This window comes from Lolium perenne, chromosome 1, assembly GCF_019359855.2.
Source record: "Lolium perenne isolate Kyuss_39 chromosome 1, Kyuss_2.0, whole genome shotgun sequence".
Taxonomy (NCBI): Eukaryota; Viridiplantae; Streptophyta; class Magnoliopsida; order Poales; family Poaceae; genus Lolium; species Lolium perenne.
The window spans coordinates 51,506,249-51,577,629 of record NC_067244.2 but is presented as its reverse complement, the minus strand read 5'-3'; the positions used below and the strand labels follow the sequence as shown (position 1 = coordinate 51,577,629).

Below are 71,381 nucleotides of genomic sequence, written 5' to 3'. Positions count from 1 at the left end.
CGATGCCGTCCGCAAAGTCAGGGAGTACGAGGCGGCGCGCTGGGAGGAGCGCGTCCGCCGCGTCAAGCTCGAGATCGTCGAGCTTGACTCCGAGTAAGAGCTCCTTGCCTTCCTCCGCCTCGACGCCTTCCTCCGCCACCACCGGCACCGCCGCACGTAGAGGTCATCGGGGCCTCATTTTGGTCGAAATTAGTTCGCGCGGTTAGGGTTAGTAGTTAATTTAGGTTTTTAGTACATATTATGTAAAGTTTGATGCTCAATCGGAGCATCAAAGTATCATCTATTTGTGTTCATCGATGAATTTTCCCGTTTAATTCTATTTTTTCAGTTCGTGTTTTACGGTTTCTGTTCTGCGCGAGTGGCAAAATCATCCTAAGCGACATTTTTTGGAGACTGAATTGTGTTTTTTCGGTTCCGACTTTTTCGGTTACTGTTAGAGAGTCTCTATTGGTATGGATGCACACAAAAAAAAACTAAAAAAATAAATCATGCTACGGTACTCCAGTCTTAGCAACAATAGTATAACCACCACCAATACATCACCTGAAATCCAGGCTCTCCACCAGCGACGCCTCCAAGAAATGGACAATGCACAAGCACCATCATCACCCAATCAAAACATTTTAGGTCTTCATCTTGGAGATAGTCCCCGCTTTCAAAACAATGCCTTCAACAAGACTATTGACAGGCACAACTAATTAAGACCAGACCTTCGATTCTCACCCTAAAAGGTAGAATATTGAATTTCACCTGTGATGCTGCCCCTACTTGCATGTTGTTATTACGAGACCCAGAATGCACATAAATTAAAGAATCTCCCTCACCACTAGCATGCTCGTTAACATTTGTGTCGGGGGGATGACCCCCGGTAGGTCAAGACTTGGAAAATTAGCCATGTTAAGATACTTGTAAACCGGATTAAGAAGTAATCCGAATTACAAAAGTTTGGTTCAATGGTGTTTTATGGTACGATCCGGTATACCAGGATGGGTATGCCAGAGTAAGGGCAACCGGTGATATCTAAGCCGGAAGAACGTCTGACGGAACCAAGCTCTGAGGATAGAGAGAAGAATCCGGTTTGTTTCGGTTATATTAACTGGGATCCGGTGACAAGGTATCAACTTGTCAATGCCTATGGATTGTAGGCTAGGGTTTAGTTGGAAGTAGAGGGCAAGTAGATCTCGAAGGTTTCAGCCGAAAAGTACTCGACGATTATGAGAACTAGGGTTTGTAACAATGATTCGATGATCTCTTCGTCCCTCGACTCCCCCTTTATATAGGAGGCGGAGCCGAGGGTTTCGTTTTGTACAAGTTACAGAATCCGGGACGGTTTCTAACTCATCCCACCAGATTACAGATAACACTTCCTATTACAACTCTAACTTTCCTTAATATATCTTGGGCTCCCGAATCTTCTTATTCTTCGGGTAGTGGGCCTTCAGTAAACCCCGGGTACTATCTTCGGCAGGCCCATTTGGGATGCCTATGTCAGTAGCCCCCGAGATTTTGCTTGAATCGTAGAGTCAGGGAAAATCTCCACTGTTTATTTTTATTCAACAACTTCAACTTTTTTTATATTTCTTCATAAAATTCTATATTGTACAGGGATAATGGTAGTTGGGGCTAGTTCATCTGACGGATCAGGTACTAGTTAACTGCTCTAGTGGCAATCCGCAAAAACCTACTTCAAGATCACGTCCCTGGACATGATCTCGGGATACTGGTGTAAACTTCGACAGGTGCCGCTTAAGGTCTTACCATTCTGTCGAGTCCCAGTCAAATTTATCGAGTACCTAACGCGTCCGTTAGGATTTTTCTTCGTATCTGTTGATACGGATAAAAGTAGCAGAGCGCAGTCTTCGGCGATGCCACGCCCAGCAGAACGGATCTGGGGTCTTACCTTCGCAAATTTGCGGCATTCAGAAATTGATCGCAACTTTGGCGTTCTGAGAATATATTGTCGAGTGCTTTTCCGGCTGTTGGAATGGCACATTTTATCGAGTCAAAGATGACTTATATTGCTCTCCCGATGGGAGTATATGTAGAGTTAGTTATAACTCGAAATATATTCTTTTGCTTTTCTATCTTTCTTTTTTAATTTCATCGGGTACGCGAACAGCGTTCCCAATGGGAGTAGCCCCCGAGGCTACAGCCAAGGACTTGTGCTTGGTTGTAGACTCAACATTTTAGTCCACCTTGTCGCTATATTGTCATTATTTCTCGATATGATCTTCTTTTCATCTCTCGGGTGCGCGAACAGCGCTCCCGATGGGAGTAGCCCCCGAGGCTACAGCCAAGGACTTGTGCTTGGTTGTAGGCTCCCACAATTTCTATATTGCCATACTCGAAATTTTACTTTTGTCGAAGTAGCCCCCGAGCATTTGGGCAAAAACTTGTATTTGATCAAAGGCTCCCGAAGTATTTAATAACTTCTCCTGCCGCCATTCTTCTTTTATTTTTCTTGTCGGCATGCTTCCCTTAGTCAAATTTACTTCATCTCTGTTAATAGTCGTGATTTTTCTGCCTTGTGGGTCCATTGTTTCCACCACATTGACACGTCGTGCAAGTGGGGGACACACGTCCTCCGCTTTTCCTGGCGCACGTACTGTAACGCCTGTTCTATTCCATCTCAGTAAAAATACCTTTTTACCCTTTATCTACAAGATCTTTTTTCACCACACGATTTCTTCATCCAACGGTGCATTGCTTCGCCCAATTCCTATATAAACCTTTCTTCAACCTCCGTTCACTCCTTCGCTTGCGCCGCACATCTGTTCCTCTTTGCAAAAACTTCCACTGCGCCCAACTCTCTTTGATCTTACACACGCACGAACTTTGCTTTTCCAGTGCCGTTGATGCCACCGCGCACGCGACTCACTCGCCACAGTACTCCAGAGTCCAAGATGGCCGCTGAAGATCTTGAGTGGGAGAGATCTAAAATCTCCAACCAAGACGTCAACATGCTGAAGAGGCTAGGCCTGATGAAGAAAGAGGACGCCATCCGCTTTCCCAGCGAAGAAAGCTACCCAACCCCTCCAATGGAGTACCGGGTTAGTTTCGTTGATCACCTCATCCGCGGCCTTTCTGCCCCAATTCACGATTTCCTCCGCGGCCTTCTTTTTGTTTATGGGATTCAGCTGCACCAGTTGACCCCCAATTCCATCCTCCATGTCTCCATTTTTATCACTCTTTGCGAATGCTTCCTTGGAATCCCTCCTAACTGGGCTCTGTGGAAACGCATTTTCTGCCTCCGCCGCAATGGCTCCCACAACGCCACCTATAACATAGGCGGCGTTGTTATCTGTGTCCGAACTGACGTTGATTACTTCGACGTCAAATTTCCTGATTCTGTCCAAGGGTGGCGCAAAAGGTGGCTCTACATACACGAAGAAAGTGCCAATTCTGTGGAACACAACATAGTCCCTTTCGACGGAAGTGCCAAAATTCTGCGCCGCCGCTCCTGGGATGCTGAAGCTTCCGAAGAAGAGAAAACGGCGACAGAAGCACTTATGTCTCGTATTCATCAGCTTCAAAATACTCGAGGCAAGGAGCTGTCTGGTGTTCAAATCACCGCCTACTTCCTTAGGATTAGAGTGCAGCCTCTTCAGGCTCGCAAAAATCCCCTTTGGACGTATGCTGGTGAAAATGACGCCAATAGGCTCTCCAATGATCTTTCTGTAAAGGACTTGGAGAAGCTTATTCGAAGAATTTCCTCGCTTAACAAGAAGGATCCTATTCCCTCCTCTTGCCGCGTGGAACCATACAGCTCCGCCAATCCTCTCCCTGAGGTATTTTGTCTTCTCGAATTTTTATCTTGTTCCGAACTTTCCCTGCATCTCATTGTATTGATATCTCTCTAATTTTTCTTTGGTCGCTATTTTCCTGCAGAACCATCCTACTGTGGTTTCCCTTCCTCCTCTTCCTGAGGATGGAGAAGTCGAAGAACGAGCTATCGTCGCCGAAGACAACCAGGGTTCTTCTCTTCCTGTGCGGCTTCCCATGAAAAAGAAGTTGAATCTGACGCCAGCGAGTCGACGCAATCCCTTCCTCCTGCTGTTTCCCCAAGGAACAAAAGGAAAAGGAATGACGCCGAGAATTCTGGCACCTCTAAAGCCGAAGAAGCCGATCCTTCACGCCAAAAGGCGGCTTATGATCCATATCTTGAATCCCTCATCAGCTCGTAAGTTATCTTTTACTTCTTCTTATCATTGTACTCGAAGTTCTTTTGTCTATCTTGTTTTTTATGCTGTCATCTTTTGTTCGCAGTGATGATGAGGAAGAACCACCAACTCTTGACGTGGCTGCTCGAACGAGCTCGTCACGTACTCTAGTTGTTTCAGAGACACCAGCTGAAGGAGAAAAATCCTCGCCTCCTCAACGAAACGTCGTCACCACAACTCCGCCAGCAAGCCCCCTTGCTCCTTCACCAAAAAGGACAAGGATTGAAACGATTGTTGAGCCTGCCCCTCAATTGGGCGGCTCTTCTACTTTGCTCTTGGATGATGTAAGTTTGTCGATATCTATATTTCCTCTATTTTGCTTTTTCACGCCTTCACTCTTTTTCCATGCCGATGTTTCTCTTGCTTTGTTCTTCTTTGACAGCCCATGATCAAAGATCTTATCCGCATCGGATCCCAATTCATTGGGTACCGTGAGTATGCCAGCAGAACTGAAGGTAACAACTTTTATACTTGCCGTTCTTTCTGACTTTTTGCTCCTGTTGTTTGTCGCGATTTTTGATCTTTCTTCTTTTTTTTATCTCGACAGAGAAACTTGCAGAGGCCAACAAACGTGCCGACGCACTTGCTCAAAAACTGGAGCAAAGTGAGGCGGCTCGCAAGAAAGCCGAACTTGTTGCTAGCGAAGCCAAAGCCGAGGCTGATGAAGCCAAAGCAAAAGCTGCTAGTGTCGAGGAACTGCAGAAAAGACTTGAGGATGCTGAATCTGCTTTAAACGAGCATAAAGCTGCACAAGCTGCTCGTGAACAGGGGATCCTCAAGCGCCTGAAATCACAAAGTCGACGCACTCACAGTAATACTATTGATCCCTTCTATTTTTATGAGAACCGCTGTTTCTTGTTTTTGACCAACGTTTTGTTTCCTGTGGCAGACCAAACAAACCAAGAGTTTGATCTGGAGAATCCCGTCAATGACCCTCTCCTTGACGCACTTTCTTACCTGGAGCTTCATGGGTCCGAAATTCGTGAAGGCGTGGCAAATGCTAGTGCAGGATTGTCGACGCTGTTCCCCTACTTCTTCCCGAAGAAAGAGGAGCCCCCGACTTTCCTTGCCCTTGCCAAGAGCTTCAATTCATCAGAGGACCTTGGACTGAAGATGCGTCAGGAAAATATGAAGATTGCTGTCGAAAGCACTGTTGCCCTGGTTGCTGACAGCCAACAGACTGTTGATTGGATGAAAGTTGGCGACACCGATCAGATAGAGCAATCAAGATGGAGGTCGCTGATTAAGGCAGCCAAGCCCAACACGAAGAAAATCTTGGCCTATCTCGGGATCAAACCAGCTTCAACTCCTAGCTCATCAAGGCCGGAGGTCTAGTTGCATGCCTCTTTGTTTTTCTTTCTCTGTTTCTTTTGCTCTTGTCGCCAAAGTAGTTATTTGGCGACACGTACTTCATTAGCTCCACTGTAAGGCCTTTGTAATTATTCCGAAAGATTAATGAAAACTCTATCTTTGCTTGTTGATTGATGTTGTCTTGTTTTATTAAATTTCAGTTGGTATTTGATAACTATACTCCATCTTCCGCTCCTTCCAATGTTTCGCCTTCTTCTTCTCGCTCAAGGAGAACTCTTGCTGATGCTACACCTGTCGAAGATTCCTTGCCGCGAGAATTGGATGAACTTCAGCAGCAACTTCAGTATGCAAAGAAGCAAACACTTGTGATGATGGAAAAGTCTCGTAAGTCATCTGAAGCCGAAAAAATTGCACTTCAGCAAGCTCGCGAGGCCGTGGCTGCTAAGGAAATCGCTGCTTCCGAGGCTGAAAAGGCGACTACTCGAGAAAATTTCATGCTCGAGTTAATGAATGAAGCCAGTGCGGATATGTCGGGTATGCTTGTTTCATCCTCCGATATCTTCCGTCTTCATGCTGCGTCTCTTAAAGTTTTCTGCTCTGTTGTTTTAATAGGTTCCTTTACTGATGCTGTTGCCGAAGAAGAGAGGGTAAATACTAGGACGAACCTCCTTGTTAACCTTGCCCTTGACCATGGTTCTCTGTTTTGGGCTACCCCAGAGAGGACCCGCCAGATTGTCAGATTTCAGGATCGCACCTCTCAAACTCGCGACTTCCTTGACTTCTGTACCAGGACCCTGTCTATGGTTTATAACTCCATGTTTCCTCGGAACGTTCAACCACAAACTCTTCCCGAGTTAATGGGGAAATTTAAGGATGCCCACAAGATCCATGATTTTGTCAGAGCTCAACTGGTAGCTGGCGCCAGATTTGCCCTTATCATGCTTCAGATCTGCCACTCAAAGCTTGACCTGACCCAGGTTGTTGCGAAAGTTCATGAGAAGGTAAGGCGCCGAAGAGTTGGTGTCGACCGAATTAACACGAAGGTTTCGCCTATAGCCGAAGAAATGATTGAAGACCTTCTTCGGATGGATGCCGACTTTTTTGCAGATGGTCATTATGCTGATTTTCTTGGCGCTGCTCCTGAAGAAAACAGAATTACCCTTGATGACATATTGAATCATGACTAATTATTTTCCTTTGGTAGATAACTCTTATTTGTAACCCATGATTGTGATTATATTGTGAAGCAATCATCATATTTCTATATTTGTCTAGCCCCCGAGTGTTTCGGTGGCTATTTACTGTATTTGTGTATTGCGAGGTTTTGAACCAAGGCATTTATTCAATATGTAGTTTTGGCGAATATCAGCCCCCGAGCTTCTTTGTTGAGTACTATTTTGTATTTTTATTGACTCACGAGGTATTTTAATACCAAGGCAAGGCTTTTCTTTTTTCGAGGAACTATATTGAAATTCGTCGGGTCGGAGACTTTGAGCATGTCGATAAAGAAAAGTTATATTGACACTATCTTTATTATATTGCAGCACCGCGAGCCCGCCTCATTAAAAACCTTTCCCGGCCCCACTCGGTGCCCCGAAAAAGGAAAAGAGTGCGTCTGAAAACTCGCGGGCGTTTCAGTACATTGAAGTTTTACAAGGACTATATTTCAACTCTAGGCATAGAACCGCCTGAGTTGCGCCACATTCCAGGGGTTTTGCTCCTCCACCCCTGTCTTCTTGTCCTTTATCCTGTATGCTCCTCCTCCGATTACTTCCGTGACAATGTAAGGGCCTAGCCATGGTGACTCGAGTTTTTCATGACTTTTTTGCGTGAGCCGAAGAACTAGGTCTCCCACCTGAAAGGATCTTGGCCGCAAGCGTCGACTGTGGTAATTTTTCAAGTCCTGTTGGTATTTGGTTACCCGAGACAGTACTTCGTCTCTAGCTTCGTCAAGTGCATCGACGTCATCTTCTAGCGCTTTTCTCGACACCTCGTCATCATATTCCACGACTCGTGGAGAGTTATGCTCTATCTCGATTGGTAGTACTGCTTCTGCTCCATGAACCAAGAAGAACGGAGTTTCTTGTGTTGCTGTGTTTGGTGTTGTTCGTATGCTCCATAATACACTGGGCAGCTCCTCTGGCCAGGTGTGTCGAGCTTTCTCCAGTGGTGCTAATAAGTGTTTCTTAATGCCGTTGCAGATGATTCCATTAGCTTTCTCAACTTGGCCGTTGGTCTGCGGGTGCGCAACTGACGCAAAGTGTAACTTGATACCCACTTCTTCGCAATAATCTTTGAACTCGTGGGATGTAAAGTTACTGCCATTGTCTGTGACGATGCTGTGGGGCACTCCAAATCTGAAGACGAGGCCTTTTATGAATTTTACTGCGGATGCTCCGTCTGGTGAATTTATCGGCTTCGCTTCTATCCACTTTGTAAATTTGTCGACAGCTACTAGCATGTACTCCTTTCCTCCTGGCCAGGATTTGTGTAACTTGCCCACCATATCAAGTCCCCATTGGGCAAAGGGCCATGACAATGGTATTGGTGTTAGTTCTGCTGCTGGAGAGTGAGGTTTTGCGGCAAACCTTTGACACGCGTCGCAAGTTCTTACTATTTCCTTGGCGTCCTCTATTGCTGTCAACCAGTAGAATCCTGCCCGAAAAACCTTGGCTGCAATAGCTCGACTACTTGCGTGGTGGCCACATATTCCTTCGTGTACATCCTTCAGAATTATTCTTCCTTCTTCGGGTGTGACACACCTTTGCAGGACGCCTGAAATACTTCGCTTGTACAATTCTCCTTTGATCACCGTGAAAGCTTTGGAGCGTCGAATTACTCGCCTTGCCTCAACTGGATCATCGGGTATTTCTTTCCTGAGGATATATGATATGTACGTCTGCATCCATGGTGTCTGTATCACCATGACCAGGTCCTGATCTTCTTCTTCTTCCTCTTGCTCTTCCTTGGTAGCCCCCGAGGGTTTCTTCTCCTTCTTTTTTGATTTTGTCGATTTTGTAGATCTCTCTGTTATCTCTTCCCAAAATACACCTGGCGGAACTGCAAGGCATTGCGACCCGATGTTTGCGAGAACGTCGGCTTCGTCGTTGCTCAATCTGCTAATATGATTTACTTCGCATCCATCAAACAACTTTTCGAGCTCGTTGTACACCTCCTTGTATGCCATCATGCTATCATTGACTGCGTCACATTGGTTCATAACTTGCTGAGCCACCAATTGTGAGTCGCCAAAGATTTTTAGTCGAGTTGCACCGCAAGCTTTCGCCATCTTCATCCCGTGTATGAGAGCTTCATATTCTGCTTCGTTATTGGATGCGTTAGGGAACGTCATCCGAAGGACATATTTCAACTTGTCGCCTTCAGGTGATATGAGTACTACTCCTGCGCCAGCTCCTTCTAGTCTTTTGGACCCATCAAAGTTCATGGTCCAGGTTCTCGACAAGTCTGGGGGTCCTGTGTTTTGCAGCTCCATCCACTCTGCGATGAAGACTGGCAGAACTTGCGACTTGATTGCTTTTCTTTTTTCATACGTGATGTCCCGAGGGGAAAGTTCTATTCCTGTCGTGGTATCGTCACGGCATATGCCATAGGGTGGCTAATCGAAGTGGTTCCTGAGGGATCTCACGGCGGTATCCGGATGCGGGTATGGGCACGAGCGACACGGCGACGTACCCAGGTTCGAGGCCCTCCGATGGAGGTAAAACCTCTACTCCTGCTATGAGTGTATATGATGATCACACAATACAATGGTGCTCTTAGAGCTGTGTCCGGCTGCTCCTGAGAGGCTAGGGAAGACTATGGTCTCTCTCACAGGGCAGCTCTGTAGGTGGGTGAAAGCAATAAATGATCGATCCCCTGCACGAGAGGGGGTAGTGCGGCTTATATAGGCACCGGCACTTTACATATAAGACCCTATAGTTTACTGGCCGGCTTGGCCGGCTCCGGCTTCCGCTCCTTCCCGAGGCGGTGACGTCAGGAGTGGTTGAGGCATCGTGGCCTGTCCCATCCGGCTGCCACGGTCAGCGGTATGGAGGAGGTGTCCCTGTCGCCGTCAGCCACTGTAGCCAGTACGGATCGTCGTAAGCCCTGACGGCCTGTCCGGCGCGTGGCACTATTGCTCCACAGTGCCCCGTGCTTTACGGAAGATGGAGTCAGCGCGGACTTTGGGAACCCGGATCACCTACCCGGTTCCTTCCAGTGCAAGACTCGCCAGCCTCGAGTCGGTCTGAGGTACAAACCCCAGTCGGATATGGCTTGTAGAAGCCGGCCCAGCCACAGCATTGGCGGCCGTAGCCAGGCCGACTAGGACCTAGAGCCAGCCGGCTTCCGCACCAGCCGGCCACGGCGCCAGCCGGCTGCTCCTCAGCCGGCCTTTGCCGCGAGCCGGCCAGTGGCCAGCCGGCTGCTCCGCGTCCATTGCCCTATCCGGGTCTTCCCCGACATTAGCCCCGAAGCCGGCAAGGTCCTGCGTCCGTAAGGACCTAGGCAGGTTTTCCCGGCTTCTCGAACATACTTGACGGCACTTGGAGGGGCCGACTGAGAATTTCCATTCAGCCGGCTGCGCCCTCATCCGGCCTGTTCTCGCCGGCTGCTTCTAGCCGGCCGCTTTACACATACAGTTTTTGCTTTCTCGCAAGATCTGATGGCGCCTCCGCCTTGCTGATGAATTTTGGCTCGAGTGGAACTTCTTGTCCGGCTCCGGCTCGCTGCGCGCCGGAGTCTCCGCCGCCTCGGGTCCTGCGCCCGACTTGACCGGCCTGACGCCAGGGCTCTGCCGCCGGTTCGTCTGGTCACATCAATGTCCCTCCGGATCCGGTGCGGTAGTGGGCGACGTGGTGTGGCCGTTTCTGGTAACGGTAGCGGTCGTGGGAGGAGTTACGGCGCAGTAAATCCGGAGACGTGGCCCACGTCGGCCACTTGGAGGCCAACCGCCCGCCGCGGTCGGCTATAAATGCCGCGGGGGCGGTATCGAGGCGGCACTTGCCCCTTTCTTCCTCCTCGCGCTCCTGCCTCGCTCCTTCTCTTCACTCGAGCTCTTTCGCTGCTCCGACGCCATTCCTCTTCCGTTCTTCTGGCGAACCTCAGCGAGCGGTCGCCCCGACGATCCTCCGCCGAGCTACCGCCGCAAACCCGCCAATCCGGCGCCACGGGGCCACGCGCATCAACGGCGCGCACTTCTCCACCGCGATCTCCTCCGGCGAGGAGCGGCTCTTCTTCGCCCTTCCGCCTCTCTTGGACCTCCTCTTCTTCTTCGTCCTCGATGGCTCAGCCGAGCGGCTCCTGGAAGGGTTCCTATATGCAGGACGACGACATTGCCCGGCTCGTGCGCCTCCGCCGCATCCCGGCGGGGGTGATTACTAGGGCGCCGGGCGCGGAGATGGAGCCTCGGCCGGAGCCCGGCGAACGCGTGGTCTTCGGCGCGCATCTCGACCGCGGATTGGGTCTGCCGGCTTCCAACTTCTTCCGCCGGTTCCTCGATCACTTCGGCCTGCAGCCGCACCACCTGTCGGCCAACGCCATGATCCTCCTCAGCTGCTACGTGGCCTTCATGGAAGGCTACGCCGGCTTGTGGCCGGACGTGGAGTTTTGGAGCCGGCTCTTCTACATCAAGGCGCAGACGACCGAAGGCCGCCTGAGGACCTGCGGCGCCGCCTCCATCTATCCCCGTACGGGTACGACCTTCCCGCGGATTCCGACTGTCGATTCTGTAAAGAATTGGCAGATGTCTTTCTTTTATGTGCGGAACGAGAGCCCGGCCTTCGACCGGCTCAACCTGCCGGAATACAACCCGGCTCCGCCAGTCGGCCGGATCAACTGGGGCTACAACCCCAAGTCCTCGGACCCGGACGCGGAGGTGAACCTCCTGTGGGACTTCCTGGGCGAGTGCGTCACGGGGGGCCGGCTGAGTGCCGAGGACCTCCTCTGCACCTACATCTCGCGCCGGGTCATACCGCTCCAGTGGCGCGTCCACAAGATCGGCCACATGTCCGGCCGGCTCGACCCGACACGGACGTCGAAGTTGGAGCTCTCCAAGTCCCAGGTGGCTCACCGGGTGAACAACATCACCAAGGCCAACATGCCGGACAACTGGACTGGGGCTGCCGCCTTACGATCGGGAGCAGCCGCCTGAACTGGTAAGTTTGATGTTTTTCCGTCTTCCGACTTGCGGCAGCATGGCCGACTCGATATTTATCTTGTCTTGTTTTCAGCTTTTCACCCGCCAAGGCATCGAGGATGGCGACTTGGCGACGAAGGTCTGGACGCCGGATCACGTTGACCCGGCTGACTTAGCCGGCGACCAAGCTGGCGACGACGATCTGCCGGTGGCGCAGGATCAGGGCGGCCAGGGGGAGCATAACCCGCCGCCTTCGCCTGAGCATGGGCAGCAGCAGGAGCAGGAGCAGCCGCAGGCGGAGCCGGCCCAATCCGGCACGGGGCCCATCCCGGCGGTGCCTCTGCGCGCGGCGCCGCCTACGAGCACGGCGACTTCTGCGCCGAAGGGGAGGAAGCGGGCCGGCGTCGGGTCCACGGCCGCTTCGGAGGCGAGGGCCAAGAAACAGCGCCGGCTGGCGCCCAAGAAGGTCCCGGAGAAAGCCGGGTGAGTTCTTTTTCCTCTGTTGTTTGATTCCTTTTCTTTCCTTCCTCTCTGTACTTATCTTTTCTTGCTTGTTCGACTAGGGCCGCGATTAAGTTTACCCAGGGAGGCGGCTCTCGGCAGGCTCCTCCCGTCACGTCGCCGCTTCAGCGGCAAAGGAGGGAGCCAACCCCGCAACCTTCAGCACGCGCGCGCACGCCGCCGGCTGCTAACGTGCCGCCTGCGGCCACGCCACCTTCTGCGGGGGCGTCTTCTTCTGCCGCGCCTTCTGCGGCGCCTGGCGGCGGAGACCAGGGTCAGTCGGCGCGCCGGACGACCCTAGACGACATGTTTCCGCGCCGCGCCCCGTTTGTGGAGCGGGCAGCCGGAGCTGGCAGGGGCATGCCATCTGCGGCCGGAGCTGGAGCTGGTGGGGCTGCGCCGCCTTCGACCGGAGTCGGCGGGCCCGCGCCCAACGTCGTGGTGCTGGAGAGTTCTCCGAAAGGAGCGCCTCAAGCGCCGGATGCGACGGCTCCCACCGGGCCGACTGCTTCGACCGCGCCGCCTCCAGCTTCGGAGCCGACGAGGAGGGAGCCGACCGGGAAGGAGCCGGCGAGGGGGGAGCCAGCGCGCTCAAAGGACGCCGACTCCCGGGCTCTGGTGAGGACAGAGGGCCCAGCGGGCCCGTCTGAGGGCCTTCATGTGGCCAAGGGTGCCCGGTTGGTGGCTGTGCCGTCCGCCTCCGACTCCAGCTTCGGCTCGGCAGGAACTATGGAGAAGGCATGGCACCAGGCGAACTCCTGCGAGGTACTCAGCCGGGAGGGGCAGCCTGGCACGGCGCCCATGAAGATGCTTTTCTCCGGCTATCGCGCCAGCCTCAAGACCAAGGCCGCCGAGACCCTTGCCCAGCTGGCGACGCTGGAGGATGCCGAGAAGGTGTGTTTCTTTTCTTTTGCAATTTTCTTGTCCTGGTAGCCCTCCGAGACGTGGGCCGGCTGCCTGTAGCCAGTCCAGGTTTCGTCTAAGCAACTGATTCTTTCAGACGGTTGAGGAGCGGCGCACCTTCTTGTACAACCAGGTGGTGACCAGCTACCACCGGGCCAAGATCGAGCGGGCCGCCTTGGCTCGTGAGCTGGAGGTCGTCAAGGGTGAGGCTTTCTCTTCTTTGCCTTTACTCTTTTTTACGCTTCTGTTTTACTGACGGCTTGTTTTTGCCGGCTTGCAGTTGAGGCCGCCCGGGTCCCGCAGCTTGAGTCGGACCTCCGAGTTGCCCGCGCTCAATGCGCCACAAGTGAGGAGGCGAACCGGGCTGCTGCCGCCAAGCTGAAGGTGGCGGACGGGGAGCTGAAACGGCTGCGCCTTCTTGAGGCTAACCATCTCAAGGAACTTGCCGCCCTCAAGAAGGAACAGGAGGAAAAGCTGGAGGGTCTGAGCAAGCGGTTGGAGGAGGTGGAACGGCAACGGCTTTCGCTCCAGCAAGAGGTGACCGCCAAGTCCAACGAGCTATCGGTCACCGCCAAGCGGTGGTTGGAGGAACTTAGCGCTCTCGACCGCGGCTTGGCGGGTGAGTTTTGTCTTATGCCTTCCCCTTTGCCGGCTTTCGGCCGTCGGCTGCCGGCTTAGGTTGGCAACCGGCGGCAGAAACTTGATTTTTTCGATATCTCCGTCTTCGGGCTGGGGGCAGTCGGTTCTTGCCGGCTGTCGCCAGGCTTTCTTTAGAGCTTTGGAATCTCCATCTTCAGGCTGGGGGCAGTCGGATCTTGCCGGCTGCCGCCAGGCTTACTTTAGGACTTCGAAAATTTGCATTTTTCAGCTTATTTCGGCTTTGATGGCTTCTGACATGCTTTTCTTCTTTGCAGCGGCCTTCCCTGAGGCACAGGAGGAGGCGTTAGCGGCTGTTGGCAGGGCGCGGGAGGATCGCCGGCAGGCCACTGGGGAGCAGAGCTCCGACTGCTTCACCCTGGACGACTATCTGGCGTCCATCGCTGCCCGCGTGGAGCCGGTCACCAAGCTTGGCTGGGAGCTGCGGAAGGCGGCGGAGGAGCTGATCCGACTGCTGTGGCCGATGGAGACGCTGCCAGAAGATCTCTCCAATCTCATCGCTTGGCTGGACAGGGCTCCCGACCGCTTCTTGGACTGGAAGGAGTCGGCCACGCGCGCCGGAGCCGATATGGCGCTATCTTTTGTGCTCTCCTGGTATAACGAGGTTAGCCTCGACCAGTTGGAGTTCCGGCGCGCCGACGTGGAGGACAAGCTCCCGGCGGAGAACAAGACTGCTCGGCTTGCCCGCGCCTGCGCCATTGCCGACTTCGTCGACAAGTCCATCTTCATCGCGGACCCGAATCCGCCGTCTGACGACGAGGAGGAGGCGGCTGAGGACGAGGAGGCGGACGACGTGCCCGAGGATGACCCGGCGGCCGGCTCTGCTGATGCTCCCCCGGCTGGTTCTGATCCAGCCGGCGCTTAGCTTTTACCTGTTTCCTTATGCTTTTGCCAAGACAATTCGTTAAATCCCCGGGATACCGGGTGCATATGTAAGACAATGTTATTATCCTTTTATTAAGGCACCCTTTAATGTGTTTGTTAATCATTTGTGTGCCGAGTTGCTTTCTTTCGACTCGTTCGCTTTTTCCCATCCGCCCCACTCTTCGGCTGTGCTCTTGCCGGTCGTACGTCCGACTTGCGATCCGTCGCCGGATCAAGAGCGGGCCGCTGGGTGAGGCCGACAGTATTTCAGTCGAACGAGCTGAATTCGGCAATCCGGCACTTTTATGAAAAGCTGCAAGTCAACTCGCTCTTACTCTTTCCCTTAGTCGTTTTTCGCGTGCCGGCTCCCTAGGCCTTACTCCCGCCAGCCGGACAGCCGGGTTGCGGTCTGTAGCTGGATCGGAAGCCGGCTGTCGGAAACCGGATCACGTTACTGAGCCGACCGCGTGAGAGGGTTCAAGCCAATTGGCGAAACAAGGTAAAGTACGCGAAAAACTTGTCGGAAACAGCGCTCTTGGCGCAAGCTTTTTCATAACTCACAAAAGGGATACAAGGGATACATACATTCCTGCTCTCATGTGTAAAATGGGCGGAGTAACCTGACATTCCAGGGACGTTTAGTCTCCTCGTCAGCCTTGTCCGGCTTGTTTTTCTTAGCCTCTTGGGCATCTATGAGATAGTAGGAATCATTGCCTACTGCCTTGCTCACGATGAAGGGACCCTCCCATGGGGATGACAGTTTATGCTGTCCGGCTGTCCTCTGGATCAGCCGGAGCACTAGGTCTCCTTCTCGGAATGCTAAGGGCTGGACCTTCCGGCTGTGATAGCGTCGGAGGCTTTGCTGGTAGATAGTAGATCTAGACTCAGCCAGCAGCCGGGCCTCTTCGACCAGGTCAACTCCATCTTCGCGAGCTTCTTTGGCTTCGGCTTCTGTGTAGAGCTTGATCCTTGGCGCGTCATGCTCGATATCAGTCGGCAAGACGGCTTCGGCCCCGTATACGAGGAAAAATGGTGTGAAGCCGACTGAGCGGTTTGTCGTTGTGCGCAGGCTCCACAGCACATTGGGCAGTTCTTCAATCCAGCAGCCGGCTGCTCGCTCGAGCGGCTCCACCAGCCGGGGCCGGATGCCGGCTAGGACTAAGCCGTTAGCCTTTTCCACTTGTCCGTTGGACTCGGGGTGTGCCACAGAAGATAGGGCCATCCGGATCCCCATTTCCCCGCAATAGCGAGAGAAGATGCCTTGGGAGAAGTTGGTGCCGTTGTCGGTGATGATGGTGTGGGGGTAGCCGAATCTCACAATGATTTCCTTGAGGAATGTGACGGCTGTGGAACCGTCCAGTTTCTTGATTGGCTTGGCTTCGATCCACTTGGTGAATTTGTCAATCATCACCAAGAGGTGTGTCATGCCGCCTCGTGCTGTTCTGAATGGGCCTACCATATCCAAGCCCCATACGGCAAATGGCCATGTGATGGGGATGGTTTTCAAGGCGGAAGCCGGCTGGTGTCTTTGCTTTGCGAAGCGCTGACAGCCGTTGCACTTCTTCACCAAATCTTCTGCGTCTCTCGAGCGCAATCGGCCGATAAAAACCGTGCCGGAAGGCTTTGGCCACTATGGCTCTGGATGAGGCGTGATGTCCGCACTCTCCTTGATGGATTTCCCGTAGGAGTTCAATCCCTTCAGCCGGCTCGACGCACCGCTGGAACACCCCACTTACGCTGCGTTTGTACAGCTGGTGGTTGATGATGGTATAGGCCTTGGCCCTTCTCTCAATCTGCCTGGCCTGGACTCTATCATCAGGCAGCACACCGTCGGTGAGGTAGGAGAGGAATTCTTGTGCCCATGAAGGTACGCATCTTATCTCGAATACGCTGACCAACAGGGCCTCCTGCGTGGGAGCTTCCGGATTCGACTGCATGGTCACCGGGTTCGGCTTGCTAGCCGGCGGGTTCGGCTTGCTAGCCCCCGAGTTTGGCGATGAAGCCCCCGGGTTGGACTGAGAAGTCCCCGGGTTCGGCATGCTAGCCGGCGGGTTTGGCTTGTTAGCCCCCGACTTGGGCGATGAAGCCCCCGGGTTCGGCTGAGCAGCCCCCGGGTCAGCTGGCACGAATATTGAATCCGAGTCCGGTGACGGTATGATGGACGGCTTCTTGAGAACCGCCAAGGCGATACCCGGCGGAATGGCTTGCCGGGTTGAGCCAATCTTGGATAAGGCATCAGCCGCTTCGTTATTTGCTCGTGGCACATGGTGGAATTCGCAGCCGTCGAAGAAGCCGGATAACTGCTGGACATGGAAGCGGTATGAGGCCATGTTGGCGTCCTTCGCGTCCCAGTCGCCCGATGCTTGCTGTACAACCAAGTCGGAGTCGCCGAAGCAGAGTATGCGACGCACGCCAATCTCCTTGGCCAGCTTCAGCCCATGAATGAGCGCTTCATATTCCGCCACATTGTTGGATGCGGCGAAGTGGATCTGCAGGACGTAGTCCAGCCGGTCCCCCTTGGGAGAGGTGATGACGATGCCGGCTCCCAAGCCGTTGCGCATCTTCGAGCCGTCGAAGTGCATCTTCCAATGTGTGGAATCCGGCACAGGCAGGTACCGCATCTCAGCCTGGGCCGACGAAGAAGTCCGCGAGGATCTGCGACTTGATGGCTGTGCGTGGCTCGTAGAGGATGGTGTGGGCGGCTAGCTCCAGGGCCCACTTGGCAACCCGGCCGTTGGCATCCTTGCTGCCTATGATTTCTGCCAAGGGCGCTGTGGCAACCACCCTGATGGGGTGCTCTTGGAAGTAGTGCTTGAGCTTCTTGGCCGCCATGTAGACGCCGTAGGTGACCTTCTGGTAGTGGGGGTAATTTTGCTTCGACTGGGAGAGCACTTCGCTAAGGTAATAGACTGGGCGCTGAACCAGCTGCTCCCTGTTGCCGGCTTCTTTGCGCTCCACCACCAGGACAACGCTAACTACTCGGTTGGTGGCTGCGATGTACAACAGCATCGGCTCCATTGGAGCCGGCGTTGCAAGGATTGGCGCGGTTGAGAGCACGCGCTTCAAGTCACGGAAAGCCTCGTCCGCCTGCGGTGACCAGACGAACTTGTCCGCCTTCTTCATTAGTTGATACAGGGGCAGTGCCTTCTCCCCCAGCCGGCTGACGAAGCGGCTCAAGGAGGCCAGGCAGCCAGCAAACTTCTGGGTGTCCTTGAGGCACTGCGGCAGTTCCATCTTCTCCAGGGCACTGATCTTGTCCGGGTTGGCTTCGATCCCTCGCTGAGAGACGAGGTAGCCAAGGAGCTGGCCAGACGGCACGCCGAATGTGCACTTGGCCGGGTTGAGCTTCATCCGGAATCTTCTCAAATTGGTGAAGGTTTCTCTCAGGTCATCAAGGAGGGTAGTCGTCTCCTTGGTCTTTACAACGACATCATCCACATATGCGTGAACGTTTCTGCCGATTTGATCCTGCAAGCATTTTTGCATGCACCTTTGGTAGGTGGCGCCTGCATTTTTCAAGCCGAACGGCATAGTCGTGTAGCAATAAGCCCCATACGGGGTAATGAACGAAGTCTTTATTTGATCAGCCGGATTCAAAGGAATCTGGTGGTAGCCTGAATAGGCGTCTAAGAAAGACAACAGTTCACAGCCGGCAGTCGAGTCTATGACTTGATCTATGCGCGGCAGGGGGAAGGGATCCTTTGGGCACGCCTTGTTCAGGCTGGTGTAGTCGATACACATGCGCCAGGAGCCGTTCTTCTTCAAAACCAGGACCGGATTCGCCAACCAGTCCGGGTGCAGCACTTCCATGATGAAGCCGGCAGCTAGGAGCCGGGCGATTTCTTCACCGATGGCCTTCCTTCGTTCTTCGGCGAAGCGCCTGAGAGGCTGCTTCACCGGCTTGGCTTCAGGCCGGACGTGGAGGTGGTGCTCAGCCAACTCCCTCGGCACACCCGGCATGTCTCTTGGAGTCCATGCGAAGATGTCCCGATTCTCACGGAGGAAGCTGGTGAGCTCGCTTTCCTATTTCTTGTTCAAGCCGGCACCGATGGTGACGAACTTGTCCGGCTGCGCCGGGTCCAGCAGGATCTTCTTGGTGTTGTCGGCCGGCTGGAAGTGAGTCGTCCCAGCCGGGTTGCCCGCAGCCGGCATGTCTGTCTGCGCGGCTTTGGCGAGGGCGACGGCGTCGTGGATGAGCTGCTTCTCGGTGGCGATGACCAGCGTCTGGGCCATCTTGGAGCTCTGCGTGGCGCAGTCCATGGAGCGGCGATAATCGCCGGCTACGGTAATGACCCCCTTGGGGCCAGGCAGCTTCATCTTCAGGTACCCATAGTGGGGCACCGCCATGAACTTGGTCAGGGCCGGCCTGCCCAGGAGCGCGTGGTAGGGACTCACGAGGTCCACCACCTCGAACTCGATTCTCTCGGTGCGGAAGTGGTCCGGCTTCCCGAACATCACCTCCAGCGTGATCCGGCCGATCGGCTGGCAGCAGTGGCCTGGCACGATGCCATGGAAAACGGTGGGGGTGGGGCGCAACTCGGCCTCTTGGATGCCCAGCTTGCGGGCGGTGTCGCGGTAGAGGATGTTGATGCTGCTGCCGCCGTCGATGAGGACGCGCGAAAAACGCACGCTGCGCCGGGTTGTGCCGATGGTGGGGTCGAGGACCATGGCGTAGCTGCCCGGCTTCGGCAAGACAGCCGGTGTATCGCGGCGATCAAAAGTGATGGCCTGCTCTGACCAGTTTAGGTACTGGGGGACCGGCGGTATGACCGCATTGACCTCGAGGGAACAGCTCTGCTGGCTCGTCTTGTCCTCGGGCTCGGAGGTGAAGATGATGTAGGTAGCATCTTCGGCCAGATATCGGCCGGCATGGTGCACTTGGTTAGCCTCGTGGTGCTCGAGGTTGGCGTTCTCTGCGCCGGCTTGGCCACCCGGCCCGCCGGCTGGTGGAGGCGGGGGGGGAGGCGGGAGGGGTTCACCGCTTGTCAGCCGCTTCATGAAGTGGCAATCGCGGGTGGTGTGGTTGGAGGGGTTCTTGCCGCTGTGGTATTTGCACGGCGAGTCGAGCATCTGCTCGAAGGTGTACTTCGGCTTCCATTGCCGGTCTTGCTTCTGGCGGCGGCTGCCGCCTGCCGCGTTGTCTGCCACGGCGGCTACGTGGGCGGAGCCGTACCGGCGGTCCGGCTGGTCACTGTGACGCTTGCCGCGGTAGTTGTCCCGCCGGCTGCCATGCGAGGCGCCCTCGGCCGGCTTGTTGTTGTCTCTTCTGGTAGGGGCCGGCGAAACGTCAGCCAGCGCCTTGCCGGCTTCCTCAGCTAGCGCGTACTTGTCGGCGATGGCCATCAAGGCGGCCATCGACTTGGGGTCACTGCGGCGCAACTTGTGCCACAGCATGGTGTTGGGCCGACAGCCTCCCATGAAGAAGCTGATGGCCAGGATCTCGTGCACGCCCTCACAGGAGTTGCGCATCTCGCACCAACGCGTCAGGTACGCGCGATCCGTCTCGTCGGGGCCCTGCTTGCACATCTCGAGCTGCTGGGGGCGACCCGGCCGGCGATAGGTGCTGGTGAAGTTGCTGATGAAGGCCGCTTCGAAGTCGAGCCAGCCGTTTATGCTGCCGGCTGGCAGGTTGTTGAGCCATGTGCGGGCGGAGCCGACCAGCATCAGGGGGGAGTAGCGCACGGCCCAGCGCTTGTTGCCTTTGGCGATGCCGACTGCGGTGGAGTAGTCCTGCAGCCAGTCCTCCGGCTTGGCGGTGCCGTCGTACTTGGGGGTGTCACGGGGGAGCGTGAAGCCTTCGAGCGTGGGCTCGTTGGCGATGCGGGGCCCGAAGCACTTTGGGCCGGCTGGAGCTTCTTCTTCCGCAATGCGGGATTCGACCAGCCGGTCGAGGCGATCTCGGGCGTCGGCGGGCTCGATGCGCGGGCCCAGCCGGGAGTGTGCCGGCTGGCGTGTGCCGGCTGCTGCTGGAGCCGGCCGGTGCTGACGGCGGGGCTCGGAGTCTTGCTCCTGGTTCCGGCTCGGAGGAGGCCGGCTGCGGCTGCTGCCGCCTGACGGGTGGCTCGGCCTGCTCGAGCTTGCGTGCGTGGCGCGGGAGTCATGGTGCCGGCTTGGCGCTGGGGAGGCGGACTCGGCCGAGTCCCTGGTGCCTTCCCTGTCGTTGCCTGCAGCTCCACGAGCGTGAGAAGCTCTGGGGGCATTGACATACCTGGGGTCGGCCGCCTGCCTGGTGGCTGCGCTGAGCAGCTCAGTTACCCGCTTGGTCTGGCGGCGTAACTCTTCGCCCTGAAGGCGGTTCAGCTCTTCTGCGGCGGCTTGTGCCGCGCGCATGTTCTTGTCGGGGGTGTTGTAGACGGGGAGCTCCGCGGATGGAGCCGGCGAAGGAGCGCCGTCGCGGGCGATCTCGGCGCCGAGGTCACGGCCCCTGCGGCGGATGTGGCCGGCTCGGCTTGGCTCGTCGCCGCCTGGAGTGAGGCCGTGGGCGCGGTTGTACTCGCGCTGGGTGATCTCCATCTGGCGCTTAGCAGCAGCCAGTTCTTCGGTTTGCTTGAGGAGGAGCTGGCGGTGCGCCTCCAGATCCGCCTCGACGGTGGTGGGGTCTCGGCCAGGCGTGAGCGGGGTGCTCAGCTTTGCCCGGACTTCGTCCAGCCGGGACGGTGGCGGTGGCGCTTTCGGGCCCGAGCCGGAGGCGTTGGGGTCGATGTTGCGCTCCAGGTTGGGGCCGCGCATGCGCGGGTTCTTGGTGGGGAGCTCGTCGCCAGCCATCATGACTTGCACGACGGCGGGGCTGGCGGGAGCACTGCTGCCGGCTCGCGGAGGAGGGCTAGCGCAGCGCAGCACCTGCCGCGGGTAGCGCGGCGGTGCGACGATGGCGACGTAGACGTCGAAGCCGCCGAAGGAGATGACGCTGCCGCCGGCTGGGAAGGGCCGGTCAGCGAAGCAGCCAGCGTTGTCGCTGACGCAGTCGAGGGAGCCGAATCTCCAGATCAAGCCTGAAGCGACTCGCTCGCCGGTGGTGGTGGTGAGGCCCGTCCGGATGAAGACACCGGCCGAGGATGCTGAAGGCCCCACGGTGGGCGCCAAATGTCGTGGTATCGTCACGGCATATGCCATAGGGTGGCTAATCGAAGTGGTTCCTGAGGGATCTCACGGCGGTATCCGGATGCGGGTATGGGCACGAGCGACACGGCGACGTACCCAGGTTCGAGGCCCTCCGATGGAGGTAAAACCTCTACTCCTGCTATGAGTGTATATGATGATCACACAATACAATGGTGCTCTTAGAGCTGTGTCCGGCTGCTCCTGAGAGGCTAGGGAAGACTATGGTCTCTCTCACAGGGCAGCTCTGTAGGTGGGTGAAAGCAATAAATGATCGATCCCCTGCACGAGAGGGGGTAGTGCGGCTTATATAGGCACCGGCACTTTACATATAAGACCCTATAGTTTACTGGCCGGCTTGGCCGGCTCCGGCTTCCGCTCCTTCCCGAGGCGGTGACGTCAGGAGTGGTTGAGGCATCGTGGCCTGTCCCATCCGGCTGCCACGGTCAGCGGTATGGAGGAGGTGTCCCTGTCGCCGTCAGCCACTGTAGCCAGTACGGATCGTCGTAAGCCCTGACGGCCTGTCCGGCGCGTGGCACTATTGCTCCACAGTGCCCCGCGCTTTACGGAAGATGGAGTCAGCGCGGACTTTGGGAACCCGGATCACCTACCCGGTTCCTTCCAGTGCAAGACTCGCCAGCCTCGAGTCGGTCAGTCGGATATGGCTTGTAGAAGCCGGCCCAGCCACAGCATTGGCGGCCGTAGCCAGGCCGACTAGGACCTAGAGCCAGCCGGCTTCCGCACCAGCCGGCCACGGCGCCAGCCGGCTGCTCCTCAGCCGGCCTTTGCCGCGAGCCGGCCAGTGGCCAGCCGGCTGCTCCGCGTCCATTGCCCTATCCGGGGTCTTCCCCCCGACAATTCCCCAAAGGGAGACACGACCCGTAGCTTCTGGATTGTTTAGTATATTCGACAAGGGAGCTTCATTGACCACTATGATCGGGTGTGCCGAAAAATAGTGGCGCAATTTTCGTGCTGTTGTGAACACTCCATATGCTAGCTTTTGGTACTGAGGGTACCTTTGTTTTGAGGGCGATAAAACTTCGCTGACGAAGTATACTGGCCTCTGCACTCCGTGGAGTTTTCCTTCTTCCTCCCTTTCAACGACAAGGACTGTGCTTACTACCTGGGGTGTGGCCGCAATATACAGTAACAAAGGCTCCTTCTCTTTTGGCGCCACCAAAATGGGGGGTGTCGAGATTTTGCGTTTGAGGTCCTCAAAAGCTCTGTCCGCTTCTTCGTTCCACTGGAATTTATCTCCTTGCTTTATGAGGGCGTAAAATGGTAGCGCTTTTTCCCCTAGCCTGGCGACGAATCTGCTCAAGGCTGCGACTCGCCCGCTTAATCGTCGTATTTCTTTCAACTTTGTTGGCTTCCTCATTGTTACGATAGCTTGTATTTTATCGGGATTTGCTTCAATCCCTCTTGCTGAAACTAGAAACCCCAGAAGTTCTCCTGCTGGGACGCCGAAAGAACACTTCGTCGGGTTCAGTTTGAGGCAGAACTTGTCAAGGTTGTCGAAGGTTTCCTTGAGATCCTCGATCAGCGTTGCCCCCTTTTTTGATGTTATGATGACATCATCGATGTATACTTGCACGTTTTTCCCAATCTGTGTCGCCAAACATTTCTGCATCATCCTCTGATATGTTGCTCCCGCATTTTTTTAGACCGAAGGGCATTGTTCTGTAGCAAAACACGCCGTATGGTGTAATAAACGCGGTCTTTACTTCATCTTCTTCTTTCAATCTGATCTGGTTATAACCAGAATATGCGTCCAGGAAGGAAAGACGTTCGCATCCCGCCGTGGAGTCGATAATTTGATCGATCCTCGGGAGGGGAAAGTGATCCTTTGGACAATGTTTATTGAGACACGTAAAGTCGACGCACATGCGAAGGACTGTCGTGTGTTTCTTCGGCACCATCACTGGGTTAGCTACCCATGTGGCTTCTGTAGATATCTCTTTGATAAAACCAGCATCCTTAAGTCGATTTATTTCTGATAACATAGCTTTGCGGTTTGGTTCCGAAAAACGCCGCAAGGGTTGTTTGATTGGTCTCGCAAGAGGATCTAAGTTGAGGTGGTGCTCGGCAAGTTCCCTGGGTACTCCTGGCATGTCAGCTGGACACCATGCGAAGATTTTCCAGTGCTCACGGAGGAACTTGACGAGCGCGCTTTCCTATGCGATATCCATATTTGTTGCAATGGACGTCGTCTTTTTCGGGTCTGTCGGGTGAATCTGCACCTCCTTAGAATTTTTCTCGGTATTGAAAGTTGATTCTTTATTTGGCCTTCCAACGTCTGGCAGCACGTCGTAATCATTCATGCTTTTTGACGCCAAATACTCAGCTTGCATCCCGAAAGTTTCTGATAGCCGATGAAAATCCTTGTCGCACTTATCGGCTAAGGCGAAGCTTCCTTTGACTGTGATTGGTCCCTTTGGTCCAGGCAATCTCCACAACAGGTATGTATAGTGTGGCACCGCCATAAATCTAGCATATGCTGGTCGTCCCAACAAAGCGTGGTATTGCGACGGAAAATCCACGACTTCAAATTCCAGCCTCTCGATTCTATAATTTTCTCGGGTTCCAAACTGAACGTCGAGATTGATTTTCCCCAATGGATAACTTGGTTTCTCTGGTGTGATGTCGTGGAACCTTGTGTCTGTTGGCTTCAAGTTTGCTAAGGATATGTTCATCTTCCTCAATGTATCTGCATACATAAGGTTTAGGCTGCTGCCGCCGTCTATGAACACTCGAGAGACATCAAATCCCGCGATAACTGCTGGCAGAATAAGTGCTGACTGCCCTGGTCGAGGAACTTGCTGCGGATGATCTGCTATGGTGAAGCCAATATCTTGTCCTGACCAATTAAGATACTCAACTGTTGGTGGAGGCATTTTTTCTGCCATAAACACCTGTCGTGAGATTACTTTCTGAGCTCTATTGGACGGCCTTCCCTTCTGAATCATCGACACCGCTCCGTTGGAGTTAGGATCAACATAAGGTGGTGGTAGAGGTGCTGCCGCTATTCTGAGCTGATGCCGATTGTCGTCTGTAATCGCGGGAGGAGGCGGCAAGTGAATCTCGCTCCTGGGTTCTCGAGGATTTCTCTGTGTTGCCCGCGCATTAGCGTGCTCTGCATACCTTAGCATTGCTTGAAAATTTCGACAGTCTTTCTGCAGGTGTCCTGACTGTCTTTTACCGTTGCTGTCGAGGAAAAAGTGCATTTGACACGGCCCATTCATCATCTCTTCAGGGGACACGAAAGGCCTTGGGAACCTAGGCCCGCTATTTTACCTGTTGTTGCGAGAATCATCCCTGTTATCACCTCGCTGTTCACTACTTCTCTGATAATCATCTCTGTTGTTTCCTCCTGTGTTTGCCCGAAAACCTGCCGAAATTTGCCCTGGAGCGTCATAGTTCGGGTACTGCCGAGGAAATCGTCGCCTCGGTTGATAGTTTCGACCACGGTCCTCCTCTGGCGACCTGTGCCGTTTGTTGTGGACAGCGTCTTCTCCATCTGCCCATCTGTTTGCTATCTCCATTAACGCGGATACTGTCTTTGGATTGGTCCTTCCCAAGTCCTCGACAAAATCTCCACGCCTGATTCCTGCGACAAACGCATCTATTGCTCTCTCGTCAGATATATTTTCTGCCGAGTTTTTGATGATATTCCACCTTTGGATGTACTTTCTCATTGGCTCATCTGGCTTTTGTCGACATGCTCTCAACTCCTCTAACGACGCAGGTTTTTTGCACGTGGATCTGAAGTTCTTGACGAACACGTTCTTGAAACTTTCCCAGCTGTCGATAGATCCTGGAGTGAGTTTCTTTATCCAAGATCGTGCGGCTCCACTCAAATGCACCTGGATGCTTTGCATAGCTGTTGCCCTAGTTCCTCCTGTGAGCTTCACTGTCTCGAGATAATCAACTAGCCAATCCTCTGGATCTTGAAGGCCGTTGAACTTCTTGAAGTTGTCGGGTAACTTGAATCCTGAGGGGACTCGAGTTTTTCGGACTCTCCTCATGAAGCATGGCAAGCCGCACATATCTTCGTCGTTAAGCTCCGGAGGTTGCCGATGATCCCTTCTGCTTTGTCGCGCTCTGTCGACCCTTGCTTGTGCTGCTGTGTCTCTTGCTCCACTTGGTCCTTCAGGTGCTGCCGCTGTTGCTGCTGCAGGTCGTGGACTATTTTGCCTTGCCGCTCCTTCGGGAGGCGTTGATACAAACGCTGTCCCCATAGCTCCAACTCCTGCTACCGCCATATTGTATAGTGTTTCCCTTGGATCACCTGGAGGTGGTTTAGATGCAAGGATAAAAGCATGTGTCGCCATATACCCAGCCTCTGGTGTCTTAGGGATGATATTTCCTCTTGTATCTATCGACATAAAGGACATGTCGAGGTTTTGGACCAAGTGCTCTCTTTTTGCTTCGGGTATATGTTGCAACCTTGATCTTGCTCTGTTCCGCGCCTCCCTGTGGCTATCACCCGAAGTTCTAGATTGTCGGCTTAGATCTGCCCTTCTCCTGCTAGATGCAGAAGCTGCCTCCTTTCTTCTGTTTAACTCAGCTGTCTGTTTTTCCAATTCTCTTGCAGCTCGTGCGAGCCTATATTGATATGCTTGCAATTCCTCTGGTGTGGCTGTGGTGGCCATTGGTTCTGAACCGTTCATAGCTCTCGCGGCTCTATCCCACGCTGCTTGTGAAAGTTGAACTCTATCTCGCGGCTGTGGCCCAACGTATTTGTTGCCCAGGCCTTGTCGCAGATTGGAGGGATCGACGTATGGATTTCCCAGATCGTCGAAAGCCTCAGATGTTTCCTCTTGATCCTCAATGGCATAAATCTGATGATATTTTGTATTCAGATCAATGTTGGGTTTGGTGACATCATCGTTGAGATTGATGAAGACCTTGCCCACTGTGATAGATTTGTCGATGAAGTCGTAACTGTCGACATCGCTTGAGCCATCGCTTATATATGAGTCCGCAGATGACTCAAACGACATGTCGTTGAAGATCTTGGCGAGTTTCTCTCTTGCTCTGGTGCTGACGTAGCGTGTCGACGAAGTTTCTTCTTCTCCTAACTCGGTTGACGATGTATAGCTTGAAAAATCGGAATCGACCGCCGACGATCCCGACGAAATCGGAATTTCGACACGATACGATCCTTCCTTCTCGACGCAAAAGTGAAACCTTCCGAACGTCATCTCCATGGGCTCCGCCAGATACTCATATGCATCCAAACGGGAGGGTGGGTGAGGAACAAAATCGACAGGACCAGCAGCGATCTGTTTACCTCGATCCATTGCGTTGCTTGCGGTTGACGATGCCGAAGATCTTGAACGTGCCATCGAGATCAGATCCTTACGCCTCTAGTTCCCACAGACGGCGCCAATTGACAAGGTATCAACTTGTCAATGCCTATGGATTGTAGGCTAGGGTTTAGTTGGAAGTAGAGGGCAAGTAGATCTCGAAGGTTTCAGCCAAAAAGTACTCGACGATTATGAGAACTAGGGTTTGTAACAATGATTCGATGATCTCTTCGTCCCTCGACTCCCCCTTTATATAGGAGGCGAAGCCGAGGGTTTCGTTTTGTACAAGTTACAGAATCCGGGACGGTTTCTAACTCATCCCGCCAGATTACAAATAACACTTCCTATTACAACTCTAACTTTTCTTAATATATCTTGGGCTCCCGAATCTTCTTATTCTTCGGGTAGTGGGCCTTCAGTAAACCCCGGGTACTATCTTCGGCAGGCCCATTTGGGATGCCTATGTCAGTAGCCCCCGAGATTTTGCTTGAATCGTAGAGTCAGGGAAAATCTCCACTGTTTATTTTTATTCAACAGCTTCAACTTTTTTTATATTTCTTCATAAAATTCTATATTGTACAGGGATAATGGTAGTTGGGGCTAGTTCATCTGACGGATCAGGTACTAGTTAACTGCTCTAGTTCACTCCTGGAGCCAAAGCAGCTTTATAAAGTAGCTTAGCTAAGCAAAGATACCCTAGGGTTCCTTCCCTTGTAAGCCTCCTCTCCACTATATTAGGAGAGGAGGGGCACCCCTGTGCGGGGGATCGATCAGTTCGGAATAGAGGGCTCTGGCTAGTAAGCCATACATCGTCTACCTCTGGGCTTCGGTCAAGTTCTTGCCATGTTCTTGTTGATCCAGAAATCTAATACGAGCTATGTGTTTTCCACCTTCATCTTACCCTCCTTCGGTTCCTCTTCCGCACATTCGACCCCAACTTAAGCCATCCTATGGCATCTGTCTATTCACCACGACGACAGTTGGCGCCCATCATGGAGCTAGCAGCTGCGCTTGCTGGGGTTCATATCCGGACGGGCTTCCTCACAGACTATGGCGAGCTTGTGGTGGCTGGCCTCGTGCAGCGCCTCGGCTCGCTGAACTCGTCAACGACAACACAGGCTGCTCCGTGAACGCCATCCGCTTCCCCAAGAATGGACGCATCATCAACTTCGGCATGCTTCGCGTCTACATCGGCACTGTGCTGGAGAAATGGTACCCTTCCACGGTGCTGGTGGCGCCGGATCCACCGGCGTTCGCTGCGGCCCGTGGGTCGTGTGCTTGTCGCCTCGCTAGTAGCGTCGAGGTGCTAATGGCTGGTGCAGCAGAGGACGAAAAAGGAGCAGCTGGGGAGAACTTTGCGCCCACCAGGTCCGAGCGGCAGGCCAAGCACCCCCTCGAGCAGGCTGAGAACATCGCTGGCACCTCCAACGTACCACTGTCCGCAACGATGTTCCAAGCTGCAATGGACGTGATGTCGATGCCCATCGCGCCGGATGCCGATGCGGTGGCGAACCAAGCAGAACTGGAGGCGCAGCGTCAGGCACTTCTTCACGGAGCCGCCGACATCGCCCGCGCTCAGCAGGAACTCAACATAACCCTATGTGAGTACAATGCAGCACATGGCTTTGTTTCTGTTAGCGCTAATCCTGCTAGGGTAGCTGCTACCCGGCTTAGAGGCCATAACTTAAATAAGGACTTGCGCCGAGAGATTCATTCTGGTAAATCAATGTCAGTATCACTTTTGCCGGCACAGAAACCGAAATACAGTAGTCCGGATAAGACTCTTAGGGCTGCTAGAGCTGCTGTAGAGGCATGTGATTCTCTGACGGGTGATTCCCTATCAAAACAACAAGCTCGGGTTAAAGAGTTGCTAGATATGGCTGAAAAAAATGCAGAAGCTGCGCGCAGCAAAAAAAGATGTCGGAGCATCACAAGTCGTTCATTCGGCTAAAACAGCTCCGGAAAAGTCGCATGGGCAGGCATCGTCCCCCCATCCCGACATAAGAAGATAAAAAGACGTAAATGTGCAACAGATAACAGTGTATGATCCGGTTTTAGCTGAAAAATAGAAATCTGGGCAAAACAATGTCGGCAGAAGAAGCCAAGGGGCAGGCCACGGCTATGCCGAAAACGGTTATGCCGGAACTGGTGAGTCGGGGTAAACTTATCGCCCAGCAAGAGCGGGATATGCCGCTCAAGAGGCACATCCACCGAGATACCAAAGGGCTGCAGGTGCAGCTCCGAGCCGGCATGAAGAGGCCGATTTGGTTCTGGATAGAACAGATTACCACATGAACCCTCTAGAAGACCGTGTGGGGGATAGATTCCTACCGGAACAAGATGCGCGGCATAAGTTGGACAGAGTTTATTTGTCTGAGATGATTGAAGCCGAAGGGCCACCGGGTCCACCTTGCTTTGGGCCCCGGATCATGAAAGAAGAACCTCCGGTGCGCAACTTTCAATTGCCCCGAGATACAAGAACGTATGATTGAAGCACCAAGCCGGAAGACTGGCTCGCGGATTACATCACCACTGTATATGTCGCTGGTGGCGGCGGTTCCGTAACTGGAAGAGGAAACCGGCGATGGGCAGTAAGATTCATACCGTCAGTGCTGGTAGGACATGCGCGCATCTCGTTGAACAACTTGCCAAGAGGAAGCATAAACGGTTGGTTGGACTTCGAAGAGGCATTTGTGAGCAACTTCACCAACACTTATAGAAGGCCAAACTGCCCGCAGCAGCTAGCCATGTGCCAGCAGCACGATTGCGAAACTGATCGGGAATACCTAACCCGGTAGAGTGCAACAAGAAACTCATGTGAAGGTGTGATAGAAGCTCAAGCCATCAGTTGGTTCTGCAACGGGTGTCGAAGGGGCTCTCCGCTGGGGCAGAGGTTACAAAGTAACGTGCCAACCACTTCGGCAGAAATGATCAAAGTGGCTGATAGTTACGCATTGGGAGATCCATTTCAACCGGCAATCACGGCTGGTCCGGTACAAAAGTATCTGCCTCGACCGGATTACCAAAACAACAACGACAACAAAAGAAGGGAGGACTTCCCGGATAGGAGGTATGGTGCACAGCAAGTTGCCACGATACAAGATAATTCAGAAGACGACGGAAGCCAGAGGCAAAAAATTGGAGGTAAGCCGTGGGGCGGCCCGAAAAAGCAATGGGCTGAAAAGAAGACGTGGCATGATCAACCAAAGTACACCAAGGAATCCGCTATGGATTAGCCGTGCCGCTGGCACACGCCGAACCCCAATAAACCGGCAAACCACACAACCAGGGATTGTTCCTGGACCAAAAGATTGATGAAAGAAGGATCGGATGTGTTTCCTCCGCCACCTCCGCTCACGGGAGAAAATGCGCAACCGATACAAAACCAGCAAACCCGGCAGCAGCAACCGGAAGGAGTTCACCAGGTGGCTCAGATGAATAACAACAATGTGGCGCCCCAAGAACCGCAAGGCCGGAATGTGTATCATGATCCAGGCATGCGATGTGTAGTTTTTGTGACCGAGCCAAGAGACCGGCAAAGTATGCATCGGCGTTCTATGGAGGTGAATGATGTTATACCGGCAATGCCGAGATGCATGCAGTGGTAAGAACAAGAGATCACTTGGTCCCTCAAAGATCATCCAAAGGTGATGCCAAATCTGGGTGGATATGCTCTGGTGGTGGATCCCATAATGCATGGGTCATTAGCGCGTGTCCGGTTTAGCAAAGTGTTAATCGATAACGGCAGCAGCATCAATATAATGTACCAGCATGCTATGCACACGTTGGGTATCACAGAAAACATGCTGGAGCCGAGTCGCGCGACTTTCCACGGCATAGTTCCGGGATTTTCCTGCTCTCCGATGGGCAAAGTTCGGGTTGATGTCCTATTTGGCGGCCGGGATAACTGTCGGGTGGAAAATATCCTGTTGGAAGTGGTTGATCTGGACAGCCCTTACCACGCACTGCTGGGAAGACCTGCATTGGCAAAGTTCATGGCCTCAAGTCATATGGCTTACCAAAAGATGAAAATACCGGCGCCCAATGGACCGATAACTGTGGTGGGAAACTACAAGGCCTTGCTGGTCACAGCTTCAGCCGGATCAAACTTAGCCGAATCGCTAGTCATAGCGGAAGAAAAGAAGAGGATCCAAACTGTTGTGGCACTCGCATAGTCATCGTAGCTAAACATGGCAGCACTAAGTAACCAGCTCGGTGGAACGACGTTTAAGCCGCCGAATTAGACAAAGAGCATCGTGCTGGACCCGGCATACCCGGAGCGCACCGTATGCATCGGTGCCAGATTAGATGAAGCATAGGAAAGCGCGCTCGTCAACTTCCTCCGTGAGAATCAGAACATCTTCGCTTGGTCTACTGATGACTTGGTGGGTGTGCTGAGGGAGTTGGCTGAGCACTCTTTGAACGTCTGGAAGATGCTAAACCGGTGAAACAACCGTTGCGCCGGTTTGCTGAAGATCGAAGGAAGATTATTGGGGAAGAAGTTACCAAGTTGCTGGTGTCCGGTTACACCGTGGAAGGGCTGCATATTGAATGGCTAGCTAATCCGGTGCTAGTCGAGAAGAAGAAGGAAGAAGACCCGAAAGCTCCTAAGGCCTGGTGGATGTGTATTGACTACACCCTCCTGAACAAGGCGTGTCCCAAAGATCCATTTCCCTTACCTCGAATTGATCAAGTGATCGATTCCACTGCTGGATGTGAATTGTTGTCTTTTCTCGATGCTTATTCTGGTTTCCACGAGATTCCCCTGAAAAAGAAAGATCAAATAAAGACTTCTTTCATTACCCCGCATGGGGCTTATTGCTATGTCACTATGCCTTTTGGTTTAAAAATGTGCAAGTGTATGTCGATGATGTCATGATAAAAACCAAAGTAAAAAATACATTGATTGATGATCTGCGAGAAACATTCGACAACTTGCTAAGATTTCGGATGAAACTTAACCCGGCAAAATGTACCTTCGGTGTACCAGCCGGAAAACTACTTGGTTTCTTGGTGTCAAGCCGCGGCATAGAAGTTAATCCGGTAAAAATCTGAGTAATTGAAAGAATGCAGTTATCCCAATGCCTGAACGATGTGCAAAAATTTACCGGGTGCTTGGCATCTTTGATCCGGTTTCTAAGCTAGTTGGGAGAAAAGTCCTTGCCCTTGTATTCGCTAATGAAAAAATCCGATACTTTCATCTGGACCTCACAGGAAGACGCGGCATTCAAAGAGCTGAAGAAAATGTTAGCCACGGCTCCGGTGTTAGCATCCCCCTTTCCGAAAGAACCAATGTTACTTTACATAGCAGCAACAAACCGAGTAGCAAGTGTCATAGTGGTGGTAGAACGAGAAGAAGAAGAAGAAGAAGAAGAAGAAGAAGAAGAAGCAGGAAAAACCGTGCAGAGGTCGGTATACTATTTGAGTGAGGTGCTCTCCCTCTCAAAGAAAAATTACCCGCACTACCAGAAAATGACTTATGGCGTGTTCATGGCCGCCACTAAGCTCAAACACGAATTTGAAGAACATCTGATGAAGGTGGTGTGTGAGGCCCCTATCTCGGAGATCATTGGCAATAAAGATGCCAGTGGGAGGATCGCCAAATGGGCAATCCATCTATCACCTTATGTACCCACCTACGAAAGAAGAGATGCCATAAAATCACAAGCTTTGGCGGATTTCCTGGTCGATTGGGCTGAAATGCAGTATAAGCCGCTTAAGTCGGAAACTGAGTACTGGGGGATGCACTTTGACGGTTCAAAGCTGGGAGAAGGTCCCGGTGTGGGAGTAGTTCTCACCTCACCAAAAGGAGATAACCTGAGATACGTGTCGTAGATACACTTCAAGGCATCAAACAATGTCGCTGAGTATGAGGCACTGGTCCACGGGCTTAAAGTCGCAAAAGAAGTGGGGGTGCACCGGATTATCTGCTATGGTGATTTGGATCTTGTAGTGCAACAGTGTTCTGGAGATTGGGATGTGAAAGATGCCAACATGGCCTCATACCGCTTCTACGTGCAACAAATCATCGGATTCTTTGAAGGATGTGAGTTTCACCATGTGTCGCTGATACGCGTACAGCACGCGACCGTTGGGAACCCCAAGAGGAAGGTGTGATGCGTACAGCGGCAAGTTTTCCCTCAGTAAGAAACCAAGGTTTATCGAACCAGTAGGAGCCAAGAAGCACGTTGAAGGTTGATGGCGGCGAGATGTAGTGCGGCGCAACACCAGGGATTCCGGCGCCAACGTGGAACCTGCACAACACAACCAAAGTACTTTGCCCCAACGAAACAGTGAGGTTGTCAATCTCACCGGCTTGCTGTAATAAAGGATTAGATGTATAGTGTGGATGATGATTATTTGCAGAGAACAGTAGAACAAGTATTGCAGTAGATTGTATTGATGTAAAAGAATGGACCGGGGTCCACAGTTCACTAGAGGTGTCTCTCCCATAAGATAAACAGCATGTTGGGTGAACAAATTACAGTTGGGCAATTGACAAATAGAGAGGGCATGACAATGCACATACATGATATGATGAGTATTGTGAGATTTAATTGGGCATTACGACAAAGTACATAGACCGCTATCCAGCATGCATCTATGCCTAAAAGGTCCACCTTCAGGTTATCATCCGAACCCCTTCCAGTATTAAGTTGCAAACAACAGACAATTGCATTAAGTATGGTGCGTAATGTAATCAATAACTACATCCTCGGACATAGCATCAATGTTTTATCCCTAGTGGCAACAGCACATCCACAACCTTAGAACTTTCTCACATCGTCCCAGATTTAATGGAGGCATGAACCCACTATCGAGCATAAATACTCCCTCTTGGAGTTAAGAGTAAAAACTTGGCCAGAGCCTCTACTAATAACGGAGAGCATGCAAGATCATAAACAACACATAGGTAATAGATTGATAATCAACATAACATAGTATTCTCTATCCATCGGATCCCAACAAACACAACATATAGCATTACAGATAGATGATCTTGATCATGTTAGGCAGCTCACAAGACCCGACAATGAAGCATATAAGGAGAAGACGACCATCTAGCTACTGCTATGGACCCATAGTCCAGGGGTGAACTACTCACTCATCACTCCGGAGGCGACCATGGCGGTGAAGAGTCCTCCGGGAGATGATTCCCCTCTCCGGCAGGGTGCCGGAGGCGATCTCCTGAATCCCCCGAGATGGGATTGGCGGCGGCGGCGTCTCTGGAAGGTTTTCCGTATAGTGGCTCTCGGTACTAGGGGTTTCACGACAAAGACTATATGTAGGTGGAAGGGCAGGTCAGGAGGCGTCACGGGGGCCCCACACGCTAGGGCCACGCGGGCCCCCCTTGGGCCGCACCGCCCTAGTGTGGCGGCACCCCGTGGCCCCACTTCGTCTTCCCTTCGGTCTTCTGGAAGCTTCGTGTGAAAATAGGCCCCTGGGCGTTGATTTCGTCCAATTCCGAGAATATTTCCTTACTAGGATTTCTGAAACCAAAAACAGCAGAAAACAGCAACTGGCTCTTCGGCATCTCGTTATTAGGTTAGTGCCAGAAAATGCATAAATATGACATAAAGTATGCATAAAACATGTAGATATCATCAATAACGTGGCATGGAACATAAGAAATTATCGATACATCGGAGACGTATCAGCATCCCCAAGCTTAGTTTTTGCTCGTCCCGAGCAGGTAAACGATAACAAAGATAATTTCTGGAGTGACATGCCATCATAACCTTGATCATACTATTGTAAGCATATGTAATGAATGCAGCGATCCAAGCAATGTAAATGACATGAGTAAACAAATGAATCATATAGCAAAGACTTTTCATGAATAGTACTTCAAGACAAGCATCAATAAGTCTTGCATAAGAGTTAACTCATAAAGCAATAATTCAAAGTAAAGGCATTGAAGCAACACAAAGGAAGATTAAGTTTCAGCGGTTGCTTTCAACTTGTAACATGTATATCTCATGGATAGTTGTCAATGTAAAGTAATATAACAAGTGCAATATGCAAGTATGTAGGAATCAATGCACAGTTCACACAAGTGTTTGCTTCTTGAGGTGGAGAGAAATAGGTGAACTGACTCAACATAAAAGTAAAAAGAAAGGCCCTTCGCAGAGGGAAGCATTGATTGCTATATTTGTGCTAGAGCTTTGATTTTGAAAACAAGAAACAATTTTGTCAACGGTAGTAATAAAGCATATGTGTTATGTAAATTATATCTTACAAGTTGCAAGCCTCATGCATAGTATACTAATAGTGCCCGCACCTTGTCCTAATTAGCTCGGATTACCTGGATTATCATCGCAATGCATATGTTTTAACCAAGTGTCACAAAGGGGTACCTCTATGCCGCCTGTACAAAGGTCTAAGGAGAAAGCTCGCATTGGATTTCTCGCTATTGATTATTCTCAACTTAGACATCCATACCGGGACAACATAGACAACAGATTTTCTTAGGCATAACGGAAATACTTGCACCAAGATCACATAAAGCATTACAATAAAAGTCATTGACCTTCATCTTAATGATGGGCTCCCAACCATCCTCTAGCTTCCTAGGAATAGAAGTTTCGCGTTCTAGTTTCTCTTCTCTAGCTTTTATGAGAGCATTTGTAATATGTTTCGTGAAAGCCAAATTTATAGCACTAGCATTAGGACTCTTAGCAAGTTTTTGTAAGAACTTTATAACTTCAGAGATATGGCAATCATCAAAATCCAAACCATTATGATCTAAAGCAATGGGATCATTGTCCCCAATGTTGGAAAAAATTTCAGCAGTTTTATCACAGGCAGTTTTAGCAGTTTTAGCAGTTTCAGGAAGTTTTTCATGCTTTGCATTAGAAGTGGAAACATTGCTAACACCAATTCTTTTACCATTATTAGTAGGAGGTGCGGCAACATGTGAAGCATTAGCATTGCTAGTGGTGGTAATAGTCCAAACTTTGGCTATTTTATCTTCTTTTCCATTTTCTTCTCTTTCCCACCTAGCACGCAATTCGGCCATCAATCTTGTCAACACCCGGATTTTTAAGTCCAGATGCCTGTTATGCCATACATCGCAATCCCAGGAATATTGTTGTTGCGAGACATAACAGTTGAATATCATAAGTCATCATTCATTACATACCATAGTCGTATTACAAATAGAGATCACATGATCCAATATTACACAAATAGTTGATCTATTGATCAACGGACACCAAGTTCATAGTTTCATAGCGGAAGCGTAAGTAGAAGGGACTCTTGAGTCCACAGGCCAACTTCTGACGTCAGAAGATTCCCTAGTTGTCGTAGGCGTCCTGCTGGTCGTCATCTTGATAGCTCTGCTCCTCTTCATAGTCTGGCCATTTGAATAGCCAGGGACACAGCCGTGAGTACTTTAAAGTACTCACAAACTAATACTAATGTAAGTGCTAACAATTCTAGTAAGGGGTGCTAAGCTCTAGTTTATTTTGCATAAAGCCAATTTTAGTTCACAAACATTTTAGTAAACAACTCTTCATGTGCTAACTAACTCAAGTGGGAACATTAGTGTCATTCCCACAACTACGTTGTGATTCAAAGTCAATGTCACCTTTCAAGTTCAAATTCACAAGTCACCATTCACTAGTCATAGTTTTAGAAAAGTTCTGATGATGGAACAGTATGGCCTTCCCAACTGTCCATAACCGCGGACGCGGCTATTCGAATAGGTTTAACTCTGCACAGGTTGTACACTTGTGCCACAACAATTGCAATAGTTCGTCAGGGGTAACTGGCCCTGATTTATCGTACGCAGTACGCGAACTACCAATCCTAACCTTTCCTTTACATACCCTAGTATAGGCACCTCTCCCCATGAGCTTGGCCTCCTAGTGAAGACAGACAGTTAGCCTGGGAACTGCACAGGGCTTGGGCCGGACATTCACCTCATTTCACGTCATTTCACATCATTCCTTTTGTTGTAGAGGCAGCCTCCGGCATAACCCCGATGACGCTTGTTTTAGAGGGAACTCATACTAAGACACATAAATTTCCAGCTAAGCCTTACCCAGATTCAGGTATTGTGGGGGTACTTGTAAAATTGGAATGGTATCGCATCCGAACCCAACCATCAGTTTTGGTAAAATTCACCAAGTCATTCACCCGTCATATTCACCTTCAAAATCTTTCAAACAGAATGACTCATCATTCCAAGGTTTTCAAAGTCATTTCATTTCACACGTTCCCAACTAAGGTAGTCACTTTTAATTTAGCACTAGCATCTAAGTATGAAGGGTGCTAAGTACTTTGCTTTGCTTCTAGGCTAACCTTGATACTCTTGTACTAATCCAATACTAATCAAGTGAATCATAAATCCAAAAGCACTTTGATAAAACAAAAGTAAATAAAGCTTGTAAAGTAAAACTGGGAAATAGGATCATAAGCATAAAGTAAATGGGGTAATGCCTTGCTCCTGGTGAGCTTTGCACTTTGCAAGAGTATTATCTTGCTTTGAGGTTAGCTTGCAACATTATAACTTGCAATAGTCTAGCTTGCCTTGGTTGAGGTGGTGGTCAAATTTCTCTTCTCCTTCCTCTTTGTAGAAGACCTCCTCCTCCTGATAGTCTCCGGTACTAGCGTCTAAAATACGAATACGGGGTACACAATTATCATACCAAACTTATTTACTAAACTAAGCACACACATGATTCACACAACTTAAACTAGCATCACCCTTACTATTAAGTTGGTGAATGTGTTTTTCTTATTTAAGAAAAATAATTTCCTCTCATACTAACTTAGGTGTTACTTCTAATTACTTAGAGAAATAATTTCCTCTCATTATCTTATTAATATTTTAATTTCTCTTATGAATAATATATGACCTAGGTTGACCAAAGTCAACCTCTTCATACTTATCATCTGAGAAAATGATTTAAATGAGGTTCCATACCTCATGCAATTTAATACTAACATGGTAGTGATTTAATGTCACCAAATAACTCAATATGAGATTATATAGACCATGGTCACTACCTCATGTTGAATTACTTGAGAACAAGATTTAAATGAGAGGAAAACCTCTCATATGATTTAACACATAGTTGTAACTAAGTTAAAAAAAACTACTATTGAGGTGATTTAATATCATCAACAATTCATATGAGACCTATATGACCAGAGTCTCTACCTCATATATGTAAATGATAGTTTCCATATAGTTTTTGAGAAATAGTTTCCTCTTATTGAATCTTCTTAAGATTTAATTTCCTCAAACAATTATACATGAAATCATGTTGACCTAAGTCAACCATTTACCATCATCATTTGAGGAATTGATTTAAATGAGGTAGAATACCTCATACCATTTAATAATGCCTATTATGATTTAAATTCACCAAGCATTTCATTTGATAGTATTTGACCAGGGGTCAACACTTCATATGAAAGTATTTGGGACAAGATTTAAATGAAGTGAAGCACTTCATATAGTTTGCATAATAGTTTTGGACAATATCATTTAAACCAACTAGCCATATTGTCTATTACTTAAACTATGGCATGTTCCTGCAAAGTGACCACACCATTTTCTTTCATAAACAATTAGTGTAAGTAAAATGTGAGCTATTGGAGTTGGAATTAACTTAATATCTATTGTGGTTGATTTTTAATAATTATTTGAATGTGCAAAAGTCTCTGACTTGTTCTTTTTGTCACATTAATTCTACACAAGATTTCAAAGTGGGACCAGTGGGGTTAGATAGATCTTTTTTCAAGCTTTCCATGAATATAAAATTTGTTGAATTTGGTGCAGTAGATTTGAAACCATTTGAGTTTGAATTGGACACCAGTTTGCATTTTAACAGATTTGAATTAAATCAATTTTGAATTAGCAGGCCACGCGGGAAAAGCTAAACGGACCAGCCCAGCTACGCTGCAGCGCTTAGCGGGCCGTCTGACGGTGGGACCCAGTGGTCAGTGGGGTTTAAAGCCCGAAATGGTACGAGATGATGTGGCCCGTTGGATCAAAACGTGATCGTGCGGCGCACGATCGTCGTCTTCCCCGACGAGAAAGGCTTACAGACGCGGCGAGGCTAGGGGGTCGACGGCGAGTAGGGACTCCGGCGAGCGGCGGCGTTGCAGTCGATGGCGGAGCTCCTCGAACAAACCGCAGTTCCAGGGGTGGCGTCTAGCTCCGGCGGCTTCTGTGGCGGTGCACGGGCAGTGAGGTTGAAATTGGGCGGCGGTGGCGAGCAATGTGGAGCGTAGAAGGTGCGAGGAGGATCAGAGGAGGGAGGGGAGGCGACTGGTGTGCTCAACTGAGGAGGAGGGCCTCTCCTTTTATAGGAGCTCGAGGTGGCCGAGGGTCTGCGGGGAACTCGACCAGGTCGCGGCGATTCCGGTGATGGAGAGGGGTTGTCGAGGGCAGGGCTAGGAGGCGGCGGCAAGGCGAAGCTAGCGTGCTTGCTGGCGAGGTGGGGGACAGCCAGGTGAGCGCGGGCGACGTCAATGTCTGGCGACATGGTTGCGGGTGAACGGAGAGGTGGTCGATGGCGACGGTGCTTGCGAGGACACGGGCGCGTGTCTGGCGGGTTGGCGCAGCGACGGCGAAGCTCAACGTGTGGCCAGGGGGTCCGGGACGTGAGCGAGGTGGTGGTGCGGCGCGTGGCCTAAGGGTGTATGTGGCGTGCGCGATGCGACGCGAGCGGCATCCTGGGAAGAATTGGGCGCGCGAATTCCGGCGGGGGTCGGCGTTCTCTTTGACGATGGCGTGCCTAGGCGGAGGTAGGGAGGTGAGGTGGAGCTTCTGGACACCAGGGCCATGGCTGGAGAGGAAAGGGAGAGGAGATGGCACGGCATGGTGGTGACATGGCCGGCATGGCCATGTCCTTGCTTGCTAGCTTGCCCTTCCTAGGGTTCCTGTACTGGTGTGTGGGTGAGAGGGGACCAGGGAACAGGTTAGAGTGAAATGGGGGTGTAGGGTTGGGTAGAGCACTATTTGGAATAGTATTTGCATTTAGTTCTATTTGAAAAATTGCAAATTTGGCTCAAATTTGGTTGAGCTCCAAGGGTTTCCAATTTTGTATTTGGTGCATTTGTATAAGTTGTAAATGACAAGAGACAACCATGTGTGTTGGTGGAATTTTAAAAATCAAAGAATAGCAAAATTTGACAAAGTGAGATTGTTGTTCATATTAAAAAGTCTTAACTTTGCATGAGCATAGTTTTTGATCCAAGATGAATTTGGCATGGTGGTCTTTACCAAAGTTGTTCACCTTGATGTGCTCTTGGATGACATGCAAAGAATTGGGAAAGTTTAGTTTGAAAAACTTGAAATAGAGAGGCTCAAAGTAGTGACCAGAATATAAATGGCAGATTTGACCATTATTGTATGTGAGCCAATTTTGAGTTGGGATTTGATTTGAATTGTGTTTCTTTGATTCCAAAAGTTGTAATAAGTGTTTGGTAACATTATTCAACTAATGGTGAAGATCAAAATGGTCTAGGGTCAAAATTTATAAAAATGGCATAAGCCATATGTGAGGGTTTTGTGATTTTCTAACTTTTATTCTTTTATTTCTCTTTGCTTCATTTTGACAAGAGTGAGGTTTATTTGGTGATAGATTGAGTTAGGTGAAAGGTTCAACCCATTTTGAGGCAATGGAAGTGGCTAGGTCAAGATTTGATAATTTGGCTAAGTGTGTATGTGAGTGAAAATGAGATTTTCTCACTATTTGTTTTCTCTCTTTTTTATTTGATTTTTCTTGACTTCAAAGTGATTCTTACTAGTTTAGGAACATTTCCCAACCATTGAAACCATTCCAAAAGGTCTAGCTCAAAGATTTGTAAAATTGGCCATAACACATGAGAGGTGACATGTCAATTTTTTTTATTCTTGAAATGTGCTCCCCTTGCTTCACTTGGGCAAGGTTGAGGGTCAATTTAGGGTTAGATTAGGTTTAGAGATGGTTTCACATCATTTGGTCAAGGTTTAGAGTCATAGGGCAAGAATTGGGTATTATGGCTATGTGTCACATATGCCTCTATGCATATGTGGCATTTGAAGTTTAATTTGACTAGGCTTGACCCAATTGAGTGTTGAAATGGTATATAGGAGTGATCCAACCATTCACTACAAGTCTTAGGGTCAAGATCCTCAATTTCACAAATTAGATATTTTGCTCTCATATGCCTCTATGGCATTATTACTTTCTTTTCAAAATCTTTTGTTTTACTTTGGATTGTGTTTGAAAAGTACTAGATAAGGTTTATGAAGGTTTTCCAATCCTCTAAATAAAGTAGGAAGGCCTAGGGTAAAGTTTTACAAAAATAGCCATAGGCACATATGCCTCTATGCATATGTTTGATTTTATTTTGTTTCACACTTGAATTGGTTGGTAAGTGCTTTGTTGAGTGTGTTGAGGTATTTCAATTCATCTACTCAAGGTAGACAAGGCAAAGCTCATCATTTTCAACAAGTATCCATAGGCTTGCATATGCCTTTTTCTTAAATAAGATCTTTTCTTTTTATTTTATTTTTCACAGATTGATGACAAGAGGGATGAGGTTTAGGGTTTTGTAAGTTTTGCAAGGGTTCACCACCATTTTAGCCAAGTAAGAAAAGTAGAGTTAAAAACCTCCATATTAGGGCTATAGGCCCACATATGTATTTTTCTTCTATTTTGGTTTCTCAAAATAGATCCAAAGGATTTTTGAGGAGGTTAGGGTTTAGTGTTTTTCTTATTTGATTTCTTTCTCTTTTAATTTTATTTGGTTTGTGATCTTCACTTGATCACTTTAGGGTTTTAGGGTTTATCACATAAGCATAATAACACTCATCATGGCAAAAACACAAGTAATAGGTAGGAGCACTAAGCATAGCACCCTATATAGGAAAAGTTTTTGTTGGTTCTCATTTTTGGAAAAAAGGAAATTTATTTTCTCTTTGTTTTGAAATTTGGGGTGTTACAAACCCTTCCCCCTTAAACAAATCTCGTCCCGAGATTTTAAGAAAAGTTAGGTTCCTAAGAGAGATTGGGTGATATGATTTAGCAGGGAACATACTTGGCACGTTCTGAGGTGCTTCTTGAGCTTCATTGGCATTCATGTGGTAGAGACGGCCGTTGTTGTTGTTCTGGTTCCTTCTACCTGCGAAGCGACGCTGTTGCTGAGCAGGTGCAGCAGTATTGGGGGCAGTCTTGGCAAGCTTCTTGGGGCATTCATTGGAGTAATGACCCTCAGTTCGACATTCATAGCAGGTTACCGTTGACTTGTCCTTTTGGGCAATGGGTACAGCATTGCTTCCAGTCCTTGGGGCATTGTTGGCGGCTTTCATCAGGCACTTGTTAGAGTAATGACCAGTAACACCACATTCATAGCAAGTCACAGTGGACTTGTCTCTGGGGGCATGGTTGGGTATTGGGATGAGCTGCTCCAGTGATGCTATCCTCACGCGGAGGCGAGCAATGAGGTAGTCCTTCTTGGCGTGCTGATGGCGAAGTGCCTTGCGCTCCATTGCAAGGATGTTGATGATGTCAGTCATCTTGGCGTGCTAAATGTGCATCTGGTTGGCCTGGGCACGGGAGTTGTTGCGGGTAGGAGGGGCCATCTGAACATTGAGGTAGATGATAAGATAAGAGGGAAATTTCTATGGTTTGTTTGAATTAAAGTTCACAAGTTCAAAACTTGAAAATTGAGTAGTGTTGAGGGGGTAAAAACCAACAACACTTTTTCATTCATACCAAACATCACACATTACAAATCTAACACACTGTTGGTTTGAAGAACCATTCATTCGCTCTAAGATACAAGGGGATCCTGATACAACTCACACCTACTTAAGTGCTGGGGTGATACTACTCTTCCGGGTGGATTCTTCGTCTTCACGGGTGATGTGCTTGGCGAGAGGCGAGGGCATTGTCCAAATCCCTGCGGGTTTTGTACAGCCTGAAATCTGGTGTGCTACATAGGGGTTCATCTCCGTGTGTGGGGGCATGGTCATTGATCGTCCCATGGAGTCATGTCGTGGGTAGTAGATGAAGCGAGTGTTCTTGATCTTGTTCTCATTTTGTCCACACAGACGGGAAATTGCTTCTTGCATAGCTCTGACTAGTCCTTCCTTCCAAGTGTTTCCCGTTACAAAAATCCAGATGGTTTCCCATACCGGGGCTCCAAGCTTTCTTCGTAGATCAGTAGAAACTTCCCTCCGAGGTGTTTCTCCGGAGTGGTTGTTGAGGGGTATTCCGAAGAACTCGGGATACGGGTGTCCTAGATATTCCACTAGTTGCTTCAAATCCTTTTCGAACCTTAGGTCGCCTCCGGGACCAAGCTAATAGAACTCTCATTGGTACTCCATCTATGAACAAAGAGGAGGAGTAAATTAGAGAAGTATTCCAGTGTGCAAAATTTTATGTAGGAATGGCAAGGAAAAGTAGGGCAATGAATTCCTCTTTTTGAAAAAGATCTCAAGGATAAGAGTGAGAATAAGTTTTTCGCAAATATTCACTTCTTTGGTTTTGAAACTAAGTTTTGCACACGTCCATTCTAACTAGGGTCTCCTAAGGTCAAAAAATGGCTCTGATACCAACTAGTCAACACCCGGATTTTTAAGTCCAGATGCCTGTTATGCCATACATCGCAATCCCAGGAATATTGTTGTTGCGAGACATAACAGTTGAATATCATAAGTCATCATTCATTACATACCATAGTCGTATTACAAATAGAGATCACATGATCCAATATTACACAAATAGTTGATCTATTGATCAACGGACACCAAGTTCATAGTTTCATAGCGGAAGCGTAAGTAGAAGGGACTCTTGAGTCCACAGGCCAACGTCTGATGTCAGAAGATTCCCTAGTTGTCGTAGGCGTCCTGCTAGTCGTCATCTTGATAGCTCTGCTCCTCTTCATAGTCTGGCCATTTGAATAGCCAGGGACACAGCCGTGAGTACTTTAAAGTACTCGCAAACTAATACTAATGTAAGTGCTAACAATTCTAGTAAGGGGTGCTAAGCTCTAGTTTATTTTGCATAAAGCCAATTTTAGTTCACAAACATTTTAGTAAACAACTCTTCATGTGCTAACTAACTCAAGTGGGAACATTAGTGTCATTCCCACAACTACATTGTGATTCAAAGTCAATGTCACCTTTCAAGTACAAATTCACAAGTCACCATTCACCAGTCATAGTTTTAGAAAAGTTCTGATGACGGAACAGTATGGCCTTCCCAACTGTCCATAACTGCGGACGCGGCTATTCGAATAGGTTTAACTCTGCAGAGGTTGTACACTTGTGCCACAACAATTGCAATAGTTCGTCAGGGGTAACTGGCCCTGATTTATCGTACGCAGTACGCGAACTACCAATCCTAACCTTTCCTTTACATACCCTAGTATAGGAACCTCTCCCCATGAGATTGGCCTCGCAGTGAAGACAGACAGTCAGCCTGGGAACTGCACAGGGCTTGGGCCGGACATTCACCTCATTTCACGTCATTTCACATCATTCCTTTTGTTGTAGAGGCAGCCTCCGGCATAACCCCGATGAAGCTTGTTTTAGAGGGAACGCATACTAAGACACATAAATTTCCAGCTAAGCCTTACCCAGATTCAGGTATTGTGGGGGTACTTGTAAAATTGGAATGGTATCGCATCCGAACCCAACCATCAGTTTTGGTAAAATTCACCAAGTCATTCACCCGTCATATTCACCTTCAAAATCTTTCAAACAGAATGACTCATCATTCCAAGGTTTTCAAAGTCATTTCATTTCACACGTTCCCAACTAAGGTAGTCACTTTTAATTTAGCACTAGCATCTAAGTATGAAGGGTGCTAAGTACTTTGCTTTGCTTCTAGGCTAACCTTGATACTCTTGTACTAATCCAATACTAATCAAGTGAATCATAAATCCAAAAGTACTTTGATAAAACAAAAGTAAATAAAGCTTGTAAAGTAAAACTGGGAAATAGGATCATAAGCATAAAGTAAATGGGGTGATGCCTTGCTCCTGGTGAGCTTTGCACTTTGCAAGAGTATTATCTTGCTTTGAGGTTAGCTTGCAACATTATAACTTGCAATAGTCTAGCTTGCCTTGGTTGAGGTGGTGGTCAAAGTTCTCTTCTCCTTCCTCTTTGTAGAAGACCTCCTCCTCCTGATAGTCTCCGGTACTAGCGTCTAAAATACGAATACGGGGTACACAATCATCATACCAAACTTATTTACTAAACTAAGCACACACATGATTCACACAACTTAAACTAGCATCACCCTTACTGTTAAGTTGGTGAATGTGTTTTTCTTATTTAAGAAAAATAATTTCCTCTCATACTAACTTAGGTGTTACTTTTAATTACTTAGAGAAATAATTTCCTCTCATTATCTTATTAATATTTTAATTTCTCTTATGAATAATATATGACCTAGGTTGACCAAAGTCAACCTCTTCATACTTATCATCTGAGAAAATGATTTAAATGAGGTTCCATACCTCATCAATTTAATACTAACATGGTAGTGATTTAATGTCACCAAATAACTCAATATGAGATTATATAGACCATGGTCACTACCTCATGTTGAATTACTTGAGAACAAGATTTAAATGAGAGGAAAACCTCTCATATGATTTAACACATAGTTGTAACTAAGTTAAAAAAAAACTACTATTGAGGTGATTTAATATCATCAACAATTCATATGAGACCTATGTGACCAGAGTCTCTACCTCATATATGTAAATGATAGTTTCCATATAGTTTTTGAGAAATAGTTTCCTCTTATTGAATCTTCTTAAGATTTAATTTCCTCAAACAATTATACATGAAATCATGTTGACCTAAGTCAACCATTTACCATCATCATTTGAGGAATTGATTTAAATGAGGTAGAATACATCATACCATTTAATAATGCCTATTATGATTTAAATTCACCAAGCATTTCATTTGATAGTATTTGACCAGGGGTCAACACTTCATATGAAAGTATTTGGGACAATATTTAAATTAAGTGAAGCACTTCATATAGTTTGCATAATAGTTTTGGACAGTATCATTTAAACCAACTAGCCATATTGTCTATTACTTAAACTATGGCATGTTCCTGCAAAGTGACCACACCATTTTCTTTCATAAACAATTAGTGTAAGTAAAATGTGAGCTATTGGAGTTGGAATTAACTTAATATCTATTTTGGTTGATTTTTAATAATTATTTGAATGTGCAAAAGTCTCTGACTTGTTCTTTTTGTCACATTAATTCTACACAAGATTTCAAAGTGGGACCAGTGGAGTTAGATAGATCTTTTTGCAAGCTTTCCATCAATATAAAATTTGTTGAATTTGGTGTAGTAGATTTGAAACCATTTGAGTTTGAATTGGACACCAGTTTGCATTTTAATAGATTTGAATTAAATCAATTTTGAATTAGCAGGCCACGCGGGAAAAGCTAAACGGACCGGCCCAGCTACGCTGCAGCGCTTAGCGGGCCGTCTGACGGTGGGACCCAGTGGTCAGTGGGGTTTAAAGCCCGAAACGGTACGAGATGATGTGGCCCGTTGGATCAAAACGCGATCATTGCGGCGCACGATCGTCGTCTTCCCTGACGAGAAAGGCTTACAGACGCGGCGAGGCTAGGGGGTCGACGGCGAGCAGGGACTCCGGCGAGCGGCGGCGTTGATGCAGGGTGGCGTTGCAGTCGACGGCGGAGCTCCTCGAACAAACCGCAGGTCCAGGGGTGGCGTCTAGCTCTGGCGGCTTCTGTGGCGGTGCACGGGCAGCGAGGTTGAAATTGGGCGGCGGTGGCAAGCAATGTGGAGCGGAGAAGGTGCGAGGAGGCTCAGAGGAGGGAGGAGAGGCGACTGGTGTGCTCAACTGAGGAGGAGGGGCTCTCCTTTTATAGGAGCTCGAGGTGGCCGAGGGTCTGCGGGGAACTCGACCAGGTCGCGGCGATTCCGGCGATGGAGAGGGGTTGTCGAGGGCAGGGCTGCAGAGGCGGCGGCAAGGCGAAGCTAGCGCGCTTGCTGGCGAGGTGGGGGACAGCCAGGTGAGCGCGGGCGACGTCAATGTCTGGCGACATGGTTGCGGGTGAACGGCGAGGTGGTCGACGGCGACGGCGCTTGCGAGGACACGGGCGCGTGTCTGGCGGGTTGGCGCGGCAACGGCGAAGCTCAACGTGTGGCCAGGGGGTCCGGGACGTGAGCGAGGTGGTGGCGCGGCGCGTGGCCTGAGGGTGTCCGTGGCGTGCACGGTGCGACGCGAGCGGCATCCTGGGAAGAATTGGGCGCGCGAATTCCGGTGGGGGTCGGCGTTCTCTTTGATGATGGCGTGCCTAGGCGGAGGTAGGGAGGTGAGGTGGAGCTTCTGGACACCAGGGCCATGGCTGGAGAGGAAAGGGAGAGGAGATGGCACGGCATGGTGGTGACATGGCCGGCATGGCCATGTCCTTGCTTGCTAGCTTGCCCTTCCTAGGGTTCCTGTACTGGTGTGAGGGTGAGAGGGGACCAGGGAACAGGTTAGAGTGAAATGGGGGTGTAGGGTTGGGTAGAGCACTATTTGGAATAGTGTTTGCATTTAGTTCTATTTGAAAAATTGCAAATTTGGCTCAAATTTGGTTGAGCTCCAAGGGTTTCCAATTTTGAATTTGGTGCATTTGTATAAGTTGTAAATGACCAGAGACAACCATGTGTGTTGGTGGAATTTTAAAAATCAAAGAATGGCAAAATTTGACAAAGTGAGATTGTTGTTCATATTAAAAAGTCTTAACTTTGCATGAGCATAGTTTTTGATCCAAGATGAATTTGGCATGGTGGTCTTTACCAAAGTTGTTCACCTTGATGTGCTCTTGGATGACATGCAAAGAATTGGGAAAGTTTAGTTTGAAAAACTTGAAATAGAGAGGCTCAAAGTAGTGACCAGAATATAAATGGCAGATTTGACCATTATTGTATGTGAGCCAATTTTGAGTTGGGATTTGATTTGAATTGTGTTTCTTTGATTCCAAAAGTTGTAATAAGTGTTTGGTAACATTATTCAACTAATGGTGAAGATCAAAATGGTCTAGGGTCAAAATTTATAAAAATGGCATAAGCCATATGTGAGGGTTTTGTGATTTTCTAACTTTTATTCTTTTATTTCTCTTTGCTTCATTTTGACAAGAGTGAGGTTTATTTGGTGTTAGATTGAGTTAGGTGAAAGGTTCAACCCATTTTGAGGCAATGGAAGTGGCTAGGTCAAGATTTGATAATTTGGCTAAGTGTGTATGTGAGTGAAAATGAGATTTTCTCACTATTTGTTTTCTCTCTTTTTGATTTGATTTTTCTTGACTCCAAAGTGATTCTTACTAGTTTAGGAACATTTCCCAACCATTGAAACCATTCCAAAAGGTCTAGCTCAAAGATTTGTAAAATTGGCCATAACACATGAGAGGTGACATGTCAATTTTTCTTATTCTTGTAATGTGCTCCCCTTGCTTCACTTGGGCAAGGTTGAGGGTCAATTTAGGGTTAGATTAGGTTTAGAGATGGTTTCACATCATTTGGTCAAGGTTTAGAGTCATAGGGCAAGAATTGGGTATTATGGCTATGTGTCACATATGCCTCTATGCATATGTGGCATTTGAATTTTAATTTGACTAGGCTTGACCCAATTGAGTGTTGAAATGGTATATAGGAGTGATCCAACCATTCACTACAAGTCTTAGGGTCAATATCCTCAATTTCACAAATTAGATATTTTGCTCTCATATGCCTCTATGGCATTATTACTTTCTTTTCAAAATCTTTTGTTTTACTTTGGATTGGGTTTGAGAAGTACTAGATAAGGTTTATGAAGGTTTTCCAGTCCTCTAAATAAAGTAGGAAGGCCTAGGGTAAAGTTTTACAAAAATAGCCATAGGCACATATGCCTCTATGCATATGTTTGATTTTATTTTGTTTCACACTTGAATTGGTTGGTAAGTGCTTTGTTGAGTGTGTTGAGGTATTTCAATTCATCTACTCAAGGTAGACAAGGCAAAGCTCATCATTTTCAACAAGTATCCATAGGCTTCCATATGCCTTTTTCTTAAATAAGATCTTTTCTTTTTATTTTATTTTTCACAGATTGATGACAAGAGGGATGAGGTTTAGGGTTTGTAAGTTTTGCAAGGGTTCACCACCATTTTAGCCAAGTAAGAAAAGTAGAGTTAAAAACCTCCATATTAGGGCTATAGGCCCACATATGTATTTTTCTTCTATTTTGGTTTCTCAAAATAGATCCAAAGGATTTTTGAGGAGGTTAGGGTTTAGGGTTTTTCTTATTTGATTTCTTTCTCTTTTAATTTTATTTGGTTTGTGATCTTCACTTGATCACTTTAGGGTTTTAGGGTTTATCACATAAGCATAATAACACTCATCATGGCAAAAACACAAGTAATAGGTAGGAGCACTAAACATAGCACCCTATATAGGAAAAGTTTTTGTTGGTTCTCATTTTTGGAAAAAGGAAATTTATTTTCTCTTTGTTTTGAAATTTGGGGTGTTACAAATGTTATATTCTCATTAATTCTAACTTGGATGGCATTTGCTGTAGTAACAATTTTATTATTATGATTTTCATTAGGCATAATTTTCGATTTCAAAAGATCAACATCAGCAGCAAGACTATCGACTTTAGAAGCAAGTATATCAATTTTCCCAAGCTTTTCTTCAACAGATTTGTTAAAAGCAGTTTGTGTACTAATAAATTCTTTAAGCATAGCTTCAAGTCCAGGGGGTGTGTTCCTATTATTGTTGTAAGAATTCCCATAAGAATTACCATAGCCGTTGCCATTATTATAAGGATATGGCCTATAGTTGTTACTAGAATTGTTCCGGTAAGCATTGTTGTTAAAATTATTATTTTTAATGTAGTTTACATCAACATGATCTTCTTGAGCAACCAATGAAGCTAACGAAACATTATTAGGATCAATATTAGTCCTATCATTCACAAGCATAGACATAATAGCATCAATCTTATCACTCAAGGAAGAGGTTTCTACGACAGAATTTACCTTCTTACCTTGTGGAGCTCTTTCCGTGTGCCATTCAGAGTAATTAATCATCATATTATCAAGGAGCTTTGTTGCTTCACCAAGAGTGATGGACATAAAGGTACCTCCAGCAGCTGAATCCAATAGGTTCCGCGAAGAAAAATTCAGTCCTGCATAAAAGGTTTGGATGATCATCCAAGTAGTCAGTCCATGGGTTGGGCAATTTTTAACCAAAGATTTCATTCTTTCCCATGCTTGTGCAACATGCTCATTATCCAATTGTTTAAAATTCATTATGCTACTCCTTAAAGATATAATTTTAGCAGGGGGATAATATCTACCAATAAAAGCATCCTTGCATTTAGTCCATGAATCAATACTATTCTTAGGCAGAGATAGCAACCAATCTTTAGCTCTTCCTCTTAATGAGAAAGGGAACAATTTTAATTTTATAATATCACCATCTACATCCTTATACTTTTGCATTTCACATAGTTCAACAAAATTATTGAGATGGGCAGCAGCATCATCAGAACTAACACCAGAAAATTGCCCTCGCATAACAAGATTCAGTAAAGCAGGTTTAATTTCAAAGAATTCTGCTGTAGTAGCAGGTGGAGCAATAGGTGTGCATAAGAAATCATTATTATTTGTGGTTGTGAAGTCACACAACTTAGTATTTTCAGGAGTACCCATTTTAGCAACAGTAAATTAAGCAAACTAGATAAAGTAAATGCAAGTAACTAATTTTTTTGTGTTTTTAATATGGAGAATGCAAACAAGACAGTAAATAAAGTAAAGCTAGCAACTAATTTTTTTGTATTTTGATTTAGTGCAGCAAACAAAGTAGTAAATAAAATAAATCAAGACAAAACAAAGTAAAGAGATTGGATTGTGGAGACTCCCCTTGCAGCGTGTCTTGATCTCCCCGGCAATGGCGCCAGAAAACAGTCTTGATACGCGTACAGCACGCGACCATTGGGAACCCCAAGAGGAAGGTGTGATGCGTATAGCGGCAAGTTTTCCCTCAGTAAGAAACCAAGGTTTATCGAACCAGTAGGAGCCAAGAAGCACGTTGAAGGTTGATGGTGGCGAGATGTAGTGCGGCGCAACACCAGGGATTCCGGCCCCAACGTGGAACCTGCACAACACAACCAAAGTACTTTGCCCCAATGAAACAGTGAGCTTGTCAATCTCACCGGCTTGCTGTAACAAAGGATTAGATGTATAGTGTGGATGATGATTGTTTGCAGAGAACAGTAGAACAAATATTGCAGTAGATTGTATTGATGTAAAAGAATGGATCGGGGTCCACAGTTCACTAGAGGTGTCTCTCCCATAAGATAAACAGCATGTTGGGTGAACAAATTACAGTTGGGCAATTGACAAATAGAGAGGGCATGACAATGCACATACATGATATGATGAGTATTGTGAGATTTAATTGGGCATTACGACAAAGTACATAGACCGCTATCCAGCATGCATCTATGCCTAAAAGGTCCACCTTCAGGTTATCATCCGAACCCCTTCCAGTATTAAGTTGCAAACAACAGACAATTGCATTAAGTATGGTGCGTAATGTAATCAATAACTACATCCTCAGACATAGCATCAATGTTTTATCCCTAGTGGCAACAGCACATCCACAACCTTAGAACTTTCTGTCACTGTCCCAGATTTAATGGAAGCATGAACCCACTATCGAGCATAAATACTCCCTCTTGGAGTTAAGAGTAAAAACTTGGCCAGAGCCTCTACTAATAACGGAGAGCATGCAAGATCATAAACAACACATAGGTAATAGATTGATAATTAACATAACATAGTATTCTCTATCCATCGGATCCCAACAAACACAACATATAGCATTACAGATAGATGATCTTGATCATGTTAGGCAGCTCACAAGACCCGACAATGAAGCACATAAGGAGAAGACGACCATCTAGCTACTGCTATGGACCCATAGTCCAGGGGTGAACTACTCACGCATCACTCCGGAGGCAACCATGGCGGTGAAGAGTCCTCCGGGAGATGATTCCCCTCTCCGGCAGGGTGCCGGAGGTGATCTCCTGAATCCCCCGAGATGGGATTGGCGGCGGCGGCGTCTCTGGAAGGTTTTCCGTATCGTGGCTCTCGGTACTGGGGGTTTCGCGACGAAGACTATATGTAGGCGGAAGGGCAGATCAGGAGGCGTCACGGGGGCCCCACACGCTAGGGCCGCGCAGGCCCCCCTTGGGCCGCGCCGCCCTAGTGTGGCGGTGCCCCGTGGCCCCACTTCATCTTCCCTTCGGTCTTCTGGAAGCTTCGTGTGAAAATAGGCCCCTGGGCGTTAATTTCGTCCAATTCCGAGAATATTTCCTTACTAGGATTCTGAAACCAAAAACAGCAAAAAACAACAACTGGCTCTTCGGCATCTCGTTAATAGGTTAGTGCCGGAAAATGCATAAATATGACATAAAGTATGCATAAAACATGTAGATATCATCAATAATGTGGCATGGAACATAAGAAATTATCGATATGTCGGAGACGTATCAGTCGCGCGCGGAAAATGATGCGGCTGACACTTTGTCCAAGTTAGGCTCATCCAGGCAGGAAAGTCCTCCCGGAATAGCCTTATCTCACCTCAGAAAGTCGTCGATCAAACCAAGCCTGGAGTCGTAGTCAATTTATGTTCCGAAGTCACACATTGTTCTGATGGACATTGATAATGTAAAACCGGGACTACGCCATCTAACCTGGGCACTACGTCATCTAACCTGGGGACTGCGTAGTCAAAACTGGAAGAAACTATGTCGGTGGACTGCATGGAGATTGATATGCCAGTTTTTGTCGTTCGAGAAGCACCATCATGGGGAAAACGGTAGTTTACCAACGGAAGAAACAGAATCAAGAAGAACCCAAAGGAGATCCAAAGCTTATAGCATCATCAACAGTGAGCTGTACAAAAGGAGTGTCACAGGAGTCCTGTAGCGCTGTTTGGAACCAGAAGAAGGTAGAGATATGCTCCAAGAAATTCACCAAGGGGAATGTGGTCATCATGCCTCATCAAGAGCTTTGGTTGCCAAAGTGTTCCAGCATGGAGTTTACTGGCCCACTGCTTTGGAAGACACCGAGGACACGGTCCGGAAGTGCAATGTATGCCAAAGATAGAGCAAGCAAAACCACACCCTAGCATCCGGTTTAAAGACAATTCCCATAACTTGGCCATTCGTTGTTTGGTGCCCGGATATGTTCAGACCATTCAGGCCGGCGAGAGGAAACATGACCCACATGTTGGTCATGGTGGATAAGTTTACAAAGTGGGTGGAGGTCAAACCGATCCGGAAGTGCGATGGACACACAACCGTGAAGTTTCTCAAAGACATTATCCTACGGTATGGTTATCTGCACAGCATAATTACGGACAACGACACAAAATTTGCCCAGGCAGAATTTTCGTGGTTTTGCGAGGATAACAAAATCAGGCTTGACATCGCCTCAGTGGCACATCCGCAAACTAATGGGCAAGTGGAAAGGAAAAATGCACTCTTTTTGTCCGGTATAAAGCCCCAGCTTATTGAGCCGCTCCAAAAAAAGCCAGGATGTTGGCTTGATGAATTACCATCTATATTGTGGAGTCTAAGGACCACACCAAACCAATCAACCGGTTATAAACCATTTTTCATGGTATATGGAGCAAAAGCGGTCATACCAACCGACATTATCCATGACTCACCACGAGTCCAACTCTATATAGAAGAAGAGGTCAAAGAGGCCAGAGAAAATGATGTCAGCTTTCTCGAAGAACAAAGAGAATTGGCACTCGCCAGATCAGCTATATACCAGCAAAACCTCAAACGCTATCATAGGAAGGTTAATCCAAGGGTATTCCAAGAAGGATACCTAGTGCTACGTCTGGTGCAGCACACTGCAGGATATCATAAACTTTTTCGATTACTGTTAGAGATGCTCTATTAGTACGGATGCACACACAAAAAACTAAGAAAAATAAATCATGCTATGGTACTCCAGTCTTAGCAACAATAGTATAACCACCACCAATACATCACCCGAAATCCAGGCTCTCCACCAGCGACGCCTCCAAGAAGTGAACAGTGCACAAGCACCATGATCACCCGATCAAAATATTTTAGGTCTTCATCTTGGAGATAGTCCCCGCTCTCAAAACAATGTCTTCAACAAGACTACTGACAGACACAACTAATTAAGACCAGACCTTGGATTCTCACCCTAAAAGGTAGAATATTGAATTTCACCTGTGATGCTGCCCCTACTTGCATGTTGTTATTACGAGACCCAGAATGCACATAAATTAAATAATATCCCTCACCACTAGCATGCTCGTTAACATTTGTGTCGGGGGGGATGACCCCCGGTAGGTCAAGACTTGGCAAATTAGCCATGTTAAGATACTAGTAAACCGGATTAAGAGGTAATCCGAATTACAAAAGTTCGGTTTAATGGTGTTTGATGGTACGATCCGGTATACCAGGAGAGGTATGCCAGAGTAAGGGCAACCGGTGATATCTAAGCCGGAAGAACGTCCGAAGGAACCAAGCTCTGAGGATAGAGAGAAGAATCCGGTTTGTTCCGATTATATTAACTGGGATCGGTATAGCCTCAACGGCAACATGTTGGCACCTGGTCAAAGATTCCCTCTAAGGCCTTAGGACATAGAGGAGCTAAGCAGTTCAGCTTTAAACGAAGCCCTGAAGCCAAATCAGAAGGATGACGAAAAAGGTGCCGGAGGTCGACCAAGCGAGGTCACCAGACCAAGGATGCATAAGAGGGCATCACTCCTAGAGCCAAAGGAGCTTTATAAAGTAGCTTAGCTAAGCAAAGATACCCTAGGGTTCCTTTCCTTGTAAGCCTCCTCTCCAATATATAAGGAGATGAAGGGCACCCCCATGCGGGGGGATCGATCAGTTAGGAATAGAGGGCCCTGGCTAGTAAGCCGTACATCGTCTACCTCTGGCCTTCGACCAAGTTCTTGCCATGTTCCTGTTGATCCAGAAATCTAATATGAGCTGTGTGTTTTCCACCTTCATCTTACCCTCCTCCGGATCCTCTTGCGTATATTCGGCCCCAACTTAAGCTATCATATGGTATCTGTTCACCACGACGACAATTTTCTCCTCTCACAGCTCCCTCTAGCCTCCCTCATATCAACCCACACACACGAGCAACACCGATTTTGACATGCCCCCTATGTCTCCGCTATTGGCACCATTTTAGCTCGTGAATTTTTTAACAAGACATTGTGGTATTGCTAGATATGGATCCGATGAAGCGTTTTTCATCCTTTCTTTTTAACCAAAAGAAAGCTTCAGTATAAGAAACGTGATGTTTTGGCTCATAGATATAGATGCATCCATTATGAATTTTTTAAAAAAATAAATATATCCGGATATTCTATTGTTTGCACACAATTTTTTGCGGGATAAGATTTTTTTGTGGTCTATGTAAATAAGAAAAAAACATGTCTCATGAAGAAGCTATTTCGGAGCACTCAAAATTATCTTTTTTACACAAGCTAGAAAAAATAAAAATAAAATCCGCAAAACTCAGTGTGCAACCATAGAATATCTAGCTTTACATCCTAATATTTTTTTCAGAAATGTTTGAACATTTTGAAAACATTTGGATTTCCCCAATATAAGTGTCTATTTGATTCAATGGATTCTGATGGAAACATCTACTCATGCCTCATTTTCGAGAATCCTTTATTCCTTACAAACTTTCATGCATAAGAATGAAAATAGCGATTGTCCGCCAGAATTGTTCGTGAAAGAAAAACCTACTGCGTCAAGTGCAGCCTACGCTACCGCAGCTGAGCGAGGTCGACGATGTCGGAGAGATCAAGAACATGGACTGCGGCCTGGTACTGTGGCCACACGGACCGAGCTGGACCTTGTGCGCAGGAAGATTTGTGCGGGATCGAGAAGTGCTCCTGACGTCAGTTCCCTGTTATTAGGAAAAACAAGTTGGATTAGCTCCCTTAATCACAGCCATCGGGCTCCTTTGAAATTCGTGCAAAAAAGATTCGGAAAGCACAGGAGCACTTCCCCCCATTGCACTATTGGGCGCACAAGTTTGTAGAGAAATGCAATGGCTTGCCAATTGCTATTGTGTGCATTGGGCGCCTCCTGTCATTCAAGAGCGCAACATTTTTGGAGTGGGAGAATGTATACAGAACTCTTGAGATGAAATTTACAAACAATTTCATCCTGGATATGAACATAATCTTGAAGGTTAGTTTGGAAGACCTGCCACACAACATGAAAAACTGTTTTCTTTACTGCTGCATGTTCCCAGAGAATCATGTGATGCAAAGGAAGTGGCTAGTACGGCTCTGGGTTGCAGAAGGATTTATTGAAGCGAGTGAGCATAAGACACTGGAGGAGGTTGCAGAAGATTACTTGACCGAGCTCATCAACCGATGTCTGTTACTGGAGGTTAAGAGGAATGAATCAGGGTATGTTGATGATTTCCAAATGCATGATATCCTTCGGGTATTAGCCCTTTCTAAGGCACGCGAAGAGAACTTTTGCATTGTCCTTGATTACTCGAGGACTCATCTTATTGGAAAAGCACGTCGTTTATCAATTCAAAGAGGGGATATTGCACACCTTGCAGAATCTGTTCCGCATCTCCGTTCCTTGCTTGTTTTCCAAAATTCGCTAACTTTCGGCTCACTTCGTTCATTCTCAAGGTCTGTTAAGCTAATGTCTGTACTGAATCTGCAAGATAGTTCAATTGAGGGTTTGCCAAATGAGGTGTTTGACTTGTTCAATCTGCGTTTTCTGGGCCTTAGACGAACTAAAATTGCAAATCTCTCACGTCATATTGGAAGGCTACAAAATCTGCTTGTTTTGGATGCTTGGAAAAGCAAAATTACCAACCTACCTGTCGAAATTACAAGGCTCTGTAAGTTGACACATCTTATTGTCACTATGAAACCATTGATACCGTCTATGCAATATGTTCCTTCTATTGGTGTACCAGCACCTATTAGTGGTATGTGTTCTTTGGCAAGTCTGCAGACATTATTGTTGGTGGAATCTAGTTCTGAAATGGTCAATTACCTTGGTGCTCTAGTTCTGTTGAGATCATTCAGCATCAGTAAAGTTCAAGGTCGCCACTGTGAAAAGCTGTTCATAGCTATTACCAATATGGTTCATCTAACACGGCTTGGGATCCATGCATATGATGATGAGGAAGTTCTGCAACTCGATGCACTCAATCCACCTCCATTACTTCAGAAGATTTTCTTGCAAGGGAAATTAGATAATGAACCATTACCTCGGTTTTTCTTATCGATTGGTACACTGAAAAGCCTCTCCATTCTACGACTTGTCTGGTCAAAACTTCAGGAAGATATGTCCTGTTATCTTGAGGAATTACATCAGTTAGTAAAACTTCAACTCTATGATGCATTTGATGGCAATAAGATAAACTTCCGAGCAACGTCATTCCAGAAACTTCGAGTACTAAAAATCTGGGGAGCTCCACATCTCAGGCAGATCACGATAGAAAGAGGGGCACTGCCCAGTTTGGTTAATTTGAAGCTCCTACTCTGTCCAGAGTTGAAGTTGTTGCCAGGTGGCATTGAACATGTGAGCACTCTCGAAGAGCTAACTTTGAATTCTACAGCAGAAGAGCTTGTGGAAAGGGTTCGACAGAAGAGAGAGGAGATCATATCACATGTTCAGAGAGTTTACGTCGGTTTCGTCAGGAACGGCGAGCTGGCTGCAGAGAGGATTCAGTAAATGCAGTTACATCCAGACTGCCATTGGTTCTTCTCTGCTATAATTTCTTCAGCCATTATATGGCATATGATGTAACACATAACCTCCTGTTTTTATCCGCAACATATCATTTTTAGCGCCTTTTGAAGTCTTCGTGTGTCCATGTTTCTGTTTGTGTTTGCTATATCTAGGTAATTTTAATATGATTTGTAATATAATCGTCAGCCTCGCGGCACGGTGCTGTTTTTGCGTTGCATGACTGATGTTTTTACAGTTTCTAGGTCTGAATAAATAAATTCTTGTATTTTTATGGACACCTTTTGCCTTGGCTAGCAGTTGAGATGTCCATTGCGATGCTACTAACTTCAACATTGGAAGAAGAATCTCAACAAGGCCTAATTCACTGACGCCTAACTTCAATAGATGCAAGCTATATATTTCTTTGGCTATTTTCCAATTGTAGATTCTAAAACATAAGTTTTGCTCAGCACAGTTCACTAGTGCCTAAGCATCTTACTGTAAAAAAAAAGTAGTTATGAAAGAGCGAAGTACGCTGACGCTTAACTTCAATAGGAACAAGCAAGTATAAAGTGAAATGTAAAAAACGCAGGCTCGTCACAAGGAGCTGGAACTGGCGATCTGCTTCCATCTAGCGAAGGCTTTCCAGACCTTAGCCGAGTCAAACACGGGGTAGGAACCTCTGAACTGGATGTGGTAAGCTGAGGAGGCAGAGTAGACACCGTTTGTCGTCCACAGCCAGCAGATGGAATCAGGTTGGTACTCGACCAACTGAACCTCGGGTGCAGGATGGTGGCCAGGTCCATGAACTCCGTGAACTGCACAATGGTGGATACGCACGCTACCGAACGGATCCAGGTGTCATTTAGGTGCTCGGCGCTGACAGCTCGGTTCCGTTATGTGTGAGGGCTCCGGAGCTTTTCAAGATTGCATGTGTCATGTTCAATTGTGTGTTTATTATCTTCAGCCTCGCGACACCGTGTTGTTTATACATTTTCTTTGTTGCTATTCTTCTGGACAACCTTTTTGCCTGGACTAGCAACTCAGATGTCCATTGGAGATGCTAGTAAATACAGCATTGGAAGAAGAATCATATCAAGGCCTAGTTCATTGACGGCTAACTTTATGTTTCGGTGTGGATATTTTCAACTGCAATTATAAGTTTGCTCAGCACAGTTCACTACATCTTACTAGTGTGTATGCTTCAACCAAGATCAATGGGCATGTTCGGCAATTTTGACATGCAGAATGTTGTAGGAAGCATGCAAGCAATTGTAGAGGGCCACAAACACATGCAGGCAAGTAGAAAGTGAAATGTTAAAAGACAGGTCCCTCATAGTTCACAGTACACTGATTGGAATCAGGCTAGAGCTGGCATCAACTGCCACATGTTACGATATGCTTGCTATATATATTTCTGTGAGGCTATTTGTCAACGGTAATTATATAACATATGTTTGGTTCAGCACAAGAAAGTATATGTGCATCATCACTGTAAAAAATAGTATCTCAGTATGTTTCAGCCAAGGGCATGTTCAGGGATTAAGATATCGAATTGTCAAAGGAAGCATGCAAGCAATTGTAGGTGGTCACAAACACATGCAGACAAGTAGAAAGTAAAATGTTAATGCGCAGGCTCATCATACTTCACAGTACTCTGCTTGGCATCACAACTGAACTTCCATCAATTACCACAGGTTACAGCAACCATGTTCCATCAGACATCAGTATATCACAGACAGCAAAGTTCACCTAACACACCCATTCATCCGTCCACCTGAATAACCGAATGTACAGCACCTACCAATGTTTAACCTGTCAAAACAGCTCACAGCGGCCCAAGGAAATCACCAGCCAGTGTCACAAGGAGCTGGAACTGGCGATCTGCTTCCATCCAGCGGTGCCCCAAGACCTTGAAGCGGACGATGGTATTCTTTTCCAGCTTTGAGTAGTCCTTCAAGAACATCGGGTTGTCGCCTCCTGAGTACTTGTACTCTCCCATCGTCTTATACGACAGAAAGATGTTCTCCATCGGTCCAGATTTGAGGAACACGCCATGCTTCAGGATCTTTTCCACACAACCGACCAAGATCTCACCCTTCATGGGCTTCTGAGTGATGCAGGTAAATTTGACCGGGAAAAGAACATCTCCGGTCAGCTCACGAACTTTCCCTTCAGATATCGCCTTGAGCTCATTGACAGCAATGTAGTAGCCATGGTCCTTGGAGGCCTTCCTGTTTGTTATGTCCTCCAGAAGACGCACGATGATGGACTTGCGGAGCAACAGACCCTTGGGGCTCAGCTGGTCAGGAGAGATCAGAACATTCCAAGACATCTCCACCTCAAGGAAAACCATGGTTGATTCCCTGCCAAAAGTCAAATTTACACAAGAAATCAGCCTATTAGTGGTGCATCAATCCCTCACCGAATATCATAGAGACATGTGCTTAAGGAATTACAAGGCATGGAAACTTAAAATGCACCATTATGCTACAACAACATATTAGGCATCTGCACTAAAAGCTCAAATTTACAGATTTTTTCTTCTAATGTTCTACACCCTATATTACATCTCTCTGTTTTTCACACATCAACTGTAGAAAAAGTGAAGTTTGGTCAACTTATAAGAAGAGTTGGGCTGCAGCATTCTTATACCAAAATTTTGCACAGATCCCAAAATCTCATTCTTAAGTGAAATAATTCCTGCATTCTGTTCTTATTGCAAAGGGCGGTACCGCATTTCACCCTCACGGGAGAGCCAAGCAATGAAAGACCTCTATGCACAATTGGCATATGCACGTGCACCAATGTACCGGTTTTGGACCCCTTGCAGCCTGCACCATGTATAAAGAAGTTTGTTCCTTCAAGTTCAATTGCCTACTCAAAACTCCACACCAGAGAGGACATCTCTCTTGCAACAATCCCATAGATGTGAAAAGGTGCCGGAAATTTATCAGCATTCAAAGGCCCCAACTGTTATTACTACTAGATTTCCGCCATCATCGATGCTAATTTTAGCAGTGGGATATATCCTAATATAACGCCCAAAAGGGAGGCATGTATTTACGATGGCTACTAACATACCAAACATGATCTAAATTCTCTCAGCTGCTTGTTTGCTCAAGACTTTGTGCAAAATTTTGTAAGAAGGGCATAATAGCATTTCTAAGATAATCAACTGATCATAAAAGAAAAAGGAACTAGTATATGCGATAACCAGGTCTGTTGCAGTATCAAAAACATATTAGGCATTTGCGCTAAAAGCTCAAATTTACAGATTTTTTCTTCTAATGTTCTACTCCCTATATTACATCCATCTGTTTTTCACACATCAACTGTAGAAAAGTGAAGTTTTGGTCAACCTATAAGAAGAGTTGTGTTGCAGCATTTTTATATCAAAATTTTGCACAAATCCCAAAATCTCATTGTTAAGTGAAATAATTCCTGCATTCTGTTCTCATTGCAAAGGGCGGTACCGCATTTAACCCGCACGGGAGAGCCAAGCAATCAAAGACCTCTATGCACAATTGGCATATGCATGCGCACCAATGTACCGGTTTTGGACCCCATGCAGCCTGCACCATGTATAAAGAAGTTTGTTCCTTCAAGTTCATTTGCCAACTCAAAACTCCACACCAGAGAGGACATCTTTCTTGCAACAGTCCCATAGATGTGAAAAGGTGTAAGAAATTTATCAGCATTCAAAGGCCCCAACTATTATTACTACTCCCTCTGATCCCAAAAGAGTGTCTGATATGCAATTTTGCTGAGACACCCTTGCTCTTTCTATATTATCAACCCGCACTCCCATCTGCTACAAATGGCGCTGGAGACTGACCGCCACGGACGGGGCGCATGCGGCATGCAGTTCGTTTCTGTAGTGTGTGTGGACCATGTACGCACATGCAGCCAATCAATTTGATCAATCTAAAATGGGCTAATTAGAAAACGTAAGTTAGACTGTGGCTTTGGACATTTTTTTAGGATCGGAGGGAGTACTAGATTTTCGCCATCATCAACGCTAATTTTAGCTGTGGGATGTATCCTAATATAACGACCAAAAGGGAGGCACGTATTTACAATGGCTACTAACATAGTAAACATGATCTAATTAATCTCAGCTGCTTGTTTGCTCAAGATTTTGTGCAAAATTTTGTTAGAAGGGCATAATAGCATTTCCAACATAATCAACTGATCATGAAAGAAAAAGGAAACAGTATTTGTGATAACCAGGTCTCTTGCAGTATCACCAACATATTAGGCCTCTGCACTAAAACCTCAAATTTACAGATTTTTTCTTCTAATGTTCTACTCCCTATATTACATCTCTCTGTTTTTCACACATCAACTGTAGAAAAAGATAAGTTTTGGTTAACTTATAAGAAGAGTTGTGCTGCAGCATTCTTATATCAAAATTTTGCACAAATCCCAAAATATCATTGTTAAGTGAAATATTTCCTGCATTCTGTTCTTATTGCAAAGGGCGGTACCGCATTTCACCTGCACGGGAGAGCCAAGCAATCAAAGACATCTATGCACAACTGGCATATGCACATGCACCGACCGATGTACCGATTTTGGACCCCTTGCAGCCTGCACCGTGTATAAAGAAGTTTCCTTCAAGTTCATTTGCCTACTCAAAACTCCACACCAGAGAGGACATCTCTCTTGCAAGAGTCTCATAGATGTGAAAAGATGTCAGAAATTTATCACCATTCAAAGGCCCGAACTGTTATTACTACTGCATTTCCGCCATCATCGCTGCTAATTTTAGCAGTGGTATATATCCTAATATAACGGCCAAAAGGGAGGCATGTATTTACAATGGCTGCTAACATACCGAACATGATCTAATTAATCTCAGCTGCATGTTTGCTCAAGACTTTGTGCAAAAATTTTGTTAGAAGGGCATAATAGCATTTCCAACGTAATCAACAGATCATGAAAGAAAAAGGAACCAGTATATGCGATAACCATGTCTGTTGCAGTATCAATAATGCTGTAAACAAACCAAGCGCTGGCTTGGTGGCTACAGCTCATGGTGGTTTGCTCGCCCACCCGGGTTCGAGGCACAGGGTACGCAGCGGAATTGAATGGGGTGCTATCCGTGTGAAAAAAAAAAAGATGCTAGAGAGGTCACATCTTCTACCTAACAGCGTACAATTAAGGGAGGGATCCGTCCCCCTTTAGCCACGTTCTCAAACATCGGTTAACTTGTGAGATTAGTGTACGAATATCGTGGACCAGATAACTAGGAATCAAAACATTCCTGAAGGAAGCACCCATATCATATATCCTGAACATGCTGTACAGCCAAACGCCATAAATTTCAAGGTGGAACTTTTGGACCCTCTACCAAAATTTTCCTGATCTGGGCACAGCACGGATTGCAAATCTTTAATCCCGTTATCAGGGAACGCATGAATACCATCTCCTCTCAACCGAAGGAATTGAAACATCGTGTGGGGTTTAGGCAAACCCCCAAAGATTTGGGGGCAAAGGCGATGTTTTATTAGATCAATCGAATCTAGAACGCGACTAGATGGATCCTGACGGACAAGGATTCGGGTTTGATTGCAAACATTCAGCAACGAACGACAGCGCTGGAAATTTAGGGGATTAGGGGAAAGGTCTAGAAAGACCTAGGATTTCGGAATTTAGGTTAAAGAACAATGGGCAAAGGGACAAGTGGAGAAATTTAGGCATGGGGGAGGTGGATACCTGACCGCCGCCGCTCGCCCGCTAGTTTGCACCGGAGATGGCTGCCGCGCGCTACTGCTGGTCGCCGCTGTGTCCAGAGAGTGAGGGGGGAGAGAGACAGAGAGAATCAGAGCAGTGCAGAGCCAACAACTCTAGTGGAGTATTTTACAGCAGCAATACCATGGGGTAGAAATATCTACGGAATTACCCTGCTGGCACCGCACACGACAGGAGGCTGCTGAGCTGTTTTCTTAATTAGGGCCTCTTTGATTTTAAAGAAGGCGCCTTAAAATATTAGTGAAGGGAAGGCATATGAATAAGATTTTTTTTCTTATGATGACACCATTGATTCAAGGGAATGGAGAACAGGAAAAACCGAGGATCTTTGGTGTAGATTTTAAAGGAAAAAAAACAAAGGAGTTCTACCATCGACTGAAATATCTTTCAATAATTTATACTAAGCACAAAGAACAAGGAAAATGATATAAGTTGCATAATAGTGACACAATGTTACCTTTGTAGTTTTAACCTTGACTTGGTTATGCAGTTTTTATTTCTATGTTTTTTCTATTTTCTCCGAATAAAACACCCATTTTCACGGGTTTTTTGTGTGCGTTTTCACAATCCTATGTTTTACACGTTCAAAGACTATCATATTCCTACATTTTGGAGATTGTCCCGCGGATGAAGGATGCCCTTAAGGTGCTGAACTGATGATCGATGCAATAACACGATGATGTCATCGAATTTGCTTCTCCCTTGAACAATTTTTCTCTTGATTGCTCTAAATTTTTTCAGGCCATTCAAAGGGAAATTTCCTTTACCCCTCTTGTGATTAACAGACCAACTACCAGGCTTGGAGCCGCCATGGCGTTATACACCTTTTCCTCTTTCTCGAGGTCTATGAATGATGGCGTCCTCTCTAGATCAGGACAATGATGAATTCATGTGCGTCTCCATAACAAACTCACTACCACTATTTACCTCTGGCGTCAAAGAGAATGAGAGCAGTGCTAGAGCCAACTATTTTACAGCAGCAATACCATGGAGTAGGAATATCTGCGGAATTACCTTGCTACCACCGCACACGACAGGAGGGTGCCATCTGTTTTCTTAATTAGGGCCTCTTTGATTTTAAAGAAGGCGCCTTAAAAGATTAGGGAAGGGAAGGCATGTGAACAAGATTTTTTTCTTATGATGACACCATTGATTCAAGGGAATGGGGAATATGAAAATGGAGGATCTTTGGTGTAGCTTTTAAAGGAAAAAAAACAAAGGAATTCTACCATCCACTCAAATATAATTTAACAATGTAGTAAGCACAAAGAACAAGTCAAAGGGCCTCGCAATTCGTCCTATGAATCAAAGGGGCCCTTAGATTGCTTCATGATTCATGCTAAGAAATGAGTTGTTGCAACTATAGCTAGCCATGGGCAGCCTGGCCCGAACTAAAAGTGTCGTTGCCTAATCGACGGTGCTCCGGAGGAGGGATCCTCACGAGGGGGAGAAGAAGTAGGGGCCATAGGGCGGAGTGCTCTCGGGACGGTGGTACGCGAGTTACCCAGCTTCGGAACACCTGCACGATGACAGGGCCTACTGCTGCTTGTCTGGAATTATCTGGGCGCTTTCGCGTTGTTACAATGAGTTGTGGTTGTTCTGAACGTGCCTCTAGGGCTCCCAGGATCCGGCTTATAAAGGCGCACGGATATAGGGTTTACATGGAGAGTCCTAGCCGGATTACAGGTCGCCTAACTACGGTACAAGGTCTTGCCGTGTACGTCAAGGATCTGCCTTCCTCCCTACGTCGCATCGATCCGGTTCCACATGGGCCTCCATGGATCCGGGTTACTCCTGGGCCTCCATGGATCCGGGTTACACATGGGCCTCCATGGATCCGGGTTACTCCTGGGCCTCCATGGATCCGGGTTACTCCTGGGCCTCCATGGATCCGGGTTACTCCTGGCCTCCATGGATCCGGGTTCCACATGGACCTTCACGGATCCGACTTCCTCCGATGGTCGGTTGGGATCCGGCTTCCCTATCCTGGGCTGGACTTCATCCTTTAGGATCAACAGCAACTGGGCCGCCCGACGGGCCACACGCCACATCGCCATCTATGGGCCACCCGGGCTTGCCGGATCTAGGCACTGTCGATGGTACACCCATGAAGTATACCTACAACAAAAAGTCCCGGGCCAAGCCTAATAGCACCAACGGGCTAGGCTAGGCATGGGCTTGACAAATGTGTGAAATAGAGAAGAGACCCGGCCCAAGACCCGATGGGATTTTGTAGTGATGGGTGTGGTTTGGCCTTGAAAGTTAGGTCCGACGGTCGGCCAAGGCCTAGGCATGAGTTTTTTTTTTTTGCATCGGACCTTGTTAGGCTCGGCCCAAAGAATGATCTAGGTATAGTTGCAACTGAGGATAGATAAGGTCGAGTGAGAATTAGTCACTTGAAGTGTAGATTATTTAGGCCATAATGCTAGGAAGGGCACATCAGCTATACCAAAGAGCCATATGAAACCTTCTCGCGTCAACATGAGGGAGATGGATTGAATACCAGGCGCATGTATGTAGGTTGAAATTCGTTCCCCGTGCAAGTCACGCCGGGCATAAAACCCGAACCCCAAATCATGAGCCTGAAATTTTCAAACAGGAACCCCTATAGCCCGAACCGAAAAGTCTGAATACATTTCCAAGTGTCAAATCTGACTATCCAAATTTATTTCCGAAAATTCGGGTTTTAGCACGGAGAACCCAAATAGCCCAAATATCCTGAAATATTGAAAAAGCTCCAACTACTCAATTCCTAGAGGCGCCCGCTAGTTTTACCCGTGTTTGTGCCCAGTCCAACCACAAGTACACGACTCCTCTTCTCATCTCTCTCCAACCAACCACGAGTCCACGACTTGGCCGCCGCACACAACACATGGTCGTAGGCCTACCCAAGCCGTTGCGCCGCCCACCCCAAACTGCACACGGCGGCGCCGCTCGCTCTCTCATGCTCCAACACGTCTTTGCACCGCCCGCAACAGATCGGCGCTCACCTCTTTCTTCCCCAAATCGGCGACAACGACGAGCTGTGCAAAACGCCTCCTAGTGCACCGCCGCCTATACCTCCTAGTGCGAGGCCCCCTTATTTGCAGCGCGATGCCGACGTCTCTTCTCTCTGTTGTATATTGGGTGATTCGAGATTACCGAACCCAAACCCGAGTTAGGTACCCAAATTTCTGGGTGTCATTTTCAAAACCCGAATTTTGTATATCCCCAATTAACAGTTTCGAAATTTCGGGAAATCCCGGACGCCCAGGGGTGTCTCATGTCAGCTGCCTAATGCATGTTTTCTTGAAGCTGTTTGTTGGTGGAGTATGGTTGTTGCCCGTTGACTGTGAGGCGATTTTCGCAATGAAATTGTGGAGCTATGCACTTTTCATCGGAAAAAGAAAAAACAGACGATCGTGTTTGACAATGCCGATTGCTAGGTAACTTGAGGAAGGGCGAAAGATCCAAACCGCAACAGATTCTCCACTATCTGTAGGCGGGCGATGGTCTCCACTTTTCCCTCACCCGTGCAACGGCAGCCTTCCTACTACACCCACGCCGCCGTCCAACAGTGTCGTCCTCACCCGCGCCACCGCCGTCTGGTTCTGGCCGTGGTGTCAATGGACGTCCGTGACGTCCAGGGCGCGGCGACCATGCCGGTGAGGTCGTAGCGGCAGGAGGGGCAATTGGTGCCCCGGTCGAGCCAGGTGAGCATGCAGTGGCGGTGGAAGGCGTGGGAGCAGGGCAGGTTGACGGGGCCCGACTTGCCGCCGTTCCTGAACTCGTCGAGGCAGATCCCGCACTCCTCGTCGGACCCCGGCGCGACCGTCTGCATCGCCACCTCCAGGCACCGCTGCAGCACCGCCCTGGGCTCGTGGAACACCTGCTTCACCTGCAGCCGTGCCTCCACCTCGAACCGGCAGGGCCGCCGCGCGCCGCCGAGCCACCGGGACCCCTGCTCCTGCAGCCACGCCGCGACGACGCGCGGCGTGTGCTCGCCGTCCCAGTTGGCGGGGGAGAGGTCGACGCCGCGCAGCCGCGGCATGGCGGCGAGCATGTCGCGCACGGCGCGGAGGGTGTCGTCGGGGCGGAGGAGGATGGAGGGGTCGCGCAAGGGCCGCACCTCGTCGGATGTCCACGGCAGCTGCTGCAGCTCGGGTTTCACGCGGTCGGGGACGGCGGCGCCGCCGCCGCGCAGCCGGCGGGAAGCGTGCTCGAAGGTCACCGTGCAGCGGAGGTGCACGGATGAAACGCCGCCGCACTCCCCGTCGAACTTGTTAAACCGAGTGGGAGCTCCGGCGCGGATCCTCGTCTCCACCGCCATGGCTGCCCACCAGGAGCTTATTCTCCGGCGTGCCTCTCTCCGGCCCGCGTAGGAAGAGGGGAGGAAAAAAGCTGTAGACGGTGCACGGCCGGAGATTTATCTAGGCGGAAAGGGGAAAAATTGTGAACGAACACGATCCGGATTGCTTGAAAAGAACGCCATTTAGCTCTTTTTTTTCCCTTGTGAGAAAAACAACTCCAGCTATTTACGCCGTGGGCCTGCACTCAGGGGTTGGGCAGACGGATTCGTCCCGTGGCGAGTATATTTTACTTTCTTCCTTTCTCCATTCTCATTTCTGGTGTATGGGTCGTCGCCCGTGTGCGCGCCCAACGGGGTGACCACCTGGGTCGCGGCCCATAACACCGTATTTTTGTCATTCTGGTTTTGTGAAGGTTCCGGAACCTTCTGATTCTGGTTCTTTTAGAGCATCTCCACCGACGATCCTTAAATAGTCGTCGGCAGGGGCTTGAAAAGAACACCATTTACCTTTTTTCCTTGTGAGGAAAACAACGCCATCTATTTACGCTGTGGGCCTGCACTCAGGGGTTGGGCAGACGGCCCGTGTCGAGTATATTTTCGTTTCTTCCTTTCTCCATTCTCATTTCTGGTGTACGGGGTCGTCGGCCGCAAATCCTATACATCGCCCGCGTGCGTGCCCACGGGGTGACCACCTGGGTCGCAGCCCATGACACCGTATTTCTGTCATTCTGGTTTTGTGGAGGTTCCGGAACCTTCTGATTCTGGTTCTTTTGGTTCTTCCCGGTTCTCTGGTTTCCGTTTTTCATTTGCTGTTTCTTTTTCATTTTTCTGTTTTCTTCTTTTTCTGAATGTTTATTTTAACATTTTTAAAATATGTACAAAATTATTTTTGAACAAATTTTTATTTCTAAACAAATTAATTTCTAAACATAAAAGTTTTGCGTAATGTTTTTGCACAATTTTTAGTTTGAGCATCTTTCAAATCTAAAATAATTTTTTTGCTAAAAACTTAAAGTTTTTAAAATTATAAGTTTTAAAATAGAAAAGAGAAAAAGAAAAATATGGAGAAAGCTTTATTTGGACCTTCCCGCCAGGGAGCGGGCGCGGCGGAGCTCTGCGTGCGGCGGTTTATCCCGCACGCACCGAAGCGAATTATAGGTATCTATAATTTCTTATGTTCCATGCTTGTTTTATGATAATACCTACATGTTTTGTTCACACTTTATATCGTTTTGATGCGTTTTCCGGAACTAACCTATTGACAAGATGTCGAAGTGCCAGTTCCTGTTTTCTGCTGTTTTTGGTTTCAGAAATCATAGTAAGGAAATATTCTCGGAATTGGACGAAATCAACGCCCAGCATCTTAGAAATCCACGAAGCTTCCAGAACACCCGAGAGCCGCCAGAGGGGAGCCCTGGGGGGCCCACACGCCAGGCCGGCGCGGCCCAGGCCCTGGCCGCGCCGCCCTACTGTGTGGTGGCCCCGTCAGCCTTCCGACTCCGCCTCTTCGCCTATTTAATGCTCCCTGACCTAAATCTTCGAGACAGAAAAGCCACGGTACGAGAAACCTTCCAGAGCCGCCGCCATCGCGAAGCCAAGATCTGGGGGACAGGAGTCTCTGTTCCGGCACGCCGCCGGGACGGGGAAGTGCCCCCGGAAGGCTCCTCCATCGACACCACCGCCATCTTCATCACCGCTGCTGTCTCCCATGAGGAGGGAGTAGTTCTCCATCGAGGCTAAGGGCTGTACCGGTAGCTATGTGGTTAATCTCTCTCCTATGTACTTCAATACAATGATCTCATGAGCTGCCTTACATGATTGAGATTCATATGAGTTTTGTATCACTATTAGTCTATGTGCTACTCTTGTGATGTTATTAAAGTAGTCTATTCCTCCTTCACGGTGTAATGGTGACAGTGTGTGCATCGTGTAGTACTTGGCGTAGGTTATGATCATAATCTCTTGTAGGTTATGGAGTTAATTATTACTATGATAGTATTGATGTGATTTATTCCCCCTTCATAGTGTAAAGGTGACAGTGTGTATGCTATGTTAGTACTCGGTTTAAATTGCAAAGATCTATTATGCTCTAAAGGTTACTTAAATATGAATGCCGAATGTTGTGGAGCTTGTTAACTCTGGCATTGAGGTGCTCTTGTAGGCCTACACAACGAATGGTGTTCATTATCGAACAAGAGTATATGTAGCACAAAGGAAGAGAACTTATTTATTTATGTGATCAATGTTGAGAGTGTCCACTAGTGAAAGTATGATCCCTAGGCCTTGTTTCCAAATACTGCAATCATCGCTTGTTTACTGTTTTACTGCATCTTTACTTCCTGCAATATTACTACCATCAACTGCACGCCAGCAAGCTATTTTATGGCGCCGTTACTACTGCTCATATTCATTCATACCACTTGTATTTCACTATCTCTTCGCCGAACTAGTGCACCTATACATCTGACAAGTGTATTAGGTGTGTTGGGGACACAAGAGACTTCTTGTATCGTGATTGCAGGGTTGTTTGAGAGGGATATCTTTGACCTCTTCCTCCCTGAGTTCGATAAACCTTGGGTGATCCACTTAAGGGAAACTTGCTGCTGTTCTACAAACCTCTGCTCTTGGAGGCCCAACACTGTCTACAAGAATAGAAGCACCCGTAGACATCAAGCACTTTTCTGGCGCCGTTGCCGGGGAGGGAAGGTAAAAGGCACTCATACTCCGGTCCCAGGTAACTAACTACTTTTCTGTTGCCGTTGTGTGGGTGCTCGAAGCTATTTCCTTTAGATCCTGCAATTGCATCTTTTTGTTTCTTGTTAAACACTAGTAAGGCATAATGGAAAACATCTGTGAGCTTTTTAAACTATTTCCTGAGTCAAGACATGAATGGTTTAATGCGAAAATTAAAAAACCTATGGAACCTTATTTGCATGCTAGTAGTAATATTAGTATGAACGCTTTGAACACCATTGTTGATAATGATATAGAAAATTCTAAGCTTGGGGAGGTCGGTTTTGATGAAAATGATCTCTTTAGCCCTCCGGGTATCGAGGAGAAAGTTTATGTTGATTATGATATGCCTCCCATATACGATGATTATAATGATAATGGTCTTTTGGTGCCGCCTACTATGGAGGATAAAGTTTATTATGATGATACTATACCTCCTATATTTGATGATGAGAATAATAATGATAGCTACTTTGTTGAATTTGCTCCCACTACAACTAATAAAATTGATTATGCTTATGTTGGGAGTAGTAATAATTTTATGCATGAGACTCATGATAAGAATGTTTCATTTGATAGTTATATTGTTGAGTTTGTTCATGATGCTACTGAAAATTATTATGAGAGAGGAAAATATGGTTGTAGAAATTTTCATGTTACTAAAACATCTCTCTATATGCTGAAATTTTTGAAGTCACACTGGTTTTATCTTCCTATGCTTGTTACTTTGCTCTTCATGAACTTGTTTATTTACAAGATTCCTATGCATAGGAAGCATGTTAGACTTAAAAGTGTTTCTAATTTGCTTCTTGATGCTCTCTTTTGCTTCAACTCTT

General features: G+C 47.9%; 3 protein-coding genes across 4 annotated transcripts; 1 reads left to right on the top strand and 2 right to left on the bottom strand.

Annotated features, from left to right (window-relative positions):
* Positions 1 to 28,173: 28,173 nt before the first annotated feature.
* LOC127331056 (disease resistance protein RPM1) lies at positions 28,174 to 58,059 on the top strand. The gene is made up of 3 exons (XM_051357139.1): positions 28,174 to 28,653; positions 55,817 to 55,882; positions 56,010 to 58,059. Exons 1-3 carry the CDS (start codon positions 28,174 to 28,176, stop codon positions 57,768 to 57,770), a joined length of 2,307 nt encoding a protein of 768 aa, XP_051213099.1. The 3' UTR covers positions 57,771 to 58,059.
* Positions 58,060 to 59,384: 1,325 nt separating this feature from the next.
* On the bottom strand, positions 59,385 to 63,640 carry LOC127291980 (DNA-directed RNA polymerase V subunit 7-like). 2 transcript variants are annotated; one of them, XM_051321335.1, is made up of 2 exons: positions 63,489 to 63,640; positions 59,385 to 60,133 (listed from the first exon to the last, which is right to left on the bottom strand). In XM_051321335.1, the coding sequence occupies exon 2, from the start codon at positions 60,121 to 60,123 to the stop codon at positions 59,596 to 59,598; it is 528 nt and encodes a 175-aa protein (XP_051177295.1). In that variant the 5' UTR covers positions 60,124 to 60,133; positions 63,489 to 63,640; the 3' UTR covers positions 59,385 to 59,595. The 2 variants fall into 2 exon arrangements, with proteins under 2 accessions (XP_051177295.1, XP_051177288.1); XM_051321328.2 differs by lacking the exon at positions 63,489 to 63,640 and adding an exon at positions 60,503 to 60,791.
* A 3,235-nt stretch (positions 63,641 to 66,875) lies between these two features.
* Positions 66,876 to 67,973, bottom strand: LOC127291975 (uncharacterized). Its single transcript, XM_051321317.2, has one exon. It carries the CDS (start codon positions 67,831 to 67,833, stop codon positions 67,090 to 67,092), a length of 744 nt encoding a protein of 247 aa, XP_051177277.1. The 5' UTR covers positions 67,834 to 67,973; the 3' UTR covers positions 66,876 to 67,089.
* Positions 67,974 to 71,381: the final 3,408 nt, after the last annotated feature.

Coding starts and splice junctions, on each gene's coding strand:
- LOC127331056 (XM_051357139.1), top strand. CDS start 28,174: ATGCTTCGCGTCTACATCGGCACTGTGCTGGAGAAATGGTACCCTTCC. Junction 28,654..55,816: donor TTAGCGCTAATCCTGCTAGG/GTAGCTGCTACC, acceptor CGTCAAGTGCAG/CCTACGCTACCGCAGCTGAG. Junction 55,883..56,009: donor AGAACATGGACTGCGGCCTG/GTACTGTGGCCA, acceptor CCTTAATCACAG/CCATCGGGCTCCTTTGAAAT.
- LOC127291975 (XM_051321317.2), bottom strand. CDS start 67,833: ATGGCGGTGGAGACGAGGATCCGCGCCGGAGCTCCCACTCGGTTTAAC.